The sequence below is a fragment of the Phalangium opilio genome, unplaced genomic scaffold (genome assembly GCF_054372755.1).
Source record: "Phalangium opilio isolate 3A_F unplaced genomic scaffold, DU_Popi_V2 ptg000009l_1, whole genome shotgun sequence".
In the NCBI taxonomy this organism is placed as follows: Eukaryota; Metazoa; Arthropoda; class Arachnida; order Opiliones; family Phalangiidae; genus Phalangium; species Phalangium opilio.
The window spans coordinates 8117287-8189375 of record NW_028324146.1 but is presented as its reverse complement, the minus strand read 5'-3'; the positions used below and the strand labels follow the sequence as shown (position 1 = coordinate 8189375).

At 37.8% G+C, this 72089-nt stretch overlaps 4 protein-coding genes and 1 long non-coding RNA gene across 5 annotated transcripts; 1 reads left to right on the top strand and 4 right to left on the bottom strand.

Annotated features, from left to right (window-relative positions):
• The first annotated feature begins 11501 nt into the window (after window positions 1-11501).
• Window positions 11502-12413, top strand: LOC149713662 (uncharacterized). The gene has a single exon (XM_089844107.1). The coding sequence runs from the start codon at window positions 11502-11504 to the stop codon at window positions 12411-12413; it is 912 nt and encodes a 303-aa protein (XP_089700233.1).
• A 14605-nt stretch (window positions 12414-27018) lies between these two features.
• Window positions 27019-29573, bottom strand: LOC149713661 (uncharacterized). Its single transcript, XR_016371472.1, has 2 exons — window positions 28806-29573; window positions 27019-28487 (listed from the first exon to the last, which is right to left on the bottom strand). It is a non-coding gene; the product is annotated as an uncharacterized LOC149713661 (long non-coding RNA).
• Window positions 29574-30480: 907 nt separating this feature from the next.
• LOC149713660 (uncharacterized) lies at window positions 30481-32283 on the bottom strand. Its single transcript, XM_089844106.1, has one exon. It carries the CDS (start codon window positions 32281-32283, stop codon window positions 30481-30483), a length of 1803 nt encoding a protein of 600 aa, XP_089700232.1.
• A 284-nt stretch (window positions 32284-32567) lies between these two features.
• LOC149713659 (uncharacterized) lies at window positions 32568-37022 on the bottom strand. The gene is made up of 2 exons (XM_089844104.1): window positions 32971-37022; window positions 32568-32922 (listed from the first exon to the last, which is right to left on the bottom strand). Exons 1-2 carry the CDS (start codon window positions 37020-37022, stop codon window positions 32568-32570), a joined length of 4407 nt encoding a protein of 1468 aa, XP_089700230.1.
• A 949-nt stretch (window positions 37023-37971) lies between these two features.
• Window positions 37972-46902, bottom strand: LOC149713658 (uncharacterized). Its single transcript, XM_089844103.1, has 4 exons — window positions 46491-46902; window positions 42352-42417; window positions 38469-40798; window positions 37972-38415 (listed from the first exon to the last, which is right to left on the bottom strand). The coding sequence occupies exons 1-4, from the start codon at window positions 46900-46902 to the stop codon at window positions 37972-37974; spliced, it is 3252 nt and encodes a 1083-aa protein (XP_089700229.1).
• Window positions 46903-72089: the final 25187 nt, after the last annotated feature.

Genomic DNA, 72089 nt, shown 5'->3' with positions numbered 1-72089 from the left:
TCAACTTCTTTGTAATTTTTGACGTAGTTTTCTTTATCCTCCTGAGTGACGCATTCAGCAGGGAAGCCGCTAGCCAGAGTTTTATACTCGAGGAAGGCGTTTACATAATCTTTAAAAAGACCACCTTGTTTGATCTCGGGATCGTATTGGGTTATTTTGTATGCCCAGGCTTCATACATGTGTGTTATTTTGTATCCTCGTTCTACGGCGTATCTTAGTTCATCTGTTACCCAGGTACCCCGCAGTTCTCTTTGATCAGGTGTGTGTGTGCAGTCCCCCTGGAATTGAGTTTTGCAACAGGTGTAACAAAGGGGAAAGGTTAACTTCCCGTTTATCCTAGCTGGCAAAACCGGATGTATCAGGTTTTGAGCCGGAAGTACGTCGCATTTGAGAAGCCCATCGAATGAGAAGATGTCGGGGAAATTATCCAAAATAATTTTAGGGTGTCAGATAGGAATTTTTCCCGTTTTGTTGACAAAAGGGTACAAGCTAGTGAAATCCACGTAGTGCAATTTTTCTGTACCCGTTGTTTTATGATACAGTTTGTTAGCACCGCAGCGTCCGCCGAAGAAAGCGTCGCGAGGGTTCAGTCTTTTGGATGTTTTAACGCGGATGTCGTTCCGTTTTAAAAATTCATTTATTTCGGGGTTATTTGTTTTGTCTTGTTGCCATTCACATTCCCATTTGACATTGACTGCGTGTCCGAGGGCCTCTAGTTTGCTAATTTTCTTCTCAGTTCTCGTGTATCTTGTGTTTAACGTTTCAGTAGGGTCACCATGTAACATCTTGTTTCTATTGATGGGAAAGTGTATTTTGCATCCATGATAATAGCATCCCATATATTCGAACACTTCTTTGTTGATTGAACAATAACCGTCTACCTTTAGGGTTTGGATTTTAACCTCTTTGCCTCTGAACGAGGATTGAATAGGAATATTTCTCTCATGAGCAGTCCATTCAAGCCATTCAATAGCGCCTAAAGACTGGTTCTCACCAAGTCTGTAATAGTTTGATGGGATGATGCTAATGGTGTTCGATTTGAGATAATTTTTTCGATACACATAGGAACAGACCCCTGGGAGGGTAACTGAGCCACAATTAAATGGGTCTACGCTCGTAACTTTTAGTAGGAGTGACCGAAAAGTTAAACATCCTAAAAATAGGAGTAGAGTGTCGTTTTCACAATAATTATAAAGCTCGTTTAAAAAAGTAAAGCCTTTACCCTTACTGACTTCTGAGGTATGCCATTTCATAAAGGAGTCCAAGTTTTTCCTGGTGAAATACTGGCACCCGTAAGCCTCTGTGGGGGGTAAAGTATTTTCTAACTTATAGTTTGTCTCTTCCTGTCTGTCTATATCAAACTCGTGTTCAACTACATTGAAAAGAAAATGGGGAAAGTACCCCTTGGCGGCATTAGGGAGTCCGAAAGTGGCGGGGAACTTAGATAAAGCTACGGGGATAAAATTGTACGAGTCGAGGAATAATAGATTAGAGAGCTTCATCTCTAAAATGCGCGTACCGTTAATTTTCAGAGTTTCGGGGACAAATTTCTCGTCTCGGTTAATTATTTCCCTAATTAATAGTTGATTGTCGTAATTGCCGCCAAAATGGGACAGTACGATAACTTTTTTCACGTCGAATAAGCTGACTAAGTAGTCTAGGAACGCAGTTATAGGTTTTCCACCAGTGAAACGTTGTTTGCGAGGTCCAAATTGGTTGCATTTGATGCAATTAAAATCTAGGGATTTTTCTTCTATACAATCTTCGCAAACTGAGATGCTAACGCATAAGATGGCTTGATGTTCGTACGCCCCCAACTTCTCGTGGCATATTTTCGTCTGTATGCATTCCACATCAAAGAAAACATACATTAGTTCAGGTATATTACGACGAGGTTTTTTCGAGGGGATAACGCTGGGGTTTTTGTCCTTTATCACTTGAATATAACATAAGTGATCACTAGGTTGATGTTTTCCACATACTTGACAATACATTTCTCCACAAGTATGTTCAGTCTTGCGGTTTCCGAAATCTATTGTTTTAAAACAGTTTTTACAAAGGTAGAGCCTCTCACAAAGAGGTTTTTTGTTACCTGCTGGGATCAAATGACTGTTATAACAGTCGTCGCCCCAGAATTTTCGCAAACATGACCCACATGTTTTTTCACTACCGTGACAAACTGTTGGACGCATACATTTAAAGCACCAGTCGTTGCATTTATGAGACTGAATACGCCAGTAGGGAGTGAGACACTTCTCGCAAAAGTACTCGTGACTAAACAATGGTTTTAAATAGGTAATAACGTTGTAGTGATTACACTCGTTAAGTAGAAAGAGGCGGGGTCTGGTGTCTGTAGGGTCATTTTCGCCTAATATTAAAATGGGTACCCTATTTTCGAATTTATAGACAAAGATGGAGTAAGCCGATAAGTATAGTTTAAATTTCTGGAACGAATCGGGGCTGCCACATTCGTCTAGGGCGACTCCTGCCTTACGACATAGCTCTAAAGCGGCTGTTTTTTGCCTTGTAAAACGGGGGCCTGTTTTTGATATGTACTTGTAAATCCTTTGTAACTCTTTGTTGTTTTTATTGTTCATGTAGTCACGATGAGAAACAGCTACACAAAGACTTCGGGCCAAGCAGAGATTATTGGTACTCGTAATCCGAAGGATTCCTCTCCTATCTTTAGAGAAAATATTGAAGGGTTTAAGATGACGACGCTTAGATCTGCCATACCCTTCAGGAATTCTCACTATATGGAATATTATTTTTACAGGTCCTTGAAAAAAATGTTCAATTTCGTCGTCGTAAAGCAGTTCGGCTAGTTGGTCAAAGAGAATAGAGGGGTCTACTTGGTCTAGTCTTTTAAAGGATAATTCTAATTCAGACCTGCAATTTATACGGTAATATCCTATTGGATAGAATCCCGTTGGATCGAATTCAAATTTCTAAAATTGTAGCCAAATTTAAAACAATTTATAGCCCAAAGAGCGATTTTCTACTGAATGGGAATATTTAAATGGAAGAGCTTTCGACTGAATGGGATGGGTTTACACATATAAAATCATAGCGTTTTCCTTGAGTTGCCGGGCTCCAGTAGCGCAATGGATAAAGTGATTTGGATGATCGAAGAAGTTAAGCAGCATCGAGCGCCGTCAGTACTTGGGAGGGAGATCTCTTAATGGTAAGGTTAGATTACGTTAGGTATGGTTAGGTTAGGGTTAGACAATTTCCAAAAATGGAAGTTATTTTCTGAAATTTATTGAAGAATGTTATTGGTGAACACATATTATTTGCTGCAGTATCAAGAAGTTTAATAAGAAAATCAATTTTATTTTTAGGTTAGGTTAGGTTAGGTTAGGTTTGGTCAGGTTAGGTTAGGTTTGGTCAGGTTAGGTTAGGTTAGGTTAGTTTAGGTTAGGTTTGGTTAGGTTAGGTTTGGTTAGGTTTGGTTAGGTCAGGTTAGGTTAGGTTTGGTTAGGTTAGGTTAGGTTAGGTTAGGTTAGATTAGGTTAGATTAGGTTTGGTTTGGTTTGGTTTGGTTTGGTTTGGTTAGGTTAGGTTAGGTTAGGTTAGGTTAGGTTAGGTTAGATTAGGTTAGGTTAGGTTAGGTTTGGTTAGGTTAGGATAGGTTAGGTTAGGTTAGGTTAGGTTAGGTTAGGTTAGGTTAGGTTAGGTTAGGTTAGGTTTGGTTTGGTTTGGTTTGGTTAGGTTAGGTTAGGTTAGGTTAGGTTTGGTTTGGTTTGGTTTGGTTAGGTTTGGTTTGGTTAGGTTAGGTTAGGTTTGGTTAGGTTTGGTTAGGTTTGGTTTGGTTAGGTTTGGTTAGGTTAGGTTTGGTTAGGTTAGGTTAGGTTAGGTTTGGTTAGGTTTGGTTAGGTTTGGTTAGGTTTGGTTAGGTTAGGTTAGGTTAGGTTAGTAATATTTTATAAATCATTTAACAATGTTACGCCTTTTCCAAAATATTGAAATTTAGCTTCATTGACTTCTCAAATAATATGCCTTTTCCAAAACATTACTGTTATGTTAGGTTAGGTTTGGTTAGGTTAGGTTAGGTTAGTAATATTTTATAATTCATTTAACAATGTTACGCCTTTTCCAAAATATTGATGTTTAGCTTCATTGACTTCTCAAATAATATGCCTTTTCCAAAACATTACTTCTATGTTAGGTTAGGTTTGGTTAAATTAGGTTAGTAATAATTTATAAATCATTTAACAATGTTACGCCTTTTCCAAAATATTGAAATTTAGCTTCATTGACTTCTCCAAAAATATGCCTTTTCCAAAACATTACTGTTATATTAGGTTACGTTTGGTTTAGTATTTTCTGCAATAACAAGAAGTTTAATAGGAAAATCAATAGAAAAATAGGATTGAAAGCAAAATTCATGATTGGAAAACCGCCCAAATTGCGGTATTCGGTCTAATGGGATTCGGTCGAACGAGACATTCGATCCAATGGGATTCGACCCAATGGTAGACAATCATTTATACCTAGGCTTCTCAATGTTATTTGAACATAATCTGTTGATCTGTACTCATTTAATACGTGCTCTGTAATACTACTTATACTGTCAACGGGATCGTCAGTGATGTTTAGAACTAATTCTCTACCATACATATTAAACTGTTCATAGAATTTTTCGCTCTGTTCCAAGATTTCGCAATAAGGGACATCCTGAATGGGTGAAGGGGGGCAACCGCCACCCCATTGGTCGTACGCATCGGCCGCGGCTTCTTCCGAGTCCATGAGAGATTCTTGTTCACTGGGTAGGTAGTCGGAGAAGTTCAGAGACAGGTACTCAAAAGGTTCGTTTTGTTGACATTCCTGATTCAAAAATGCCGCCATCTCTATATCGTATTGAGGGTTGTTAAATTCGGCGATTAAGGATTCTTCCTGGTTAGTGGGTAGTAATTCATTCCGTCGACTTTCTATGCGATCGGCGTAAGAAATATTTAGAGGTCTAGGGATTAAGTTACTTAAGTGGTCCAATTCGTCTATTGTATGGCAGTCTTCCGGTGTTCTAGGGATGGTTCTCATGTATTCAATGACATCCAGAAAAGTTTGAATTATATTAAAACCTCCATTCATAATAAAAGTGGGTAAACTTGAGGGTACATTGGCAGGGTCGATGTGTAAATAGGCACATAAGAAAAAATAAAACTTGTATAATGAAGTTAGGGGCCAAGGCCTATTTACAGCTAGTTCATCCAAATTCCAGCGAAGTGATTCAGGATCCATCTTGATGTTACGAGATCTAAAGTTCGAATGCGACATTCTGTTTTTTTCTCGCGTTATTTTATACTAAATTTCTCTAGGCTTATTAGCAGGAGAGGGGGGTGGAGGGTTACCTAAGCTTCTATTGACCAAGGGTACGTTGACCTTTCGGACGTGTTTAAACACGTCTAACATTGATTGTCAATCAACAATAGGTGACATAAGATTGACATCCGAGTAATTTTAAGAGGTGGCAGATGGTAACAAAAGGATGAATTTACAATAGATCTTATAAATCAACAAAATGATTAATTATAACAAAGGACTTGATGCGTCATTTCATTAGTGGGTTTTACGACAGTAAACTTTGGTCTCTGACGATGTATTGTTAAGAAAACATTTCTTCGATCAATCAAATATTGACAGGTCTATTGAGGGAATATTAGGAGCAATAGGTAATTCTTCAATCAAATATTGACTGTTTTTTTTAAAGGGGTGTAATCCGGGGGGGGTTTGGATAAACAAGATAATTATATAGTTGTTCAATTTAGCTATCCATAGATCACTGGGTGGAGGTAAAGCTTCCTAAAAAGAGGGACTAAAGGGTGAAGAAGCCTGGGGAGATATAATCAGGGGGGGGATATTTAGGATAAATAAGTTAAATAAAAAATAGTCAGTTTTCGGATGACAGAAACTTTGACATGTTTTTTACATTTGTGGTGCCAAGGGCAAAGGCTTTAAATACTATACCTATTGTTATTTTTAGAAAGAGGTATAAAAATATTTTTACTTATGTAGGTTAAAATATTTTTAGGTGTCGAAGACACTTCTTTACATTTTATCCATAAGATAGCAACACTGTGTTTAATGCATGTGGTAAAAGACAGAATAGAGTAATTGTCTTGATATTCAGTTTATTGACTCATAAACCGAAATAAATACAAGAGATGTTAGAATAGGGCTTGCCCCCATCCCACAAATACTATGTAATATAATAACGAACATATAGTCATTTATAAAATGAATTTCAGTTAAAATAAAATACTTTTTTAAAATTTTAATTTTTTTAAATTTTTAGTATTTTAACATTTTTTTTCTTAACTTTATTTAAACTTTTCTTTTTAAATTTTTTTAACAAAATACTTTTCGTACATTTCTGTGGAGATTTTTAAAATTTTTAAGTATTTTCGTAAGGAAAAAATGGTGCGCAAGGTCAAGTCCGACTTCAAGTTGAAGTCGGTTATCCCTTCCTGAGCGGAGGGATCTATGGATAGCTAAATTGAACAACTATATAATTATCTTGTTTATCCAATACATACCTACCCCCCCCGGATTACACCCCTTTAAAAAAAACAGTCAATATTTGATTGAAGAATTACCTATTGCTCCTAATATTCCCTCAATAGACCTGTCAATATTTGATTGATCGAAGAAATGTTTTCTTAACAATACATCGTCAGAGACCAAAGTTTACTGTCGTAAAACCCACTAAAGAAATGACGCATCAAGTCGTTTACGGAGATAAACCACGTGTAATTAGAGTTAAATAATAATTTATTTAAAACATCCAAATTAAAAATGAGACGTTTCGAGCCGCGGCTCGTCGTTCAGTCTGGTGAACCATAGTGAGTTTCACATTAATAAGCTATACACTAAAAAACTAAAAAACAATATATCTAAAAAAGGGGGGGGAGTATAACATTTTATCCCTAGGAGATTATTTACATCTAGAGGGTGCCAGGTTGGCGCGGGATTTTATTTATTTTTATTTTTATATTTTAATAGGTTATTAATGTTCCAATTATTTTTTAAGGAGATTCCGGCTTCTAAATTAAAGTTGTTATGTTTAAATTTTTTTATAAATATGCTTTCAGTAATTTTACGTTTAAAATAATCCTTTTCTTTAGCCAAAATAGAGATATTATCCCAATTAATCTGGTGTGAAGTATTAAATTTTAGATGAACAAATATGGCATTTGTTTCTTTTTTGTTTTTGACATCTCTTTTATGTTCCTTGACTCTATCAAGTAGTTTTCTTTCTGTCTCCCCGATGTAAACCTTATTGCAGGTTTTACATTCAATTTTATAAATTATGCCCGAAGTATTTATAATATCAACTTTATCAACTTTATCTCTATCAGATTCCGATTCCCATTTAACTAAGGCACTCCTTAAATCCTTAGCTTTTTTGTTAATAATTTTAATATTAAAAGGTCTTAACTTCCTCTGAAGGGTTTCATTAAATCCCTTGTAATAAGGTAAGAAAAGCCATTTTTCAGATTCCTTATTTTTTTTGGCTGTTGTAGTACTATTGGTAATAGAATTGTTTTGTTTAAGGAATTTATTTAAAATAGGTTTAGGGTATTGGCTATTTAACAATTGGTTCCGAATTTTAACAAGGTCTTTGGATGGCTGATTAGAGATTTTATTGATTCTATAACTAAGGCTTTTAACTAGGCCATTTTTGATATGATGTGCATGATATGAATTATAATTAAGAAATTTATTAGAGTGGGTTGGTTTCTGGTAGAGGGAGTGGTCTGGTCTCCTAGAATTATTGGATCTATCAACTAAGACATCAAGGAAAGGTAATTTATCCTGTTTTTCTATTTCAACAGTAAATTTGATTTTATGATGTCTAGAGTTTATACGTTCCAAGAAGTCCATGAGGTCAGTTTTATTACCCGTCCATTTTGAAAAAATGTCATCTACATAGCGCCACCACAAGGGGGGCCCATACGAGCTTTTCGCGCGTCGAGTTTTCGATTTTCCAGACAACCAGCGCGTTGGTTTACAAAGCTAGCACGGAGAGGCTTATAAAATATCTTACGTATGTCTGTCAGCCATCCAGTCTTTTCAGAAACAGCGTTATAGTGTAAATGTTGTACAAATAATTTTTGTTCGAGTATTTTTTAATTGTGAATTTCAGTTGATCGGTTAATGTGTTTTTAAGAGTAAAAATAAATATAAATATAGGTACAGTAAATTTCATAAAATCCATTTATTTCACAGACAAGTTTTATTTCAGGTGCCTGCACATGGTACAAAATAACAATAACTATTCTAGTATATTAATTAGCGCAAACTATTGATTATAATAATTATAATTGATTATTATTAATATTATAATTATTCTATCTCGTGAAACATGACAAGCTGAATCGACCTGTGCCCAAGCCGAAGCCGAGGCTTACCGGATATTTTATTACGTGACAAATTATAGTCAAAACAAAATCGCTGGCCGTTAGGTTCAAACCAAAAATAATATTAATGGTAGTCTTAAATAACTATTATATTATTTACTAGAGATTCTCGTGTATATTTACCCGGAACAACTTTTACCGACCAGGGCCGTGACTCACTCACCCGACTCCCGAAGTATATTGTCCGAGCCTCGGACTCTAGATCTCCCGGGCCGGAGGATATTTGCCGTTTCGCGCCCAAAAGTATCGGCCAGGAACCGTTAACCGTTTAGCGAAAGATTTCTCTCTCCCCACTTTCATCACAAGCGGTACGCGTCGCCTTGTTTCGTATGTTTGAGATATTTCTACCTCTCGCGCCTAGCTCCGAAAAACCGAGATTTTTTGGGGTCTGTACGAGCCAACCTAATAGTGCAATTTTTTTGCGCATTTACAGACCTTGGCGCCACCAGATATCAGGGAAATCCGGTTCACAAGCAAGGAAATTCTTCTCGAAATAGATCATAAAGATATTAGCTAATACAGGGGAAATATTAGACCCCATCGGGAGGCCATCTGTTTGTTTGTATTTGATACCATTAAATTCAAAATCGTTGTTACGTAAACAAATTTCTGTGGCAGTTAAGACCAAGGTCTGTATATGCGCAAAAAATTGCACTATTAGGTTGGCTCGTACAGACCCTAAAAATCTCGGTTTTTCGGAGCTAGGCGCGAGAGGTAAAAATATCTCAAAACATACGAAACAAGGCGACGCGTACCGCTTGAGGATTGAGAGGGCGAAGTGTCACGTGTGATGAAAGTGGGGAGAGAGAAATCTTTCGCTAAACGGTTAACGGTTCCTGGCCGATACTTTTGGGCGCGTACCGGCAAATATCCTCCGCGAGATCTAGAGTCCGAGGCTCCGACAACATACTTCGAGTCACGGCCCTAGTCGGTAAAAGTTGTTCCGGGTAAATATATACGAGAATCCCAAGTAAATAATATAATAGTTATTTAAGACTACCAATAATATTATTTTTGGCTTTGAAGCTAACGGCCAGTGATTTTGTTTTGACTATAATTTGTCACGTATTAAAATATCCGGTAAGCCTCGACTTCGGCTTGGGCACCGGTCGATTCAGCTTGTCATGTTTCACGAGATAGAATAATTATAATATTAATAATAATCAATTATAATTATTATAATCAATAGTTTGCACTAATTAATATACTTGAATGGTTATTGTTATTTTGTACCATGTGCAGGCACCTGAAATAAAACTTTATTCCAACTTCTAGGATTCTAGTTACGGATTTTATGAAATTTACTGTGCCTATATTTATAATTATTTTTACTCATATAAACACATTAACCGATCAACTAAAATTCATAATTAAAAAATACTCGCACAAAAATTATTTGTACAACATTTACACTAAACCGCTGTTTCTGAAAAGACTGGATGGCTGACAGACATACGTAAGATATTTTATAAGCCCCCTCCGTGCTAGCTTTGTAAACCAACGGGCTGGTTGTCTGGAAAATCGAAAACTCGACGCGCGAAAAGCGCGTATGGGCCCCCCTTGAGTTAAGACACTATTAAGGTTTAGAGGGGTTACAGTTTTTAAAATATCTAGGTTATCTTCTAATAAGTTTTTAACAATTATAAGAGTTTCATTAACTGGAGTATTAGGGAACAGACTGACGACATCAAAGCTAACCATAAGGCTATTGTCTTCAAACGTGATATCGTTTAGACGTTCAATAAAGTCATATGAATTTTTAAGACAGTTTTTCGAGTCCACAAGGGTATCAAAGATCTTAGCCAGATGGATAGACAGATTACATGTAGTTGCACCAGACATATCTACAATAGGTCTCATAGGATTATCAGTTTTCTGAATTTTAACATAACCTTTTAAGTGGGAAATTCTAGGATTCTTATTCCTTAATGCGAATTTGAATTTTTTATCAATTTCACCAGATTTTTCTAATTTTATAGTGAAATCAATGATTTCTTTACATTGTTTATTTAAGCTAAATTTCGGATTTTTAATGTAGTCACCGTTATCAATAAGATTTTGCATTTTAGTGATATAGGCGTTTTTGTCCATAATTGTTATTTTTCCCCCCTTATCAGCCGGAACAATTAGTAGATCTTTCTTCTTTATAATCGTTTTAATCGCGTAGCGTAGGTCTTTGGTTAAGTTGTCTTCACTAAGATTAAATTTAAAGGTTTTAATCTTAGTGAAGACAACTTAACCAAAGACCTACGCTACGCGATTAAAACGATTATAAAGAAGAAAGATCTACTAATTGTTCCGGCTGATAAGGGGGGAAAAATAACAATTATGGACAAAAACGCCTATATCACTAAAATGCAAAATCTTATTGATAACGGTGACTACATTAAAAATCCGAAATTTAGCTTAAATAAACAATGTAAAGAAATCATTGATTTCACTATAAAATTAGAAAAATCTGGTGAAATTGATAAAAAATTCAAATTCGCATTAAGGAATAAGAATCCTAGAATTTCCCACTTAAAAGGTTATGTTAAAATTCAGAAAACTGATAATCCTATGAGACCTATTGTAGATATGTCTGGTGCAACTACATGTAATCTGTCTATCCATCTGGCTAAGATCTTTGATACCCTTGTGGACTCGAAAAACTGTCTTAAAAATTCATATGACTTTATTGAACGTCTAAACGATATCACGTTTGAAGACAATAGCCTTATGGTTAGCTTTGATGTCGTCACTCTGTTCCCTAATACTCCAGTTAATGAAACTCTTATAATTGTTAAAAACTTATTAGAAGATAACCTAGATATTTTAAAAACTGTAACCCCTCTAAACCTTAATAGTGTCTTAACTGCCACAGAAATTTGTTTACGTAACAACGATTTTGAATTTAATGGTATCAAATACAAACAAACAGATGGCCTCCCGATGGGGTCTAATATTTCCCCTGTATTAGCTAATATCTTTATGATCTATTTCGAGAAGAATTTCCTTGCTTGTGAACCGGATTTCCCTGATATCTGGTGGCGCTATGTAGATGACATTTTTTCAAAATGGACGGGTAATAAAACTGACCTCATGGACTTCTTGGAACGTATAAACTCTAGACATCATAAAATCAAATTTACTGTTGAAATAGAAAAACAGGATAAATTACCTTTCCTTGATGTCTTAGTTGATAGATCCAATAATTCTAGGAGACCAGACCACTCCCTCTACCAGAAACCAACCCACTCTAATAAATTTCTTAATTATAATTCATATCATGCACATCATATCAAAAATGGCCTAGTTAAAAGCCTTAGTTATAGAATCAATAAAATCTCTAATCAGCCATCCAAAGACCTTGTTAAAATTCGGAACCAATTGTTAAATAGCCAATACCCTAAACCTATTTTAAATAAATTCCTTAAACAAAACAATTCTATTACCAATAGTACTACAACAGCCAAAAAAAATAAGGAATCTGAAAAATGGCTTTTCTTACCTTATTACAAGGGATTTAATGAAACCCTTCAGAGGAAGTTAAGACCTTTTAATATTAAAATTATTAACAAAAAAGCTAAGGATTTAAGGAGTGCCTTAGTTAAATGGGAATCGGAATCTGATAGAGATAAAGTTGATAAAGTTGATATTATAAATACTTCGGGCATAATTTATAAAATTGAATGTAAAACCTGTAATAAGGTTTACATCGGGGAGACAGAAAGAAAACTACTTGATAGAGTCAAGGAACATAAAAGAGATGTCAAAAACAAAAAAGAAACAAATGCCATATTTGTTCATCTAAAATTTAATACTTCACACCAGATTAATTGGGATAATATCTCTATTTTGGCTAAAGAAAAGGATTATTTTAAACGTAAAATTACTGAAAGCATATTTATAAAAAAATTTAAACATAACAACTTTAATTTAGAAGCCGGAATCTCCTTAAAAAATAATTGGAACATTAATAACCTATTAAAATATAAAAATAAAAATAAATAAAATCCCGCGCCAACCTGGCACCCTCTAGATGTAAATAATCTCCTAGGGATAAAATGTTATACTCCCCCCCCCTTTTTTAGATATATTGTTTTTTAGTTTTTTAGTGTATAGCTTATTAATGTGAAACTCACTAATCTCCTAGGGATAAAATGTTATACTCCCCCCCCCCTTTTTTAGATATATTGTTTTTTAGTTTTTTAGTGTTTAGCTTATTAATGTGAAACTCACTATGGTTCACCAGACTGAACGACGAGCCGCGGCTCGAAACGTCTCATTTTTAATTTGGATGTTTTAAATAAATTATTATTTAACTCTAATTACACGTGGTTTATCTCCGTAAATTTCTTTAATTTTCTAAATTACTTCACACCCGTGTATAATAATAGTTATGTTTGACCTTTTTAAACGCATCAAGTCCTTTGTTATAATTAATCCTTTTGTTGATTTATAAGATCTATTGTAAATTCATCCTTTTGTTACCATCTGCCACCTCTTAAAATCACTCGGATGTCAATCTTATGTCACCTATTGTTGATTGACAAACAATGTTAGACGTGTTTAAACACGTCCGAAAGGTCAACGTACCCTTGGTCAATAGAAGCTTAGGTAACCCTCCACCCCCCTCTCCTGCTAATAAGCCTAGAGAAATTTAGTATAAAATAACGCGAGAAAAAAACAGAATGTCGCATTCGAACTTTAGATCTCGTAACATCAAGATGGATCCTGAATCACTTCGCTGGAATTTGGATGAACTAGCTGTAAATAGGCCTTGGCCCCTAACTTCATTATACAAGTTTTATTTTTTCTTATGTGCCTATTTACACATCGACCCTGCCAATGTACCCTCAAGTTTACCCACTTTTATTATGAATGGAGGTTTTAATATAATTCAAACTTTTCTGGATGTCATTGAATACATGAGAACCATCCCTAGAACACCGGAAGACTGCCATACAATAGACGAATTGGACCACTTAAGTAACTTAATCCCTAGACCTCTAAATATTTCTTACGCCGATCGCATAGAAAGTCGACGGAATGAATTACTACCCACTAACCATAAAGAATCCTTAATCGCCGAATTTAACAACCCTCAATACGATATAGAGATGGCGGCATTTTTGAATCAGGAATGTCAACAAAACGAACCTTTTGAGTACCTGTCTCTGAACTTCTCCGACAACCTACCCAGTGAACAAGAATCTCTCATGGACTCGGAAGAAGCCGCGGCCGATGCGTACGACCAATGGGGTGGCGGTTGCCCCCCTTCACCCATTCAGGATGTCCCTTATTGCGAAATCTTGGAACAGAGCGAAAAATTCTATGAACAGTTTAATATGTATGGTAGAGAATTAGTTCTAAACATCACTGACGATCCCGTTGACAGTATAAGTAGTATTACAGAGCACGTATTAAATGAGTACAGATCAACAGATTATGTTCAAATACCATTGAGAAGCCTAGGTATAAATTGCAGGTCTGAATTAGAATTATCCTTTAAAAGACTAGACCAAGTAGACCCCTCTATTCTCTTTGACCAACTAGCCGAACTGCTTTACGACGACGAAATTGAACATTTTTTTCAAGGACCTGTAAAAATAATATTCCATATAGTGAGAATTCCTGAAGGGTATGGCAGATCTAAGCGTCGTCATCTTAAACCCTTCAATATTTTCTCTAAAGATAGGAGAGGAATCCTTCGGATTACGAGTACCAATAATCTCTGCTTGGCCCGAAGTCTTTGTGTAGCTGTTTCTCATCGTGACTACATGAACAATAAAAACAACAAAGAGTTACAAAGGATTTACAAGTACATATCAAAAACAGGCCCCCGTTTTACAAGGCAAAAACCAGCCGCTTTAGAGCTATGTCGTAAGGCAGGAGTCGCCCTAGACGAATGTGGCAGCCCCGATTCGTTCCAGAAATTTAAACTATACTTATCGGCTTACTCCATCTTTGTCTATAAATTCGAAAATAGGGTACCCATTTTAATATTAGGCGAAAATGACCCTACAGACACCAGACCCCGCCTCTTTCTACTTAACGAGTGTAATCACTACAACGTTATTACCTATTTAAAACCTTTGTTTAGTCACGAGTACTTTTGCGAGAAGTGTCTCACTCCCTACTGGCGTATTCAGTCTCATAAATGCAACGACTGGTGCTTTAAATGTATGCGTCCAACAGTTTGTCACGGTAGTGAAAAAACATGTGGGTCATGTTTGCGAAAATTCTGGGGCGACGACTGTTATAACAGTCATTTGATCCCAGCAGGTAACAAAAAACCTCTTTGTGAGAGGCTCTACCTTTGTAAAAACTGTTTTAAAACAATAGATTTCGGAAACCGCAAGACTGAACATACTTGTGGAGAAATGTATTGTCAAGTATGTGGAAAACATCAACCTAGTGATCACTTATGTTATATTCAAGTGATAAAGGACAAAAACCCCAGCGTTATCCCCTCGAAAAAACCTCGTCGTAATATACCTGAACTAATGTATGTTTTCTTTGATGTGGAATGCATACAGACGAAAATATGCCACGAGAAGTTGGGGGCGTACGAACATCAAGCCATCTTATGCGTTAGCATCTCAGTTTGCGAAGATTGTATAGAAGAAAAATCCCTAGATTTTAATTGCATCAAATGCAACCAATTTGGACCTCGCAAACAACGTTTCACTGGTGGAAAACCTATAACTGCGTTCCTAGACTACTTAGTCAGCTTATTCGACGTGAAAAAAGTTATCGTACTGTCCCATTTTGGCGGCAATTACGACAATCAACTATTAATTAGGGAAATAATTAACCGAGACGAGAAATTTGTCCCCGAAACTCTGAAAATTAACGGTACGCGCATTTTAGAGATGAAGCTCTCTAATCTATTATTCCTCGACTCGTACAATTTTATCCCCGTAGCTTTATCTAAGTTCCCCGCCACTTTCGGACTCCCTAATGCCGCCAAGGGGTACTTTCCCCATTTTCTTTTCAATGTAGTTGAACACGAGTTTGATATAGACAGACAGGAAGAGACAAACTATAAGTTAGAAAATACTTTACCCCCCACAGAGGCTTACGGGTGCCAGTATTTCACCAGGAAAAACTTGGACTCCTTTATGAAATGGCATACCTCAGAAGTCAGTAAGGGTAAAGGCTTTACTTTTTTAAACGAGCTTTATTATTATTGTGAAAACGACACTCTACTCCTATTTTTAGGATGTTTAACTTTTCGGTCACTCCTACTAAAAGTTACGAGCGTAGACCCATTTAATTGTGGCTCAGTTACCCTCCCAGGGGTCTGTTCCTATGTGTATCGAAAAAATTATCTCAAATCGAACACCATTAGCATCATCCCATCAAACTATTACAGACTTGGTGAGAACCAGTCTTTAGGCGCTATTGAATGGCTTGAATGGACTGCTCATGAGAGAAATATTCCTATTCAATCCTCGTTCAGAGGCAAAGAGGTTAAAATCCAAACCCTAAAGGTAGACGGTTATTGTTCAATCAACAAAGAAGTGTTCGAATATATGGGATGCTATTATCATGGATGCAAAATACACTTTCCCATTAATAGAAACAAGATGTTACATGGTGACCCTACTGAAACGTTAAACACAAGATACACGAGAACTGAGAAGAAAATTAGCAAACTAGAGGCCCTCGGACACGCAGTCAATGTCAAATGGGAATGTGAATGGCAACAAGACAAAACAAATAACCCCGAAATTAATGAATTTTTAAAACGGAACGACATCCGCGTTAAAACATCCAAAAGACTGAACCCTCGCGACGCTTTCTTCGGCGGACGCTGCGGTGCTAACAAACTGTATCATAAAACAACGGGTACAGAAAAATTGCACTACGTGGATTTCACTAGCTTGTACCCTTTTGTCAACAAAACGGGAAAAATTCCTATCTGACACCCTAAAATTATTTTGGATAATTTCCCCGACATCTTCTCATTCGATGGGCTTCTCAAATGCGACGTACTTCCGGCTCAAAACCTGATACATCCGGTTTTGCCAGCTAGGATAAACGGGAAGTTAACCTTTCCCCTTTGTTACACCTGTTGCAAAACTCAATTCCAGGGGGACTGCACACACACACCTGATCAAAGAGAACTGCGGGGTACCTGGGTAACAGATGAACTAAGATACGCCGTAGAACGAGGATACAAAATAACACACATGTATGAAGCCTGGGCATACAAAATAACCCAATACGATCCCGAGATCAAACAAGGTGGTCTTTTTAAAGATTATGTAAACGCCTTCCTCGAGTATAAAACTCTGGCTAGCGGCTTCCCTGCTGAATGCGTCACTCAGGAGGATAAAGAAAACTACGTCAAAAATTACAAAGAAGTTGAAGGGATCGATTTAGACATCGATAAAATTGAAAAGAATGAAGGGTTGAGATGCCTGAGTAAGCTAATGTTGAACTCTTTTTGGGGAAAGTTTGGACAAAACACGAGACACACCTCAACAGATATAATAAAAGACGCCAAAACCCTAAACGAGCTACTGCTTAACCCAGACAAAGAGGTTAAAAGTCTATTGACTTTAAACGATGATACCATCTTAGTCAAATCAGAAGATATTGCAGAAAACGAGATCGCTCACAAGCATACAAACGTGGTTATAGCATGCTATACTACGACTATGGCACGCCTTCACCTCTTAAAACATCTCGAAATGGTGGGAGACCTATGTTTTTATATGCATACGGACAGCCTTATCTACCTCTCGCCAGATGGAGTCCCTATACTTCCTACAGGAGATTATCTTGGTGAGTTAAAGAATGAGTTAGAACTATACGGCAAAGACGCCTATATTTGTGAGTTTGGAAGCGCTGGTGCGAAAAATTATTCGATGAATATTTACGACCCCGCAACAGAAAAGATCACTAACATAATTAAAGTTAAAGGATTTTATTTAAATTCGTCTACTGAGAACCACGTAAATTTCGATATAATGAAAAAGTTGTTAGGTGTAAACAACGATGGTAAACCAGAAATGAACTCTGTACAAGTACCGATTGGCCCCCAAATCCGACGTTTACCTAATCATACTTTAATTACCATTGATCAAACTAAAACATATCAAGTCGTCGTCGATAAAGTAAGAGTTTTCCCAGACTACACCACAGCCCCTTATGGGTATCTTAAGTAAATTTGTAAAATTAATTTGTATATATAATTTTTGTATTTTTAATTTATTGGGGTTTTGTCTGCAGACATTTTTTTTTTCCAAATATATGTTTTTTTTTTAATTTTCAATGTTTCTTTTATATATTAATTGTGATTAGTTTTGTTACGATTAAAATAAATTTGTCAATAATAATTTTCACTCTATATTATGGTCTTTATTCCTACAAAACCATCTTTTGTTATAAGCCTGTGATTAGTTTTGTTACGATTAAAATAAATTTGTCAATAATAATTTTCACTCTATATTATGGTCTTTATTCCTACAAAACCATCTTTTGTTATAAGCCTATACAATCAATCAATCAATCAAATACTGACAGGTAAAGTGAGGAGAACGGAAAAACCCGCCCCCCTTGACCTTGAGTGGCCGCCATCTTTGTTCGCTATAATGGCTGCACACTCTCTGTTTTTACTTTGGATCTCTTTACATCCTCATTGTATATTTGCCTTTGGTAATAGAGACTGAGTTTGATAGTTGATTGTGACTTCGGGGTAGTTTTGGCGTTAGTGTCTTATGTATTTTGATGCTTATCGTCGCTTATCTTTAAAGAAGAGTCTGCTGAAGTCATCGCTTTTCTAAGCGTTGGCTCCTCATTATGGGCTTCCCAAAAGTAATAAGCCCCAAGGCAAACTTCCCTCATTCAACCCTTGGCTTCTACTAAATTAAGAGTCACTCTATTCTAAAGTATTGAACGCCCTCAAATAACACCGTTTGGATTTTATATCTCTTAAATAAGAACACTCTTGTATGGCTGTATGTATGTATTTACAATCAATGCCCAGCTTTACCTAGTCTAGAAGACTGAAAATTCTCAGTTACGTTACTCATAAGAAGAAGTCGTGCACTTGGAAATATTTTTCCTATTCGAGGAGTTGTTTATAAATCAACGATGAACTTTTACATTTAATAAACGAAGTTTTATTAGCATCTACCGTTTGAAGTCAAATTCAACATGTCAAATTCCATCCGGTATCTACCTACACCTGTACTTTTTGTATTTAAGACAAAACTACCATATAAACGTCAAACTATTCAATCAAGAACTTTATAATAAAACGATATATATATTCCAATGTCAATTAATGTAAGATATTATATCTATCTTGGATTGCTAGTTAACTTTAGTTTAGACTCGATTGCAATTATTTTTAAGCCTTAATGATCTTTAAGTGCATAATTACCACCTATAAGTTAAAGCAGAAGTATATAATATTTCTTTTCGAGAGAAATGTACCACAAAGCTAGATGACTGTAACGTCATTCTTCCCAACATCGGAACATTTTGGTCAAGGTTACTAAACCGAATCACATACGCGATAAATAGTTCCATTATCATTGCTCTATGAGCGCTGCTTAACTATTTGCCAAGGCGCATACGCATGTGCATTTTTGTCCCACGTCAAGACGAGGTTTGTGAGTTGATTGCTGGGGATTTAGTAACAAACAGTTATAGAATTCACCTTGAGACGTGATGCCCATCTGAAGTTTGTTGAGAGGGAAAGCAAACAAAAAGGGTGAGCCTGGGAAGAATGACGTTACATAACTAAAGTATTAAGAGAATACAGAGAGTCATCCTTCTTCTATTATCCCCTTCAGGTTAAATGCAAGTGGCGTAGAAATTGGAGTTATTACGTTGTTGGTGTTCGATTTCTTCTCGTGACGTATTAAATATTTAACGTCTAAACAAAGTGGTTGAAGATAATTTCGATAATGAGCACGGCTACTGTTCCTGACAACAGCGTGAAAAGTAAGTAGAAGGGAACGCTGACGCTGCTCAGGTCCAAATCAGCCGCGCTTTTCATTGGTCTCTTCCAAGTGACATGCCCATATAAATGACGCATCTCGAGATCCAGATAGTCCAATGCTTGCGTTTCGAATAACGGTTCGACGCTGCAATAGAACATTCTTCAAGCCCCTAAACCATTTTACGATAAAACTCATACCGACATCAGTTGGACGAGCTCGTGAATGATGGGGTTGTTTCTCATCCAAGTGGCGTTGAACATGAGGTGCAAGTATTCGAAGGCCAGTTCTTGTCGCGAAAAGTAAAGTCCTCCGTGGCTCAGAAAGAATTCTTTATTCTCGTAATCGAAAGTCAAGAATTGTCCCAAGAACCAAATCAGAAAAGTGTCTCTCGTGATCAGAGCTTTTTCTCCAGAAAGAAGAGGAATGTACGCGTCAAGCGCAAAATATTCCTCAGGCCTGGTGTAAATGCTCTTCTTATCCAGCGCGTCAAGCCATTCTTTAACAACTGGATCCCGCGTTGCCTATAAATATACGCAACAATGACTTCCGAAGAGGAGAATAATTTAACACGGAAACGTCTATTTACCAATACTTTCAGATACTCGAGGGTTCCAGATTCTTCGAACATGACAGGTGGAATTCCCGATTTGATCAAGTCCGAGAGCGTATCGATGCAATTGTAGCTTTCCGTCGTGAACTCCGTGCGCAAGAAACAACTCAAGAAAAACAGAATGAAAGTCACTCCGATCAGCCACGACGAAGCGAGCAGACGACGAGTAACGTGGGGCAAAATGGAGGGAATAGCTGTAGGGAATGTATTTATGTCAGATTAAAGCGCTAGCCATCTTTCGGTGGTATTCTCCGCTAATTGGATTGTGGAAATCTGAAGTAATGGGAAATTTCTTTATCAAATGTAAACGAGCTCTGCATTGCTTACGTTCGGCGCACAAGAGCGAGGCGTTCTCCCAGACATTTTCCAGGAATTCTTGGGCCAGCTTCTTGACAACTTTCTTGGTGGGCACCGATTGGTATTTGTTGGTTACGACGGAGTGAATGACGAGCAAAAGTGACAAAAGCATCAAGGTAAACACCATTAAAATCACCACCTAATTAAGGGAATAATGTATTTCAATGAATTGGGAAGCGACTCGATTGCAAAATTTACTGGAGTGTCCATATTTAAGAAAGATAAGGATGTGGACACGACTCTTTGGGGGGAGGCCGACACGATAATCATCCTAGCCGTTTCGTACACCGGAGACGGACTGAAATACTCCTGTCGACCATCGAAAATCGTCAGTGGCCCGGGAATCATGATAAAATTTGATTTCTAAAACCAGAGTATAGATTAACAGGCAAACTCGTACAGTTTAATTAAATTCGTTCCTATTTATCTTTCAGTTTAACTTACGTTGAAAGCTTTAGGCTCATTTTATAGGTTGGTAACTTCATTAAAGCTAATTTTATGGTCTTCGTAACATAGTCTAAATCATCGACAAAATTATTTTACTATGAGATATAAACGTAAGTTTAAAATTGGCCATAAATTAGCTAAAACTACTTTCAGAGAGATAGCTAACATTTCAAAGAATATAAGAAACCCTTTGTTGCTTGTGAGATTAAGGGTTTCTTGTTTACGATTCGAAATGATTTGAATACCGATTTGATTTCTCAAATTTTTTAACGCATAAACAAATACTTCTCGATTATTGGTTAAAACTTCAAAATTTATCGTCCATGAAATTCAATGTAATATGAAAAATACCGCATGTTGAAGGATCGTTTTAGATATTCCGCTATAAATATGTAAGATGACTTTGGACGCTCCATTTCCCACGATTCCTGACAAGAAATATTTAAACATTTTTTTCCACGAAGAAAAATTATTCTCCAAGACACGCCATTGGATGTCCATAAACTCACCGTAATTGTCGTCACGTTTAGTGGAGTTTCCTCGGCGTACCTAAAAAAATTATATTTTCCAATCGACGACCACATTACGATTTTTAATAGGCAAAGAGTTACTTGTATTTAAAATATCGAGTATTTCCAAGAAATTTAAATGGATTCATTGCCATTTTGGGTTCCACTTAAATCCAAGCGTGTGCAATGCGAAACCTCTGAAGGCTGCAAAGTGTAGCTGATTGATATGAGATTGTTTATACTATCATACAGCGACAAAAAGAGTGTGTTAAATCGTAGTAAAATATATTGGAGGAGCTTAGACTCTCTAAACTCAAACAGAAATGTAATAAATGTTATTTTTGCTTTGACTTATAATTAACTTATACCCTGTAAAGTGATTGTTTTTAGTAGCAGCATAAGTTTATGAGGTATGTTCCATAAGTATGACACTACCAATACTTCGTAATTCTAGAGACTTACTGAGAGCTAGTTCGACAACGACAAGCGACAATTGCAGACTACACTCTGTGTTGCAGTCCATCTTTCTATTTAGTCTGTCTTATCCTTTGACAGCGCCGCACCATGCGTTGCTTTACGAGAATCTATGACGTTTCACCAACGCCGCTTCATGACAAGCTCTTTCAGTAACCAGTGACAAGCTTATGGAACATATCTTATGAACTCACGGTCAAGAGACTATAATTTTTGGTTTTAGTAGAAATAGGATGGGAACTTATTCTTCTTCTGGTTTAAGTTAGCGTCTAAAATGAATTTTCGCGTAAACTTTTAAGTGCGCGGTTTTAATCCAGTATACTGCTGTCGAGGTCAATCAACGCTTTTAATTTGACAAAAGCCAATTAAGTGTTCATAAATTTGCTAGAAGCTTAAGGGTAAGGTGAAGACAAAATTAACAAACCTATATTCGATAATATTTTAAGAGAGCTCAGAGAATAAGTACAATTATGGCATCAAATCATTCTCGACTTGTACCATAGGAGAGTTTTGGTATAACGCGTTATTATACTACTCACTCGCACTTACTAAACTGTTGCTGGGGTTCAAAACGAATCGCGGAAAAATTAGACGAAATCTGGAAGCTTGACTCAACAATGAAATTTATTAATTACTGTTATAGTTATTAAACGACATCTTAGACCCGGAAAATCTGATTAATAGTTCTAAAAGTTTTATCGAATCGAGATTGGCTAGAGTTGGACATAGAAGAGAATCCGTTAGGTACGGAAATATTTACCCTTTCAAGACTGAATTCTATTGCAAGCAGGGTCATATTACACGTCATTTAATGATATTACGGCTGGATGATTTTTGAACAAAGTTAGTTAATTATCCTCCTAATGGAGTTAGTTTATGAACATTAAAGCTCGGTTTTAACTTAATGCTTTCAAGCCTCCTTTAAAATTGAACGTTTGAACTTTGGCAAGAAAATTCGATATCAGAAACCAAAACTAACTTGACTTGTGTAAAACTAAAGTCTATTTTTAACTTCAAATTTTGCTCGAAATGTCAAATGTCACTTTTTTAAATCCAAGATGACATTTTACATTAAAAAAAGACAATCTATATTTTTATTGACCATTTGTAATAAATTTCGATTCTATATGCGTAGTTTTATGTTACAGCTGGTTATTTGTATTTTGCCGTGAAAGTCAAAGCGTTCACGAAGACGACGGTCAAACTTATCAATCAAAAATTTTTGAAACGAAAGTTATATAATTTAGTTTGGATGTTAGCAAAGCAGAAAATTGTTTTGTATTTAAAATATAACCTTTCAACTTTTAAAAGAAAACTCATTATTCCTAACTTACTTTGCTATTGTGAAATGAAGTGTATTATTATTCGAGAATTAGCTCGGAATTAAAACAAGTATCATTTTGAATTTGAATAGGTAATACTAATTGATCGTTTCCACGAATTTCAAATTCTAAAAGAGTAATTTTCAAGTTTGAACCAGTAAACTACAACTGTACTTTACGCCTAAACCCTTCTTAATTTATGTAAGAACAATAGTTTCACAATCGATTGGAAATTGTTAATCCACTTAAAAATCCAGCTTAATTATGAATGGGGAAAAAACAATTTTGTGCCCTAAAAATAATTAAAATACAACCAGAAACAAGGCAAAAATATACGAAGCGATAACTAAAGATTACCTTTTATTTATTATAAATGATAAAACTAATAGATATGTTACCAGTTACTGTCCAGTTACAGCTTTGTGGGGAAGGTTTACCGTGAGCTATAGGGGAGAGCTATTTTTTCGCTATAAATGTTGCCGACAAAAAAAACAACATTTACTAAGTTTTATTCGGTTTAAGGGCCGAGTTGAATTAGTCCAAAAAACTGCACCAATTAGTAACAAAAACACAGTTCTTTAATGATTAGTGAAAAATGTCTTGATTAGAATCAAGTCCTAAAAAGTATCGATAAGACTGAGGTTATCACTTGACTGAAGGATCAGATATTAACTTTTCTTTTTAATTGAAACTTAAAGGCATGCTTAAGAAAAAACAACGTTCCATTACCGTTTTCCGTTGAAATAACTTATTTTACAGGTAATCAATTTCAAAAATTTACTTATCTCGGGTTTTCGGGCACAATTCCATTCCCCCAAAACATTTTATCATTACATTAATTACTTTTGAGAGAGTACGTGTATGACATTGAGTTTTAAAAGGTTCCCTCATTTGTGCCCGGCATGCTTCGCAGTGGATACGTTTTAAAACAATGGCGGAAAATTAAGTAGGGACAGTTAGATTTTTACTCGTGGTTATGCAAAATGATGTAATGTCTAGTGTACTTCAGTCAACAGTCATACTGTTCATTCTCATAGCTCAGGACATGATTAATGCTGCTCACTATTTCTCTCTCTAGTTTCAAACAATGGTTAGAGACCATTCAGTGCCGCAGGTCGCACATGAATATATTTCAACTACAGTTTACATCAATTCTCCGTGGTCGTACTATTAGAGGGTTAAGCACTAATTTGTTCAGAACATGTCTCGAAAGTGTGCTTGTTATAAGTTTTTAAAGCAGTGTTGCCAATGTGTGGGTAATTTCCCACATCGTGGGAGATTTAGGTTTGGTTTTAGGCTCTGTGGGGAAAAAGTAATATTTTTCCGAAATCAATCAAATGTCGGAATTTTCCTGTTCAAGGGTTAATAGTGCAAAATTTTCAAAAATGCACTAATTTTAACTGCACAGTTAAAATAAGTGCATTTTCGAAAATTTTATTCGGTTTAATAATTTCAAGCGACATTTTGAAATAAATTCGGTGATTTTAAGTTTGGCACTGAAAAAAAGAAAGCATATTTTGAGAATTTTAAAGCTTTAAAGCATTTGTACATATTGTCAAAGCCATGCGGAGTGATATTCCATATTAAACTTAGTATGATAAAATAGTCCAGATAAATATGACTGTAAAAAAGGGGGTGTGGGAAATGCGGCAAATTTTTAAAATGGAAGTGGGAACATCCACTTTCTAACATTAGCAACACTGATTTGAAGGTTTTGGTCATGGCTAAACAGACCGCTCATTCAGTTTTTTATTGTTTTAAAGCTTATTTTGACACGTTATCTCTCAAAAGTAATTAATGTAATGATAAAATGTTTTGGGGGAATGGAATTGTGCCCGAAAACCCGAGATAAGTAAATTTTTGAAATTGATTACCTGTAAAATAAGTTATTTCAACGGAAAACGGTAATGGAACGTTGTTTTTTCTTAAGCATGCCTTTAAGTTTCAATTAAAAAGAAAAGTTAATATCTGATCCTTCAGTCAAGTGATAACCTCAGTCTTATCGATACTTTTTAGGACTTGATTCTAATCAAGACATTTTTGACTAATATCTGTTCCTTCAGTCTTCATTTTAATTAAGATTGTTAAGAAACTGTTTTACATTTTCAAAATCTACACTAAGCAGAAACATATATAAAAGCGACCGTAACTTTAGCTCAATCAGTCATTTATTTATAATGATACTCCAAAAAATAAAAACGTAACTCATTGAAAGTTTGTATTCTTATTGTAATTAACATAATACAATTTTTTACAACCCTTTATTGAAACGCGGGGCGCTCCCCTAAAAATTCCACAAATCGAACCAAATTGACAGTTTTACACAATTTTTTAAGACGCTGATTTATGTCTGTTTAACCTTTAGCTCAAACTTTTCATAAGCCCAATATGAAATTCGGATATCCTTAAAACTTCTCAAAGACGATCCAAGATTATCAATTTCGAACTTTTTTGTAGCATTAACTAACGTCTGTTTGATATTAAGCTTATAAACCTTAAACACAATATAGTCAGGGCAATGAAGACTCAATTTATAAGGGCTACCCTAAAAGTCCACAAAGGTGATCCAAGATTGTTAAAAATACGCCTAAAAAGTGCCCTCTTCAAAATATGTAGCCGGGGAAAAGAGAGCGTGATCGAGTGGGCTATGCTAGTGGGTATTTTGGTAGTAAGTAACGGGGGTTGGGACTCCAGGCATAGCCCGCTCCATCACGCACTCGACAACGCAAAGCAACTCGCGCCAGCGTGGGAAATAAGGCGGTAACACAGGGCAAATGACGAGTTTAAAAATTGCCTGGTACAGTTCAAAAATTAAATCGGAGGGGGGTCAGTGGTCCACGAGACTACTAAAAAATTCAAGGGTAACCAGAGTCCACACATTAAAGTTCTAATACTTTAATTATCCACTTCCTTAGCTTAGCAGACGACGTGCTCTGGCCAATGGTCAGGGACCAGTTTATTTATTCCAAGTCAGGAGGGTCTCTGGCCTAATGTCCAGTTTAAAAAAATCCTTATTTCCCACCCTGACTCGCGCTATAGCGCAAGCAGCTTGCGACGTGTTGCGCGTGATCGAGTAGGCTATGGTCCGGTCAAAAGAAATCTTCAGATCAGCGTTGCAAATAAGGCGGTGGCACCGGGAAAATGACCAGTTTAAAAATTAAATCGGAGGGTGAGCAGTGGTCCACACGACCATAATGGAAATTCTAGGGTAACCAGGGTCCAGACATTATCTCTATTTACCCATTATCTCTATTTTAATTACCCACTTCTTTAGTTTAGCAGACGCCGCGCCCTGGTCAATGGTCATGGACCAGTTTATTTATTCCTGGGCAGGGGGTCGCTGGCCCAATGTCTAGTTTTAAAAAAATTCCTATTTCCCACCCTGATTCAGTTGGGAGTCCTGGAGCTCCTAAAGTCCAGAGATGCATATGACAAGGATTCATTTCTCATAAGCGAGAATGGCCAACACTGTTGTGTAAGAGACAGCCTGGCAGCCTGGTATTTTTTTACTTCTAATAGCGTTTTCCTTATAGCGATTTCCACTGACTGCTCGCGGAGCGCTCCCATGGAGCTATATAAATGGGAGAAGTAGTTCTCGGCTTCGTTAAAGACTGTTTATGCTAAATCAGGGTCTCCTATATTTATTGCTCCATGGGAGCGCTCCGAGAGCAGTAAGTGGAATTCGCTATTAGGGTCCTCGCGGAGCGCTCCCATGGAGGAATAAAATTTGGAGATCCTATGCTTCAAAAACAGTCTTTAACGAAGCTGGAAACTACTACTACCATTTTTATTGCTCCTTGGGAGCGCTCCGCGAGGACCCAAAGGAAAACGCTATAAGTCAGCTGGGTTTTCACCTTATGAGAACAATTAATTATGTGTCTCTTTGATATTTAGCTCTGATAATTTCAGAAACTTAATAAAAAGTAGTGTTATGTATTTAACCAGAATTTATTTTATTGAAATTTATTAATAATTATTTAATTAAAAAAATTGTAATACTATTTTAAGAGCTCGACATTTTCTATCCATTATCCACAAATTAGTAATTAATTTGAATGAAAAATAGGTGGATATCTTTTATTAATTGGGAAATAATGCACACACTTTACATTTAAATTTTAGAAGTCAATTTATTATTTACTTTGTGTATATAATATTCAGCATTATTTTCACTAAGGAAATAAACTAATTACCTACGACTACGAGGAATTAACTAGTATATATATGTTTAAAATTATAATTTAATCGTTTCAAAACTAATATGGTTTTGAACGGGTTTTTGTGATTTAGTTATTAAAATTTGTGATTATCGATTGGTCAATATTGAAAATCAACCAATGGTGGAACTAATTTTTTTTAAACTCAATGAAACTGAAATATCAATGAATCATCTACTGAAAGAGGTATTAACCTATTTTTTTTTTTAATTCAAAATAAGGTAAATAAGGATTAGATGGCCGCTTGCTGCTTCAAACAAGATTTTTAATCACGAAGAGAATATTTTTTTAATTTTGGTCAAATTTAGATATTCGGTAATCGAGTTGATATTTATAAAGCCCTTTTTGCTCATGTCTATTTTAAACTTTAATCACAGATTTCGCTTACCATTTTACAAGCATAATAAACACTACTGAAGGGCGCAAATCTATCTGTGATCGGTAATGGTGACCAATATAGCAATTTGCCCAATTAATCAGTTTGAACTTCATTTGCACATTTCTATTCGTTAATTTGAAATGTTGCGAGAAATTTGAATGGAATATTAGTAGATATCTCTTTCAGTAGATAATTTTTGATGTTGATATTTAAGATTCATTGAGTTAAAAAAATTGGTATTGGTATTTCAAGTAAGCTTAGATATCAACATCGGTGAATTTACGATATGGGCTTATGATGTTAGTCTGTTTATAAGATTAAGTCGTTACTTTAAGTGTCACTAGACAGTATCTACCTCCAAAATCGAGAGTTAGTAACTTTATAACCATCTCCTAGTCAGAGGATATCCGAGGGTCAATTTCTTATATCATTGACTGACGAAGGCTCACTATAGCTTAGTCAACTTTTGGCAAGGCCTAATACCGTTTTTGCATGACTGTCGCCGTCAAATTCCTTTTAAAGCATAGATCATTAGATCATATAGTATCCACCCTTGATTTTCATTACGCAACACACGTTGGATTCGTAAACCTCGACGTGCACCACGATTAGAAGCATTAAAATGCAAAAACAACACACTGACCGCATACATTTTTGGTAAATAACAGAGTCACTCACTACAGCTGTTTTCGGGGGAATCGGGGCTGAACGAGCGACCGAGAGGGCGTAAAAGAAAAAGCCTCCGGCGGCCGGTCTCTTAAAGGGGGTAGTTTCGAGGGAACGAAATTCAAATGCAAGGCGCGTCCCTTCAACAAAAAACATTGAATTCGTTAATACGGACGTTTTAGGCAATTATAATATTGAAATTTTATACAATTAAGTAATATTTAAGAAAACAAAGCACTACTTTCAAAGTCTAAACTTTTAAAGTACGACGATACGAGAAGGCGAAGTAACGGGCAACGAGAAATAAACATTTTTATAAACGGCAAAAATTAACGTTAAGCCAAGGCTTAGCGCAATTTCACCGCCTTAAAAAAAGTGCCAAGTTTACAAATAGATTGTGGGACAATAAAAAGGTGGAAAATTATGAAATTAGGCTTATATTAAAGCTTGAAACCTACTTTATATTATATTTAAAATCCATCCATGAGCAAATCCTCAAAACATATGAAAATGACAACGAAAAAGGACCCACTCTAAAATGTTTTCCCCTTAAAAAAAATGGCGGCCACAAACGGGGTGAAAAAGGGGAAAAGAGCTATTAAAGCAGTCTTATCTCACTATCGATAGGCCATTTCAACCAAAAGGCATTAAGAATAAACAATCGGATTATTATGAGGCAACTATACGTAAAAAAAGGCCAATATTGGTCGCGCTGATATCTACTAATAAAACAGTGTATCCATGCTAAAATATCGCAGATTGGGGTAGTTTTTAAAATTTTAAATTAAACATACTTAAAATTAATTTTTCTCAAAAACCTTAAAAATGGTCCTAGAAAAAGGTTTAAATTTTGATATAAAACTGTTCCCAAACGTAACAAACGAATATTTCATTTCAAAAGGGTGGCGACAAAATGGCTAAATTTGAAAAAAACTCCATGTTATTTCTATGGGAAAATTTAACTTTTTCACCAAAAGGGCTGATTAATTTTATGGAAATGAAAACCACCCTTAGCAACTTTATTTTTTATACAATAAACTAATGAATGGATCTTCTTGAAATTTTAACCACATATTGAGGGCCCGAATTGTAGTTCTGTGGAATTTTTTCAAAGCAGTTAATACGATACAAAAAAAGTTATAACCAATCAAAAAACCATCCTTATACATTGAAGTCGGTATGAGGTCTTATCTAAGAGAGCTATCGCTCTCCTAGAATAATCGTTAAGTAAATTTAAATTATTCCATACGCGCACTGCTAGAGTAGCTTAGCCTTTCACCTTTTATTTGTTCGTAAAAACCCTCTTAAGCTTCCTCTCTATCGTTCACAAAAGTGTTTCTTCGTCGTAGTTCGTTTGGGGACAGCGGGTAGATAAGCAGTCGACAGCATCTCTATCTCTGTGCTTCTTCGCAAATTTATTCCAAATCACATCTCTTTGTTTCACGATTTCAATTAGGTTTTCCTTTTTTTGGATATCTTTAAGCCGTAGATCGGCTTTCAAAGCTGTGTCAATTTCTTTTTTCTCTTTCAAATTCGTTATGTTTATTGCAAAAGTGCCACACGAAATTTATCAGAATGCCTAAAATAGTCTGCTAGAGGTTAAAATTCGTCTGCACGATGGGGAGGGGCAAGAGCTTTTTCTCGAATACATCTATCCTCAACAGATCGAAGCGGACTCCATCAATCAGCCTCAGCAACCAGCGTACGCCACTCCCAATACCGCTTAAGCGGCTTTGTGAACGGTCACGCGAGAAGCAGACACTAGATTCAGCCTACGCTCTCGGCAATCAGCTTCAGCTAAACGCGCCTTTGTGAACGTACCTTGAGTCATGTTGGTCGAGAGAGAGAGAGAGGCTACCGCGCTAGGAATGGAAAGTCCCCGTCTTTGGTGGTCCTCTTTTCTCGTCGCTCGAGATTCGCTTGAATCATGGAAAATTTTGTACCACCAAAGACGTGCTTCCAAAAGTTCACAATCTCAATAAGTAAATACAGAAAAATACAGAATACAAAATTAAAATGAATACAAAATAAAAGTAATATAAAAATACAGAAATTCAGTTCACGACTGATTTACTTTTTAACACACTCCCGCACCTTGACGGAAGGTCAAGATTTAAATGCAAATTAATTTTATTAACACTCTAGGTGATATAGTAGTTGTACGGGGCGGCGTATTGTGTTCCCATTAGGCAATCTTAGTAAACATGACCTAACTATCCCGTCCCTGCCTTTGACTGCTTCGCTAACTCTACCTATTTTCCACATAAGCCTAGGCATTTTGGCTTCCTCTATCATTACTATGTCTCCCACTTCTAGTTCTTTAGTGGGCTGACATTTGGTTCGATGATGGGCAGATCGTAATTCCAATAAATAATCCCGTTTCCATCGAATCCAAAATCTCTCCATTGAGGTTTGGCGATATTGCCATCTTTTAGTTAAATCTAATCTAGATACCCTTTGTGGTTCGTTTCGTGGGAAAACTCTAGAAGGTAGAACGGTCAAACGACGACCGACTAAAAAGTGAGCTGGAGTGAGGGGAATTGGCTCAGAAGTCTCCTCATACATGTAAGTAATTGGGCGCGAATTGATTGTGGCTTCTATTTCCGATAGGACGGTTCCTATTTCTTCCAAGGTTAGTCGAGCTAACCCAATTACTTTTCTGAGGCCAACCTTAACGCTGCCAACCAGGCGCTCCCAGAAGCCGCCCCACCAGGCGGCTCGGTCAGCAATGTATTTCCACGTGATCCGACGCGTGCTAAAATAGTCCGCGACTTCCGGATGTTTTAAATTTTTCCATAGTATGGCGAGATCCGCGTCGGCACGCTTAAAAGTCTTCGCATTGTCACTGTACATGGTTTTGACCATACCGCGTCGCGCCACGAAGCGACGAAAGGCGAGAAGGAAACATTCCGCGGTCAAGTCCGATACCACCTCAAGGTGGACCGCGCGCGTGACGGCACATGTAAATACAGCCAAGTAACATTTGTTTTCTTCTCTGTCATATAATGGGCCGCAGAAGTCCACGCCACAGACTTCAAAAGTTGGAGCTGGTGTTGTCCTTGTAGGAGGAAGGGGACCCATGACTGCTGCGCTCGGTTTCGCTCGAAAGATCTTGCATCGCGTACACGTGTTAAGTTCCTTTTTTACCATTTCTCTAGCTCTTGGGATCCAAAATTGTTCCCTTATTTCTCCCAGTGTATCGCTTACACCGACGTGGTTTAATCGTTGATGGTGGTGTAACGCTATTAATTTGGCTAAGTGGTGTTTTGCAGAAAGTACCCAAGGATGTAGTTCTCTATAAGTAAAATTTTCACTGCTTAGTCGGCTGCCCACTGAAATTAGTCGATCCTTATCCAAAAAAGGGTTGAGCGTCGCTAAGGACGAGTTTTTGTAGATTGGAGTGCCCTCTTTAAGCGACTTCAATTCCGAGGGGTAGCTTTCTTCTTGCGCCTGAGAAACCCAATACTTTTCTGCGTTTGTTATCTCTTCTGATGACCTGACCTTTGTCTTCGCCTTGGCGTTTTCTACAAATCGCTTAATCCACGCCGTTACTCGGTAAACTCGAATTAGTTTACTTTGGTTTTCTAGACTGAAAATGGGTTTTCTTGGCAACTCGCTTGAACTTATGATTTGAACGACCGCTAGGCCTTTGGATCGTAGCTCCTCACTAACTGCTTCCTCATTTAAGTCTTGGATTTCGTGGTTGCTAATTAGACATTCTGGCTCTCTCAGAAATTCAGATCCATTTAACCAAAGGGGATTTGTTGCTAAGTCAGCTAATTTTTGGCCACGAGTAGGTAAGTCGGCAGAATTATTTTTGCCAGGGCAGTGTTTCCAATTAAGGGGGTCGCTTATAGCCTGAATTTCTCGCACCCGATTTTCTACAAACGGTTTCCACTGACTAGGCGATCCACGCACCCAGTGTAAGGTAATCATGGAATCTGTCCAAATTGTGACCTTCGATGGTTTCTGTAATATTAAGGAAGAACGGCGAGACTTATTCAGTTACTGGTAACATCGTTTAATGGTCTAAACAAACTACAATTCGGGGTAGGTTGCCCGTCGTTTATATAGTTGGCTGTTATCAGCTCTTATCTATTTAGGTCTGACCTTTGTCCTAATTTACATAAAGTTATGATCTATTTATAAGTTAACTGTTTACATAAGTCTATGTTATCCATAAGTCTATATCATATATATAACATCTTCCTTTCTCCATTTTAATTGTATCCGGCTTGATATCGCTGAGGCGGCTTGGTTTCTCTTCGGGGTCTTGTATTTGGTTGGATGACCGTTGTGTTCGGGAATGGTGGCGTCGCATTCGGGAATGGTGTCGGCCGTATGTGGTGTGTTGGTGGTACGGTCATTTGAGGTTGAGGTTGAGTTGTGGCGATTCCGGGGGTATTACTGTTTTGGTTGTCTCTCGTTTCCCTCCGGTATATAGTTCGTCGCGTTGTTGTGGCTTGACTGGAGCTTGCTCTGTGCGGGATCCTGGGTTTCTTAGGTGACGTCTGGCTGGTTGAACTGGTTCTCGGCATTTGAGGTGTAGTGTGGGCGACTGGGCGAAGGTGATGCCTGGTGCGGCGCAGGACTTGGTTGTCCTCCGTGCGAATAATGTATCACTGTGGTTCCGGTGCTTTGGATTCCACGGTGGCTTTTCCCCAATTTCGCGGCCCTTTGTAGTGGTATACTCTGGTCCCTTGGGTTAGGTTGGCTGGTTGTGGTTGACGTGCCACTCTCTGGGATTGAACCATTTTGTGTTGTCTTTCTTGCAAGGCTGACTGGATATTTTTTATAGGGAAGCGGGGTCGTAAGGCTTCCGTTGTCGATGTTAGCGGGGTTCGGATTCGGCGGCCCATGAGCATTTCCGCCGGGGACGGAAGCAATCCTATCGGAGTGGCCCTGTACTCCATTAGCACCTGCTGGAGGTTTTTACCGTCATGTTGGGACTTGATCAGCATATTCTTCAACGTCTGAACAGTTCGCTCCGCGAGACCATTAGATTGGGGGTGATGCGGGCTTGATGTGACGTGGCGTACGCCCCATTCACGTAGGAAATCGCTGAACGCACTTGCGTTGTAGGGAGGGCCATTATCCGATATCAGAGTCTGTGGTGCTCCGTGGCGTGCAAAGTGTGCCATCAAGAACTTTACGACTGCTTCTGTGTTGGTCGTGCCCATTTCTTGCGCCTCTGCGAATTTGGAGAAGTAGTCGACTAAGATGATGATTTTAGTTCCGTCTACGTGGCATATGTCCGTTGCTACAACTTCCCACGGTCGATGGGGTATGGGATGTGGAGTTAATGGTGACGGAATGTTGGCTCGTTCACGTCGTTGGCAAGTGTCGCACTGCTTTATGTGATTTATTAGGTCCTCTCTCATCTGGGGCCAGTATACGTGCAAACGGGCTTTCGCTATGCAGGCGTTTGTCCCTTGATGGGCTGAGTGAATTTCTATCAGGAAATGGTTTCGCTGGCTCGGCGGAATGTAAAGGCACCCGCCTCTGTAGATTAACCCTTGGCTCTCGTGTAGTTCTTCTTTTACGGACCAAAATGGTCGAAGGGCGGGTTGCAATTTGTTATACGCTTGTGGCCATCCCAGTCGGATGTGATGGAGGAGTGTTTGCGAGGTTGTGTCCGTCGCGTTTGCCTGCTTGATGGTTCTGATCTTGTCGTCTGAGAGTGCCGTGGTGGTGGAGTGTAACATCACTGCTGGTCCTTCCAAGTAGGGGGTATTGATGTCCGTTTCGCGTCTCGGTGCCCGCGACAGGGCGTCTGCAGCATGCAGTTGGGATCCTGGCGTGTACCTCAGATGTAGGTTGTATCTTGACAGCTTCAAAACTAGGCGCTGGAGCCTTGGGGATAGTAAGTGCAGTGGTTTTTTGATGATGGCTATTAATGGCCGGTGATCCGTTTCTACCGTGAAACTTGTTCCGACCACGTAGTAGTGATATCGCTCGCAGGCGTATACTATTCCCAGTAGTTCCCTTTCGATTGGTGCGTAGTTGCATTGGGTTGGCGTGAATGACGTTGATGCGTATTCGATGGGTTTATTCCTCTGCATTAGAACGGCTCCGACGCCAATCTTGCTGCTGTCCACGGAAATCAGGCTTGGTTCCTTTGGATTATAGAATGCAAGAACCGGGGCTGTCGTGATAAGTCGTTTCAAGTTGTTGAATGTGCCTTCCGCGTTTTCGTCCCATACGAAGGTGGTGTTTTTCTTTAATAATGCGCGTAATGGTGCAGCCTCTGTTGAGTGTTGCGGTACGAATTTGGCCAAGAAATTCACCATTCCCAGGAATCGCTGGAGTTCGGTTCGATCTGATGGTGATGGAATGGCTTGAATGGCCTGCGTCTTGGTGGGCGCGATTTCTAGTCCTTGGGGCGATATTGTGAGTCCAAGGTATGTGATCTTCGTGACCGCTAGCTGCATCTTTGTTGAACTAAATGTAAGGCCGTTCTGTCGAGCTAAGTGGAGGATTCGTACCAAGGCCCTGTTATGCTGATTTTTGGTTGTCGCTATGAGGAAATCGTCCGTAGAAATGTGCGTATTTGGATTCTGCGATGGTGGGTATATTGTGTGCATTATGCGCTGGAAGATTGATGAGGAGGTGCATATGCCTAGGGCAAGACGAACGAATCGGAATCTCCCAAATGGTGTCGCAAACGTGCACAAGTATGAACTCGCCTCGTCTAGCTCTACTTGCCAGAATGCACTTTGGGCATCGAGAACGGTGAAAACCTCGGCTCCGTGGAGGTTTGCGAAGATTTCTTGGGCCGTTGGGGTTGGGTATGGTTCCTGCCGGATTGCTGGGTTTAACTTCCTTGGGTCGATACAGATGCGTACTGGTATTGGTTTGTGGTCTTGCCTTATCACAACCATTGGGTGGACCCAGTCCGTGGGCTCCGTTACTGGTACAATGATGCCGAGTGTCTGGAGGCGTTGTAGTTCCTTTGCAACAGGCTGCTGGAGAGCGTGGGGTATCTGGCGAGGAGCGCTAATTGACGGAGTTGCGTTTGGTTTCAGAAGGATCTTATGCTTGCCTGGTAGTTTGCCGATTCTATCAAATACGTCGTTGTATTGGTGGACGATCTCGTCGGGAGTCATTTGGTCTATAATATGGGGCGGAGGGATTGGTCCTTGTATGCGTCGATGCAGGGGCTCGGGTTTCGTTGAGTGGACGGTGTCAATACTTGTGATGGTGCGAGGCGGTGTTGATGTGGGATATGATGAACTGGACTTCACTGCTTGCTTTGGTGGTGGCGGTAGATTCGTTACACGTGTAACCAGTCCGAGGTCGACTGTAGCGTCGGCGCCAAGGATGGGAACCGACGGATGTGGCGTGACGTAGAAACACTGTGTTGACGTTGTTGCGAAGGACGCACATTGCACGTATATTACGCCTATGATTTCGATGCAGTGGCCTGAATATGCTTTAACGGCGTATGGTGGTTTATGCAGTGTAGGTTTGATGGGAAAACGGTTGTATATTCCGCGGTGGATGATATTCACCTGAGAGCCCGTGTCAAGTTTCATGCGTACTGGAAAATTCGCTAGGTAGATTGTATCGAACCACTCGTTGGCCTGGGCTGGGGTTGCACTCATGTCGTGGCAATGGAGGGTAAGAGCGTCGCAGTATGGTGAGAGGTTCATGTCATGCTCGTAGTGTAATGGAGACGAGGTGGCATCTTCTTGGTCGTGGGCGCTGTAATCGTCTTGTGACTCACCGTGATATGGTGTGCGGTGCGTATGGAGTGTGACCTCGTTGAGACCTCTAGATCGGCAGGACGAGGCCCAATGCCCTATGCGTGAGCATTTGTGGCAGCGTGCTTCTTGGGCTGGACAACGGGCGCGGTGATGGTGAGCCGTGCCACAATTTCTACAGCGTGAGGTTTGTTGGGACTGTGTTTCTGGGAGCGGGCGTATGTGACGTCGCTGATTGTGGGCTGTAGGACCATCGCGTCGCGTTTGGTAAGTGTCGTGATTGAGTTGGTGCGAAGGAAGACGCTGGAATGTTGTGCCGCGATGTCGATAGCTGCTGGCTCCGTGTTGTTGCGGGCGCTGTTGACGGTGATTCGCGCTGTAGATGGCGTCGATTGTGTTAATTGCGGACTGGTCGCTATTCTGTGAAACCGTTATGGCTGTGGCGTGCTGTGCTGCTGCTTCGGTGGCCTGACAGACGGCTATGGCTTGGTCGAGCGTGAGGTGTCTATTGGCTAAGAGTTCTTTCCGGAGGTTTTCGTTTCTTATACCGATGACTATTTGGGTACAGATTAATGATGACGTGAGGTCACCGAATTCGCATGTGGCGGCTTTGGTTTTGATGTCCGTGATGTAGGATCCGAGTGTCTGGTGCTGACTTTGCTTGGTCGTGAAAAACGTGTATCGGGCCGCTATGAGATTTTTGTATGGTGCGTAATGGGCGTCAAATGCTGCATAGATCCGATCGAGGGTTATGGCCGGCGGATCTGGTATCTGGAGGGTGTTGTACACGCGTCGTCCGGCGGGACCAAGGATGTGCTGAAAGATCGCTATTTGGACGGCAGGCGACTCGTCGCTCAATTTGGCTGCTAGGGCGTAGATCTTGAAAGCATCACGGTATTCTGTCCAGTCCGTTGCGGGATTACTGGAACTTGGGTTAAATGGCTCCGGGCTTTTGAAAGATGTTGACGACATCCTACTTCTGACACCATGTAATATTAAGGAAGAACGGCGAGACTTATTCAGTTACTGGTAACATCGTTTAATGGTCTAAACAAACTACAATTCGGGGTAGGTTGCCCGTCGTTTATATAGTTGGCTGTTATCAGCTCTTATCTATTTAGGTCTGACCTTTGTCCTAATTTACATAAAGTTATGATCTATTTATAAGTTAACTGTTTACATAAGTCTATGTTATCCATAAGTCTATATCATATATATAACAGTTTCGTCTCTAATTGCCCTTGTAAACGATTGGTAAGTTTTGCACCTATGACTGCACCCATAAGCTCTAGACGAGGAAGCGTAAGTTTCTTTAAGGGCGCTACCCTTGCCTTTGATGCAACGAGAGTGGCGCAATAATTTCCGCTGAGGTCTTTGTAGCGCAAATAGACAACCGCAGCGTAAGCCTTTTCGCTGGCGTCTACGAAACAGTGGAGTTCGGTTGGGTTTGACATTTTCTCTGGAGCCTTTGGGAGATAAAACCTTTGTACTTGTACGTAGCGAATGTTAGGCAACTCTTCACACCACGTTTGAAATTTCTCCGCTATGTCTTCTGGCAATTTCTCATCCCATTGTAGGCCTTTTTGCCATAGTGCCTGCATAAGAATTTTTGCCCTTATAGTGAACGGCGTTAAAAACCCGAGGGGGTCGAAAATTCTGGCTACTGCTTTTAGGACGAATCGCTTAGTGCTGCCATTGGTTGTTAGGAATTGTAGAAGGGCGCTAACGTCAAAAATAAGAGTATCATTTTCTTCGTTCCAGGAAAGCCCTAAAACCTTAACAGATTGAGTTTTAGTCAGCGAGTCATTTTTCGTTTCCGGTTCTTGCTGAATTCCTAAAAGCGCTTTAAGTTCTTTAGAGTTGCTCCTCCATTTGCGAAGGTTCATTCCTGCGTCATTCATAATTTTTGCCGAGTCGATGGCTAGAGCCGTAGAGCGTAGGCTTCTTGGTAGTTTTTTCCACCAGTAAACAAATCGTCTACGTAAAGGTCTCTCGCGAGGGTCTTGCTCGCTGCTGGATTAGAATCTTGGTATTGTTTCACGTGGTGCTTGATGGTAGCTGACAGTAAAAAGGGACTAGCGGTAACACCAAAGGGTACCCTAGTTAAGCGGTACGTCGTCAGCTCTTTATCGCTTTCAGATTCTAGGTTCTTGACCCATAAGAAACGTAGGGCATCGCGGTCTTCCGGTTTGATACAAATTTGATGGAATGCCTTCTCAATGTCTCCGTTTAAAGCTACTCGATGTTCGCGAAATCTAATTAGTATATCAAAGAGGTCTGGTATTAAGCTCGGTCCCGATTCCATACAATCGTTTAGCGATGGTATGCCGCTCGTGTGAGAAGACGCGTCCAAGACGACGCGAGTCTTTGTGGTGTCTTTATCTTCCCTGATACTGCTTGGTGAGGGATATAATATACCGCTCGATTTGGGTCTGAAACGATGGCTTCTTCGGGTGGTACCTCTTCAACAATTCCCGTTCTTATCTGCTCGACTATGACGTCATTGTAGTTTTTAAATAGCTTCGGGTTTGCTCTTAGCCTTCGTAATAGATTTTCGGTTCTTTTTCGCGCTATTACATAGTTGTCGCCCAACTGGTCTTTGTTGCTCTTCCAAGGAAAGACCACCTGGTATCGCCCTTGGTCAAAAGTTATTGTCTGCTCGAACTGTTTCAAGGTTTCGTGGTTCTCTAAATTATTGGCTTCTCCAGTCTCAATAATTCCCATGGCATCTAACTCCCACAAGGATCGAATCTGGTTTGATAGGGATTCTTCAGATTCGGAAGGGATATGCTCTAGTACGTCCCTTGTTATGGTAACTTGGTTTACGCCTATGGTTGACGCTATTTCCTCAGACATCGTAGTGATTCCGGTGGGCCCTTGCACCACCCATCCGAATTTCGTATCCAGGGCTACTAGGGCTTTTTCTAGTCTCTCCGTCTTTCCGCTTGCAATTTCCCAAAAATGGTCGGACCCAATTAGTATTTCTATAGGATTTCCCTCTTGATTTCCATCTCCGTTAGGATAGTCAGCTACTTCTAATCCGCGTGTCTCCATTTCGCCGATTAAGTCTGCACTAGGTACTGAGAATACGGCTCCACAAATGGATTTCGCTTCAAACGCTCGAATTACGGTAGCTCTGGATGGATCGCTTTCGTGTTGAATCCTAAGTTCAACTATTTTTCGGGTCGTTCTAACAGGGGCTTCCCCTTCAAACTTGTGTACATTGATGGGCTGCTCTCCTATGACCTTCAGATTTAGTTTTTGGGAGAGAGATTGCGTAACAAAACTGGCTTGACTGCCTCCGTCGAAAAATATTCTAGTCTTTTGGAAGTCTCCTGTTGGACCAATCGCTTTGGCTCGCGCTGTTTGAAGAAGGATTTCTTCCTTAGGATGAGTTTTAGCTATAGATGTCGCTACGACTGCCGCTGCTGAAATTTGTCGCGCTCCCGAATCCGCTGTAGCACCGTTATTTTGTGGATGTCCGGTAGTGGACTGACGCGGCTGGACGTTTTGGTGGGGGGCGGTGTTTGTATCACCTTCACATAGGGCTGGATTATGCTTTCTCCCGCACGAACCACAACTTCGATATCTATAATGGCACCTTGATGCTTTGTGCCGCCCTCGCATACATATAAAACAAAGCCTTTTGTCCGAAACTCTCTTTCTACGTTCAACTATAGACAAGGTACAATTTATTGGGTTGTGGTCAGAGCTATCGCAAATTGGGCATAAATTATTTCCCTGGTATGTAGTATTGTTTTGCTCATTAAGGCCAATATGCAAGGCAGCGACAGTGGGAATACTTTGCTTCACTGCAAAGTTTGTATGTCTAGATTGAAAGCTCGGTTTTTCTACTGGTTTTTTATGCTCTTTGGATTTGTCTATTCTCTTAACCGCATTAACCCGCTCCAAACATACAATTTCTCTCTTTATAAATTGCAATAGCTCCTCCACTTCCCATTCACTCTCTTCGTCCTCTCTATTTCTGCTAAATTCTAAAACCATTTCTGGAGGTAGTAAACCACCCAGAATATGGACTAAAAATGAACCGTAATGTTCTTGGGGAACGTTTAACCCCTCTAGGCTTCTCACTTGAACTTCGCATGTGTCGTTCAGTTTTTTAAGTCCATTTATATCGTTCGCACTAGAAACTGCCGGCATATTTAATAGATTGCTTTTGTGTTCACTTATGATTACGGATTTTTTGCCGTACCGATTTTTCAAAAGTTTAATAGCCGCGAAATAGTTCGCTTCAGTTAATGTGTACCCTTTTATAGAAACCGCGGCTTCACCCTCCACTAAACCCTTAAGATATGTAAACTTATCTGAGATTCCTAGGAGTTCGTTGTTGTGGATGGAAGCTTCATATTGTCCCCAGAAGCATTGCCATTTGGAGAAGTCCCCGTTGAATTTTGGAATTTCCAACTTGGGAAGGCGCACTGATAAGCTTCTTTCTTCGCTTTGGGCACTTGGAGGTCTTAAAGGTGACTGGTAGGGATGTGTAGTTCCACGATGTGGTTGATTTTCTTTGCCTATGAATCTCTTGGCCCGGTTACGGGATATGACCAACCTTTTCGCCATCACGATCGCTTCCTGTAGCTCCTGCTCCAATCGTTCCTCCGTCTCTGTATCCTCCATTATAGTCTGTATTTGTTCGTCGAGAGCCTTTAATTCTGGCTCTTTGAGTCCAACAAAGCAATCGCTTGCTCGAAAGCTTCGACCTTTGGGTGTTCGTTTTTCATTTCCGCCTCGACCGTGTTATCACTGATTGCACTGATACGCGTAGGACCTTTCGCGTTCTCATTGGTCTTTTAAGTTCGGTCGCCGATTCCGCCATTTTGACTTCGTTTTAGTCCTTACGATAATATCACTTTAAGTTAATGGTAGTTTTAAAGTTCACACTCGCCTTACTTCCCGGGTTTCGGCACCATAATGTGGGGAAGGTTTACCGTGAGCTATAGGGGAGAGCTATTTTTTCGCTATAAATGTTGCCGACTGAAAATACAACATTTACTAAGTTTTATTCGGTTTAAGGGCCGAGTTGAATTAGTCCAAAAAACTGCACCAATTAGTAACAAAAACACAGTTCTTTAATGATAATCGTTAAGTAAATTTAAATTATTCCATACGCGCACTGCTAGAGTAGCAGAAAAAATTCTCGTGTATACGCGTACGAGTTCTTAGTTCGAAGTGAAGAAAATTTGTCGCCAATGCCCCCTCTCTCTCTCTTGGTTTCTTTAAGCCTTTCACCTTTTATTTGTTCGTAAAAACCCTCTTAGTCATGTTGGTCGAGAGAGAGAGAGGCTACCGCGCTAGGAATGGAAAGTCCCCGTCTTTGGTGGTCCTCTTTTCTCGTCGCTCGAGATTCGCTTGAATCATGGAAAATTTTGTACCACCAAAGACGTGCTTCCAAAAGTTCACAATCTCAATAAGTAAATACAGAAAAATACAGAATACAAAATTAAAATGAATACAAAATAAAAGTAATATAAAAATACAGAAATTCAGTTCACGACTGATTTACTTTTTAACAAGCTTACAATATTATACCAGTATTACTCGAACTTAAGCGACTGTTAGAGTTAGGGTCGTGCACTCGGGAAAGAAAGAGATTTCATGAAAACAATTTAGCAGTTAAACTAGAAGACGATTTTATACTGGAACCAGGACTAGGGGACAGTCTGGGAAATAGCACACTTCCACTGGTCGAAAACCAGTTTATTAATTGCTTTTACTAGTTTTTAAATTCGAGAAGTGGGGGTTACTGCTCCTAGGGACCAGTTTATAAATTGCAAATCTATGGGAGAACAAAGGGTGGGACCAGTCCGGAGATTAGTTTTTTATTTCCATGCCATCTTTTACAATGTCATTCCAAAATGTAATGACGGAAAACATTGGGTTACTTTGCTGTTAGTAGAATGTAAGTATATAATTAATTTATTATCTCAGATATATTTTGCTTCTAGACTAACTAGTTCAAAAAACTTAACCTTGGTAAACAACAATAATAATCACACGATTGACACAGTTCAATTAAGGTATTTTAAGAATTTTAACAAAGTCAAGGTAGTATAATAATTTTGTGGGTAAAATTTGTTGGGATTAACCTTTCAAGCTTTGCGGGTTTACTATAAATACATTCAAAAGTGAAGAGTTGATCGGTTTGTAAGAAATACGCTCTTAACATTGACAACTAGCTTTTTGCCAAAAATATCAAAAGAAACAGAGAATGCGTAGAAAAGTTGACGAGGAATTATTTTCGGATTTTTTTGTGGCAACCTTGACCAGGATAACCATATACATATATTTCCGCACGTTTCCATGACGGTGGCTTGATGCTCGTGGATGAGTTGCTTCCGGTGATAGGCTAAGATTAATATGATGGTCTAAATCGGGGCGGACTAAGGCCAAGGGAGATTATGATATTTCCCGTCTGGAGCTTAGCTTAAAAATCGATGCCGCGTTAAGTGGCTTCAGCTACTAGCTGGGAAAGCGCGGCTCTGACTACGCAACGAGATTTCAAGAGAAATGAAACCAATTATCCCCTGATATTAGAACAGCTGGTTAAAAATGTTGTATAGGCTGGGTGTTTTTACACAAGTTGTTTTTACAATCAAAGGTATGGCTAACAAAAGATAAAATGCGTTTATACTATTAGGTTTTGTTCAGGTTCGGTTAGATTAAGTCGGGTTGAGGATTAGTTAGGCTTTGGTTATACTGGAACGAAAGATGTATTTTAACTTCAAAATCAAACTTTTGGAAAAAGTCAACCATATCAGTTACAAAACCTTGTCTTGAGCAGGAAACCGGAGACCGGATCCTGAATCCTCCAAAGTTTGGGAAGATGCTTATCAGGCAGGAGCGATAGAGTATTATAAAGCTCGTCTCCTTTTTTGTATCCTCTATAAATTACCTTAAAAACGATGTATGGATAATAATGCCAACAAGTTATCTAAGTACCGCGCTACTTCTCTTACAGAGTGTTATCAATGCATTTTAACAACAAATACAAACAAAGTGTTATTAGCGTGTGTGTGTAATAATCTCCATAAGTGTGAGCAGAAAGTACATTATATAACTCCTGTATGGAACCTCGAGAAGGCTGTGATGAGAAGAGTATGGGTTACTGGCACGATATCTCTCGATGTTGTTGGGTGTTCTAGTGAGAAGGCGCTCGAAGTCCACTACGCCTACACGTACCTATTAGTCAGATCGATAAAGACATCCCTAAAGCATGGGTCAACTCTATCGATGGAAGGTTTTGGGTTTTCGGCTAACTGGTTGGTTGGCCGTGTTTTCAACAGGTTTTATATAGGTCAACAACCAAAGTAAACCTTCATTTCACAGAGCTAGATGGACTATTTCGTTTTCACTGCAATTCCACTTGTCATTCGTCTAATTCGGTGACGCGACATGTATTTTCACCATTAAGCAACAAAGACCTAAGACGCCATATTTCACACAAACCTTTTTATCTAAAACTGAAAAATATCCGCAATTATACGGCGTGGCCCGGGTGTTTTAAGGAACTGGACACTAAATAGTCTTAAAACTACCAACTATGGAATGCTTGCACGATGATTTTATTTTCTTTTTTTTTTAAACTAACTTTTTTACAACTTTGAAATCAAATAAAATGATGCATTAAAAAAATGCGCCGAAAAAACTACGTTCCTAGAGGCAGAATAGCTCAAAGTTTGCGTAATGTTGAGAAAAATTCAACCAAACCCTGTCGCAAACCTTCACCTAACCAATTAAGGAATAGTGACTCTGCACAAAGAACACACATATATTCTTTGCGATAATATTTATGTCTGATTGTTAACTTTACTCTCACTTTAAACTTTCCGAATCAATAAAATAGCCGTCGTAACAACTAAAAACACTTTTTACCTCTCCGTGTGACGTAGTCCAGGAGAGGTTCTGTAACGGCCGTGTCTGTGTGTGTGTCTGTCTGTGTGTGTGTCTGTCTGTGTGTCTGTCTGTCTGTCCGTTGTTACACCCACGTGACCGCGTTCGCAGTTTGCGTATCGGAGCAAACGTGTTCGCCATTTCCGAACTGCTTTCGCAGTCACGGAAATGGCTCCTCTACTTGAGTTCTCACACCACCATCTTCTGGTCTTTGTCCATCCCACACAGACACCAGTCTGTTCTTACTGGCTTCTAATCACCACCATATTTTGTTCTTCATCCATCCCCATGGACACCAGTCTGTACATAATGGCTTCTAATCACCACCATCTTCTGGTCTTCGTCCGTTCCACTTGGACACCAGTCTGTACATACTGGCTTCTTATCACCACCATCTTCTGTTTTTTGTCAATCCCACATTGACACCAGTCTGCACTTACACTGGCTTCTAACACCACCATCCACTGGTCTTCCGTCTATTCCACATAGACACCAATCTGTATCATTGGCTTCTACTCCATTATCATCGTTTGGTTTTAGGATATACGCGGCGATCAGCTAGGGTTACGAGAAACGTCTAGCCTCCCTAAGGTGGGATCGCCACCAAAGGTTTTCGCAATTGCGCTTTTTCCTTACTATTATAATGGAAACGAATCGTATATATACCCCAAAATTTGAAGAAAGTGGGCAAGAGGGGTACCCTTCAATTTAAACGTCAATATTAGCAAAGTTTGAGAAGATAATAGGTTTAACTTTATTTTAAACGATTTAACTTTTATTAATGTTAATTATTGAAGATTAAAATAATTAAAAATAATTATATTTATTTAAATATTAAAGATAAACCTCTCGTGCAAAGAGAGAGATTATCATCGCCTCCTATATCTGCCAAGGCCCGTGCATGCGATATATTTCATTCATTGCCTCCTATATCTATCAAGGCCCGTGCATTGCGATGTATTTTTCAAAACAACAACCAAAATGGGAAGCTCCTCTCAGAAACATAACAATTTCTTTTCTCTGTATATGAAATGAAAATATGGATAATATTGCGCTCCTTCTTTAATGCCTGTCTGTTAATATTTTACGTAGTAGTAATACGTTTTTAGCGAAGTTTAGAGAGGATAAACATAAGCGAGATTGTTTCGGAAAAAAAATACTGCTTCCACTAATGGGTTTATACTCCTTGTGTCTGTGTGTGTCCGTCCATTGTTACACTAGTGCGTCGCGTTAGCAGTTAGCCTTGTGTTGATGTGTTAAGAAATCATACAGAACCTTAATATTCCCTTTTTCCATAATATAAAGTGAATATATTTTTCGTAATTATGATGCATTAAGTACTTTTGTAGCTTTAAAGCTCTGTTTCATTTTGATATTCCAAAGAGTTTTTTTAATATTGTTATTTGAAATGGCTGTTTACATATTGCTTAAGCTATACTACATCTGTATATAGAATAATCCTTGGTTTAGTGATTACATGAAGAAAACTATGACCTAGACTCCGGCGGGTATAACAAGTATTATCCGCAATAGGCTTAGTGAAATAAAGAGTGAATAATTGAGGCCTGAGGTGAAGTAAACTTGTGGCTTTGATTTTCGTGTCTGTAATGAAGAGACATCAACGGTTCAGAGTGAGCCGAAAGTTAAATACACTCTTAAATAATCATGTAAAGATTTTATAATGGAAGAAAAGATCATGGTGGCAATTTAATTAGTAAAAGGGCTAATGGTGAACGGGTAGTAGCTTCAGACTTATTATTCTCTTTATGGTGCGCATTGACTATTAGTGTGTCTAGCTACAATTTAGCTTTGGTGTTATTTAACGTTAACATTCATGTTGGCAAACTAAGAATATTGTTGAGGTGAGACGAGACGATAGTGTTTACACTGCAAACCAGTTGTGAATGTAGCTATCAGAATATAGGCTAAACAGCTGAAGCGCAGACTTCATTTCCTGTTCTTTTCCCCATTGACTGATTTCCATGTGTCCAAGATTTATCCTTATTGGATGTAAAATGTCGTCTGCTTTACTGTACATTCGCTATGTTTGGAATACTGCTTCAATATTTCGTAAATTTTTACTTCAAAAAAAAGAAATAATTCCATATCTAGGTAAATAAGTTTGTAGTAGTAGACCTCTTGACACGGAGAGGTAATATTTTGGTTTTCCCAACTTGTATTAACTTAACTATAATTAACTGTCGAACGTGTACAACTTCAACTTTTAGGCCGGTTAAAGCAGCCGAACTATATTAGAGCCTCCGTGACTCCCCGAAAGGCAACTGCCTGAGCATTATCCATAACCCTCTGCATTACACCTACTATCGGCCCGGTTCAGTTCAGTTCATATTGATTACAATCGACCATCCTGACCACACCTAAGGCTCCTGTCTTAGCTAACTGATACAATAAAATTTCTCGCAATCATAAAACTCGGATTACATTTCCATAATGTCTTTCCTACTGTACCAACTAAAATTCTAACTATCAAATAAAACAACCTCAACACCCCTAACTATTTCCTCGTACAAAAATCCTTTAAGTAACTTGGTTGAGTCCGTTTACGCGTACTCCGTCTACTCTGCATGCCCGCCTCAGGCGCACCGTCATCTTGATTCGCACCAACCGAAACTTGACCACCAGGGGTCGTTGACTCAGGAACTACTGCGACAGACTTTTCAGGAACTACTGGAACTGGCTTTTCAGGAACTACTGGAACTGGCTTTTCAGGAACTACTGGAACTGGCTTTTCAGGAACTACTGGAACTGGCTTTTCAGGAACTACTGGAACTGGCTTTTCAGGAACTACTGGAACTGGCTTTTCAGGAACTACTGGAACTGGCTTTTCAGGAACTACTGGAACTGATTTATCCGGAACTACTGGAACTGGCTCTTCAGGATCGCTAGAGCCCGACTCGAGTTCATCATACTCGTCAAACATGCACCATCTTTTTAGCTTGTCGATTGGTGCAACGTTCCTATAGAATCTATTCGTTCTCTGTGTTTCTGGCAAATCCTCGATCTGATATCTATCAAACCCAAGGTTCTTGGTCACCACATATGGGCCCTTATAGCGAGAATTCGTTTTTCTTCTGTCACCCAACCTTTAGCCTGATCTACTTCCAAGAAGGCTCGAAACCGGCCCACCGGCTTCGTTCTTCCAGATCCAAATCCGGTAATAACAAATTCCGGTAACACAGGTTCCACCTGGCACCCCAACCATTCCGCATTCTGCTTACGGATCAGCACACATTTACTACCGAAATCCAAATAACATCTTATGTCCTTGCCGTTAATTCGGCCCTCCTTGAAATACTTCTCGTTCCCATCATCGTTCAACTTCCCTGACCCCAAGTGAAGTACTGCCCCTGACTTGCAGTCTTTCGTCTCATGCCCAAACTTAGCACATTTCCCACACCTTGGCATCCTTGGTTGTTGGCAGTCTTTCCCCATGTGACCATATTGGAAACAGTTAAAACACAAGGGCTCCCCCTGGCCATTATACTTCGGTCTACGACGATTTCCCAGATCCTCTTGCTGGGAATTACCCCTAGCTACCTGCATCTGTGGCTTATTGCCAGTTGGGCCTTGGGGTTGATGTGGCCTAGTACTTCTAAATCTGTCCTTCCTACTCAGATCATAACTAACTCCCTTGGGGTCACTGACTAAGTCTAATCGATCTTCTATCTGTTTGGTAGTCTTTAGTAACTCCTGTGGTGTTGAAAAATCTCGGGTGCTAAGAGCTGTGATGAGACGTCTATCTTTCAGGCCAGTAATTAAAAAATCAACCATTGCATCTTCTGAGATCCCACATAACCGGGCCTTGGCCACCTTGTCATGATAATACTGCTCTATTGTCTCGTCTGGCCTTTTAACCCTCTGAACCATTTCGTTATATAACCTCTGGGTACCCTTCACTGATGGAAACCATTCTTGAAGCAAATCTTTCCATTCATCCCAGGAGTACGAGACTGTAGCCAACCCCTCATACCACACCTTCGCAACCCCTTTTAGTTTGGGCAGAGCATGAGTTATAATAACCTTATCATCGCTCCAACCATAAGCCTTGGCAATCTCATCTACTTTCTCACACCACATTTCCGCTGTTTGCTGTTTGTTTGTGTCTGGGTTAAACTCGGGAATTAAGTTACTCGCCTCGCCCCAGTGATGATGTTGACTAGATCCTCCTTGCGCTAATTGACCCTGTACTTGCATGACAGCCGTCACCGACTGCTGCACCGCCGTACTTATCGCATGTGTCATAATTCTTTCTAATTGGTCTAACGAGACACCATTCCCTTCCGAGCTCGCCTGAGCACCCTCAAATCCAAAATTTCCAGCCACCTCTGGTTCCTTTCCATGAAACTTGTGCCCGGCTCTATCCATATTAAATCTTGCTCTAACCTCCCTTTCCCCTTCTTCTAGGAATCTTTGATCTGTACTAGCTTTTAATTTCTCATGCATTCGTTAATCTAACTCGCTCTTCTCGTAATTTTCTTCTCTCTTGAAAATTTTCTTAAGACCGAATCAATCAACTAGGCTTTACTTTTTGCTCACTCTATATCCCTAGGCTTAGGGTGTACTCCGTCGACGTCCGTATTTCACTTCCTTTTCGTTGTAGTCCGTTTCATCCCTCTTCTGATTTGTTAACTTTACTCTCACTTTAAACTTTCCGAATCAATAAAAAGCCGTCGTAACAACTAAAAACACTTTTATTAACTTAACTATAATTAACTGTCGAACGTGTACAACTTCAACTTTTAGGCCGGTTAAAGCAGCCGAACTATATTAGAGCCTCCGTGACTCCCCGAAAGGCAACTGCCTGAGCATTATCCATAACCCTCTGCATTACACCTACTATCGGCCCGGTTCAGTTCAGTTCATATTGATTACATGATTTAATCAACAAATGACGAGTGTTATCAATCTGCCATTATGGAATCGTATTGAAAGAGACAGCTGCAATATAATGCACTTTTAAAAGAGACACATTTTAACTCTAGTAAAATTACTCCGTTGAATACGGTATTAGTGAAAGGAAAATCATATTTCCAGTTTGATGGAGTTTTGATTTGAAAAGTTTTGTTAAGAAAAGTATTTCTGGGACATGGGACATCTGATACTAAAGCCTTAAGAGTCTACCGTTGGGAACTCGGGTCCACGTTGTGGCTCATTACCTTGATAAATCGAAAACAGTTTACCATATTTATTTTCGAAACGAGCCATGGTTTAACACTCAACATGAAGAATATTTCGACTCAGATCTTTCAATAGACAAATTGTCTAATCGGGACATGTGCTCAGATTTTTTCTAATACTTCCATAAAATGGCTCATAATTTGATCCTAGTTGTATACTTCGAATAGAATTGGGAGATTTCTTAGTTGAATATAATCAATTCAGATATTAATTTTATAAAAATCACATTTTGATTAAATTTAAATCATATTTTGATGAAATTTAGATCAGATTTGTTTTATGGTATTATTTTAATTGAAACAAATTGTTTTAATAGTTTTATAAAATTTGATTGAAATCTTTTTAAAAGCTTGATTAAATTTTGTTCACATTTTTTCGAAAGTTTTAATTAAATTTGAATAAGATTTTTCTAAAACTTAAGTTTAATTAAAAGAAACTTTGAAATAGTTTTTTTTTTAAATTTGAAAGAAATTTTTCTTATAGGTGCATTAAATTTGGACAAGATCAAGTATTAAGTAAAATTGAATCGGATCGAACTTTGAATAAATTCCGATTACATCAAGTTTCAAATAAATTTTTCGTCTTTTTATTTTTTGTTATCGAATTCAAGTATATTTATATTCGTTTACTTATCAAATTAAGACTTTTGTATGATCACAAAGAAGCCAATAATATTAGGGAAATATAAGCAGCCGGCAAGCATGATTGTCCTGATTTCGATTGTTACTTAGGATTACTATGAAAGGGTTCTGTACCATTGCTTCTTCCATTATCTACACTGTAAAAAATTGTGGTGTCTAAATAGTGCCATAATGGTGTTAAAACAATGTGCACTATTTGTGCACCTTGACTAGGTGCGGAATAGTACGAAAATGGTTCGATATTTTAAAAACACCATTAGCTTAAACGAATGGTGTAGAATTGGGCTTATAAAGCATAATTCTTTAAAAGGTGTACAAATGATACCTTAATTATATAAAATAACCCCATAGAATACCCCATTAAATGGTGCTCAAATGGCATAGAATTAGTGCGATATTTTTTAAACACCATTCGCTTAAATAAACAGTAAGAATAAGGGTTGAAAAAGCCTCATTCATTAAAAGGCGCACAAATGATACCCAAACGATATAAAATAACACCTTCGCAAGGCCCATATAAAAGGTGTTCAAATAATGTGAAAATAGAGTTATGTTTTGAACACCATTGGCTTAAATACAAGGTGTAAATAAGGGCGGACAAAAACCTCATCCTCGGAAAGGTGCGCAATTGATATAAAATAACACCTTCGCAGGCCCTTAAAAAGATGTTGAAATAATGTGAAAATGGAGTTATCTTTTAAACACCTTTCGCTTAAATAGAAGTGTAAGAAACGACTGAAGAAACCTCATCCTCGAAAAGGTGAGCAAGACTCATATAAAAGATGGTGAAATAACGTGAAAATGGAGTTATGCACTCTAAATTAAGGTACCTAAAAGGTGTTGTAGTGGTGTAAAATTTATTCCGCAGTATTTGTACACCTTGACAATGTGTTGAAATTGTATGAAAATAGTGTGATATTTTACAAACACCATTAGCGAAAATGAATGGTGCAAAAAACGGATTCATAAAACATCATTCGATAAAAGTTGCTCAAATTATAATAAATGGATTAAAATAACCCCTTCGATTATACCATTAAATGGTGTTAAAATAATACTAAAATACACCTTTGCAAACCCCTATTTACCCCATTTTAAGTCCTTAATTAGCCCATTCCTAGTCTATATTTACCCCATTTCAAGATCCATTAACACCATTGCAAACCCTTATTAACCTCATTTCAAGTCCATATTTACACCATTGCAAAACCCCTATTTACACCATTGCAAAACCCCTATTTACACCATTGCAAAACCCCTATTTACACCATTGCAAAACCCCTATTTACACCATTGCAAAACCCCTATTTACACCATTGCAAAACCCTATTTACACCATTGCAAAACCCCTCTTTACACTATTGCAAAACCCCTATTTACACCATTGCAAAACCCCTATTTACACCTTTTCAAGCCTTATTTACACCATTGCAAAACCGCTATTTACACCATTGCAAAACCCCTATTTACACCATTGCAAAACCCTTATTTACCCCATTTAAAGTCCCTATTTACCCCTTTTCCAGCCTTATTTACACCATTGCGAAACTCCTATTTACCCAATTTCTAATCTATATTTATCCCATTTAAAGTCCCTATTCACCCCATTTCAACTCCATATCTACCCCATTTCAAGCCTATATTTACCACATTTCAAGTCTATATTTACCCTATTTCTTGTCCTATTTTCACAATTGCAAAACCCCTATTTACCTCATTTCAATTCCTTATATTTACCCCATTTTAAACCTATTTACGCCATTGAAAACTCCTATTTACCTCATTTCAAGTCCTTTTTTATCCCATTTCAAATCTATATTTATCCCATTTCAAGTCTAAATGTAACCCATTTCAAGTGTATATTTACCTTATTTCAAGTCTAAATGTAACCCATTTCAAGTGTATATTTACCTTATTTCAAGCGCTATTTACACCATTGCAAAACCCCTATTCACCTCTTTTCAAGTCTTTATTTACCCCATTTTTTGTCACTATTTGCCCATTTCAAACCCCTATTCACCCCATTTACTGGGATCATTATTGTGCGACTTCACTACCTTTCCTATTGTGTATATACACGTTGAAGGCTTTTCTATTATATCATGAGTGAATAATATGTTAGCTCCCTAACATATTATTAAGTCATGACAAAAGTCCATTACTTTATTCCATAAAAGTAAATAAGGCCCCATAGCTTAATACTATCTGCAAAAGACAAGTCAAACGTGCCGGCAAATTCTCATTCGAAACCCCCTTGCGGCAATAAGAAGAATTAGTAGCGCTGGAAAAACGAAAAGAATCATGGGAAACGTTCAGTGTAAGGAGCTAAGTGTAGTATTCTACGTGGTTTTATAAATACTTGGAGTCACTTTTCCTCGTCTGCTGTAGTTGTTTTGTTCGGCGCTGCCGACTCAGTGCCGAGATGTAAATACAAGTCCAAAGAGGTAAGGTTTTAAGTTTGAATAGATGTTTTATACTGGTTAATATTGTCGTATTAAATAGTAAATTCTGTCAGCATGGAAAGAAGTAACGAAAATATCGTGCCAAAAACCCCTAAAATGTCAAACGGAACTATAAGCCTTGGCGAAGACTTTGATACATGCTGCACCAGAACTTCAAAAATTACCAAATATATTGAAAAGAAACTAAATGAAGAACTGCACATTAAGGAATCTCAATCAAGATTAGAATTTCATCAGATGCTGATATCTGATAAAAATGTGACAGAACACCTTGAAAACCTCCTACAATCCTTTCTATCTCTTAAAGAAGCTATCGATTCTCAAATAAAAACCGAACATCCAAAAATGAAGAAAGGGTCAAAGGACTCCATGGCTCAGTTAATAATAGAGTATTTTGATGAAGCCAAAATTATTGAAGAAAATTTAAAGGTGAAAATCCGTGATCTCACGCTTGTAAACTTTCCGGAAGATTTGGAACCACTTTTAAGTTTTTACGCAAATAGTGTATTTGGTTACTAGGGATGCACCGTTATGGGTACAGCCGATATATCGGCCGGCCGATATATCGGAAATTCGTAGCCGATATATCGGCCGATATTATCGGCCCATAAAAAAGTAATATTTCTCCATGAATATCGTTTCAAAGAGTAGAATCAACATTATTTAGGACCATTTACGTTTTTCTTTTGTTTTATTAGAGACATGTTTCACATCTCTTTCGAGTCTTTCGTTTAATGTGGTACCGCTACATATTTTAGCCTTAGCCAAATTCCTTAAAAAAACGGTGTGGTCTAAGTTAAATCGTTCCCTGGTTTTTAGTAAAAATGCAGCTCCTTTCTTTGTTCAACAAGAAGTAGCGTTATAAGCAAAATTTTGGACCACAAGTGAAAAGTTCAAAGTGTACATTAGTGACACGTACCAAAACGCATTGGAGAGCGTCAGTGTCGACAACGATTGTTTGTGGGAGGTATGGGAAACTAGGGAAATTACCTACTCATAGTCGTGAACAACGGGATAAAACTGAGATTGTGGAAAACCCTGCATTTTTAAAGGGAAATGTTAAACTGTGGGAATAAATTTGTTGTGATGTGTTTCAATTAGTATTCATTGAGTACCTTATTTCTTGTCAAATTTTTCCCGGAAATATCGGTTTACATGAAGCCGATATTGGCCGATACCGATATGAAAAATATAGGCCGATATATCGGCCGATATACCGATAACCGATATATCGGTGCATCCCTATTGGTTACATGCTAAATAATTCAATGGAAGTTTGGCGTGAAAGGAAAAAAGAAACTACTGGACCAACTAATCCTGAGCCTAAAGAAAATGCCAGTATTAATTATGAAGGAGAGCCTGAAAATATAAGAGGGCTTTATACTCTTGGAGGCGGAACATTAGGAGAGATATGGAAAAGAACCAAAAGAGCTAAAGAAAATAAAAATCTAACTCTACCGCAGAGAATTGAAAATCGAAAACTATACAAAGCTACATTTGAAATCAGAATGACTAATGAAATGAAACTGATTCATCTTCCTCAGGTGTTAATAAACAGAGACTTGAAAGGAGGAATGTTTTTCGCCCGAAACATGAAGAAATATTCAATAAAGCTGTGACGGAGGAATCTATTGTCTTGGAAGAACATGTTCAGCAAAAGTTTTTTCAAATATGGTTTTGGAAGATAGTACACTCCGCAACTGAGGAGTTTGTTTCTGGTAACATGAAAGTAAAAACTAAAAAAGGAGGCCAAAATTTAAGGGACAAGTTATACTCGTCAAAATCCAAGAGGAATAAAAAACAGAATCCACAAGTAAGACTCCAAGCTCTAAAAAAGACATCAAATCTCAAACTAAAGTTGCAAAAGGATGTGAAAAAGAGAAATGTATGATTGATGAATCAAAAGACAAGAGCTCTAGTCAACCTACATCAAATACAAAAAAATCGAAAACTAAACTGGTAAAGGAATGCCAAAAAGCGGATGCCAAAATTTCTAAGAAAAATAATCCAAATAGAGGGAAAAAAGTCAAAAAGGAAAAGGTAGCCGTCACTGAAACATCTAGTCTAATAGAAGAAAGTATGATAGGAAATATTAAAAATCTTCACACTAGTCAAGGGGGTAAAAAAAGAAAAAGAAAGGAATCTCCGATAACCTCTAATCGTTCAGCATTAAGAAAAAGTGAGAGAATTGAGAGAAATGTTAGAAGAAAATTAATTAATGACTTTTAATCAGATTAAAGTTAGTTATTAAAAATTAATTAAGGACTTCTAACCAGCTTAAAGCGTTAGTTAATGAAAATTGAATTTAGGCTTGGTAGAATAAGTAGATGTTGAAAAAATTACAATGTTGATCCTATGAAAAAGTTCCTAACATGTTTTTTATGTTTGAAAAAATTGTACCGTGATATATTTGTGATAATTTTCTTTGTTCTGTTCCTAAGTTTTGGAGGTATTGAAAGTTTCAAACCAAAAATAAAAGGTTTTTTAATTTTATTTCAAAAGATACTCATTTAGAAGGGTGACAGAAATAATATAAAAATATTAATCATTAAATAAGAGACATTTAAGCGTCATTTAACCTATATCTTTGCCTCTCTTAAATAGAGAGAAACATTTCTGTAGTCTCTATTGTTTTTGTGATGGCCATGAATGTTTCTACGAACCAAAACCGATTTTCGGGCTGTTGAATAGTTAACACTCGATAATTTGCTTCCTGTTGCGTATTTAAATTGACTAAAAAGACTTTCAACAGCACTGCCATTAACACGACTTGGAGAGATAAAATAAGCAGGATATCGTGACAGAAAATCTCTACACAAATTTAAAAAAAAAAGACTTATCCTTAAAAGATCCCAAGTCTGCCAACTCAGGAACACTTTCTGTGTTGGCTTAGATAATTCAATTTTTGGATCATCAGTAACCAAATCATTGGCCCAAGATTCAAAATATTGATAACCATCTTGTAATGATTTTATTACGTCACTGTCCATGCTGGTTATTTTATCTTTACAAAGTAAACCATTTTCGAAGATCTTGTTGCAGGCTCTTAAATATCTATAACATTGTAACGCTCTCATTCGTTCTACTTCTGTGCCATCGCTACTTTTATTAAAGTCGAAAAGCTCTGACAAAATATTTTCCTGTTGGAAAATTTTTGACGGTACTACATTCAAGCGCGTCCACGCATCCCTGATAGCGCGGCAATAAGACTTTTTAGTTCATGAGTTGGGCAAATGACCCAGTGAATTAAGCGTCCAGGGCGGAAAGGATTTTTAAATGAGGGGTCCACAGAAAAATCATATTCATTTCCATTTTTTTTCCAGTTAAATGAACCTCTTTTATGTTGCATCGTAAGCTTGATAAGGGTTAAGTTTTCGCTCGCTTCGTCACACACAATTCCCAAGGTTGAGAATTGGTAGGCTTCAAACACACGGATAGTTTCGTATAGGCAAGTAAGAACAAAACTGTGCTTAACTGAGGAACTTGACGAAAAATAAGGCCCTATAACATCATATTCAGACGACATATCACGCCATAAAAATTGTAGAATATACTGCGCTGGTGTTGCTGGTTTGTCGGTAGTGCCTTCAAAAATGTCATGCAAGTTTACAAATTCATCCTCAGTCATTGCTAGTCCAATAAATTGATGATTTTTAGAATTCCAAATGATCTTATCGATCACCTTCACTTCGTCGAATATTAATACGCCTTCTCCGAGTGGCACTTTTTCACCTTTGCTATTTTTTTCCTCTTGAAAACAGGGAGGCTATTCTCTAAGGTCCTTTTGGAGGAATTTCGATCCGAATCTTTTCATTCGGAGTCAATTTCTCCGAATGAAAATAAAACGTATTCTGTAAGCACCTTATCCTAATCATACGGTGATAACCTCTCCGAATCATTCGGCGGGCGTAAGAGACGGCCGAATCGGGCATTCGGAGATTTTACCGCCTCTGTTCCCTCCATCAATCTTAGATTCGCGGAACTTTCGCCGGAGATAACCTCTCCGAATCATTGGGCTGGCGTAAGAGACGGCCGAATCGGGCATTCGGAGATTTTACCGCCTCTGTTCCCTCCATCAATCTTAGATTCGCGGAACTTTCGCCGGAATTTTGGCTGCGGTTCATATTTTTATTTAGTATTGCTGCTTTGTTTTTTCAACTCAAGCTTCATCGTTTGCGATTTGAACATGGTAATCGCATTGCCCGTCGCGATTTACGAGTTCAAAGGGTTTTTCGAGACTTAAAATCAAGCGTGGGCAAAATTTTAGGTTAAAGCGGGAAATGGCTTTAGGCCTTGGCGAAATCTACAAGGTAGATCGACGGCTTTTTGGTAGATTTGAAGGTAAAAAAACGTCGTTGAATTTATCCTACATTTAAGGGATAATTTCGCGAGATCCAATTACTTAACACAGATTTAATTGTTAATTTTAATATTTTTTTTACCGGGGCTTGTAAGTTAGAGCCACCTATTTTTGACCAATTGCATCAATTACTAATAATGGCTAGATTAAATTTGGTTATTTCGTTTAGCATCTATTTAAATTATTAAATTTTGGTAGGTGTGTGACCATTGATAGAGGGCTAATGATCTACATTAATGAATTTATCATAATCTCACGAGATCCACACAATTGGATTATAATTTTCGATTAATTAACGTTGTTATTCTAGGTTCTCATTGCCTCATATTTAACCCTACTAAAACTTACGCTAAGTTTCATTCAAAATTCGACGTATATTAACTGTTGTTTAGCGTGTTCTTTAATACCATTTTAAAAGAATATTATGAAGCAATTTAAAAATAAATAATTTTTTATCAAAAATAAATAAATAAATAAAAAAGGAAAAAAAAAACACTTGTTTCTATCTTAAGAAAAGAAATCGAAAAAGAGAAAATTTGCTTTGTATTTTAATACAAAGACCATTTCCCAAAATTTCCACTCCTTGGGAAAAACCAAAGTTTCCATCCCTTCAATTTGAAAGCGCGCCAAATAAAATTGTCCAATAAAGAAAAAGTGGGCGTCAAAAAGTACCACGTGGCTCAAGAGGAAGTGACGTCCATTTGGATTGAGAGAAAATTTTCGAAGTATCCGAATGACGATAAGGATTGGGGTTAGAGAATACGGTTTTCTCGGTCCACTCCGAATGAGCCCGATCCGAATCATAAGGATTCGGAGTGATCCGAATGATTTTCGATTTTTAGAGAATAGCCTCCCTGGCATATTTTGAAGCTTCTTCTTTTAGATAGTTGTGATCTATTCCAGGTTTACTGTTCAGGTGCCTAGTTTTGTTCTTCAGCGAGCCAACACTTGGTAGTTGGAGTATGTTGAAGGATTTTAAAGCACTGTAAGCAGCTGGGCTCCTTGTATAAATGGATAAGGCAATACGATAAGATATGGAACTCCAGGAATTTTGTTTCGATCCCGTTTTACATTTTAATTGATCAGTAAAAAAGTCTCTGGAATCTTTATTTTGCTGCACATCCGAATCTTTTTGCCAGTTTTTTCTTACGGCATCCTGAATATCAGTATTTCCACCTACACTTCTTATAGCGCTTTCTACTTCGTTAGCAAAATTTTGGTTCAAAATTTGCAAAATTTTAGACATTTCTTCAGAATGGTGCTCATTTAAAGTTAAACTGCGTTCTTCAAAAAGGGCCTGCAACTTTTTATTCTTTTGTAAAAGGGTATTCCGGGCACTACGCAGTTTACTTTGTCTAATGGCCTTTGTTGTTGGTGTCATATAAGAAATTTTGTAATTGCTGCTTATGCGTGCCCTCTTAATTTTCGAAACCGGGGTTAGTTCTGCTTTTCTCTTTTGAGCTCGCCCTAAGCATGTCATAAGCTTTCCGCAATCATTGCACCTTTGAATTCGGTTCAAGTTTGGTCTTCTACTTTCAGAATAGTGAAAAACTTGGCAGTTTTTATACTGGTAGCGCTTGAAAGGTTGGCTTAAACTTTCTAATTTGGGATTACAAACGCCTTTGACCTTTTCTTCAGGAATCCCGGGACAGTAAACATATTTTGGATTTAGCATCAAATTTAGGACTTCTTCAAATTTTTGCTGGTCAAATGTTCCTCCACATGTTAAATTGAAAGTCTCGACAGGTCTAAAAACAACGGAGAAAGTGCATTTTCCAGACACTGTAAGCAATAACGACACTGGTTCAATATCTTCTTCAATCAGTCCTAATAGCGCTGGAACAAATGATATTGCGTTGTTCTCCCCGTAGAAGCCTTTTAACCTATATAATTAGCATAGAGAAGGTACTTAAGTTTACTGACTGAATTAGGAAAAAAATTCTATTACCTCAAATGAAATTTCATCATATTGCGGTTTATTTAAAGCCTGCTATACTTCCACTGGAAATTTGCGTAGATCTGGGTGACAAAGTTTTTCATTGCGAAAACAGTACTCGAAATCCGTTTGACAACCGAAATCGACTCTACTAGCCCTTGTTACTTTTGAATCAGTTTGTATTTGTTTATTAATTTTACCCTTAATTTCAGGCTGGGGTATATTATTGCACTGAGTAGAAGTGGAAAAAAGTTTTTTTTCTTGACCAAGGCTTAATTCCAACGTTTGAGACGAAGCATTTTTAGTTCCATAAGTTGGCTTATTTTTAAAAAATATTGTATTACAGTTCGTAGCCTTTTCCTTAGTACTCTTTCTATTTAGTAAAAAATAGTTGTACTGCGTAGATTTATGCATATTTATAAACTTTCACACCCGAGTAACCGAGTTACGACTTCCGAGCTAAACACTTAACTTTCCGCCATTTTATTCTCTGGCTCTCTGCTCGATGCCACGGAGTCGCGCGCCGTGAGTATAATATATCCCATAACTCTCTGCGCGCCAGCTTTAAACGGACTTTCTCAACCCGGGAGTGAGCCTATATGTGACGTCACCTATCACTTACGTTTCTGTATAGATTGTGACGTAGTTGATTTCATTTGCGTATAGTATTAAGCTATGGGGCCTTATTTACTTTTATGGAATAAAGTAATGGACTTTTGGTCATGATTATATCAAGCTCGAATTAACACGACTATAAGTTAATGCCGTTAAAATTATCCAAATGATCTCTCTTGGGTAACAACTAATGGAGTCAGATCGGTATTAACAGAAGTGGTATGATACTAGAAGTATTGAGCTAACCAAATTCTTCACTCGGCATTAGTGAAAAGACTTGATAAAACACAAACGGTTGGCCCTCTAGTGGCGGTTTCAGAATTTTTCCCTCCAAAACGTGAGACGCTCGCGGTGGTAGACGGCCGAACTAGATTCAAGGAGCCGGGTCCGTGTTCTGCGGCTTTAGGTTGAGGGGAAGGGGGTAGGAAATGTTTTTGGAACTCGACCAATTTTTCTCTCTCTAGTTTTAGCGGCATAAAATCCTCAAATTTGTTCACTAGTGCCAGGATCTATTACCAATGCTAGAGCCCTTCACTTCTAGTCTCATACCACTTCTGGTATTAATAAAGAGCACATGTTACTTTTTAAAGCAACACCTTTCTTTCTTAGGCATTAAACTAGATTCCCACTCGACCGAAAAAAACCGGCGGAAATCACACAGCCAACGGTAAAAATTTTAACTTACGCTGGCGTCCGGCGGTAGACCGTTCAAACTACGACTGAATTTTCAGTTTGCCGGTAGATATTTTTGAGTCACGTGACAGATTTGAGTTGTTTCCTCAACATCTATTTCACACTCTTTGTCCCCTTGTCGCTTGGATCGTACTAGAAGGGATATTTTCTAGCTTTCTCAGTAAACTTTTCCTTATTAACATCTTATCTCTTTTTACTTCCGTAAATTTAATTTTTCTTTCTTGGTGGTATGTTTCCGATAAGCCTTGGTCAACCAGAAAAAATGGCGGCTATCAATCGATCTCTCAAGTGCGTGCGCTGTTGAAATTTATGACGTTGTCAGTGGGATAATTTCATTGGCTGAGACACCGGCGTAACGCCGAACACGACCGAAAAAATAGAACACAACTTACGCCCGACCGAACGGAAATTCCGTCGGTCGAACCCCTTTCTGCCGGGTTTCCGTCGTCTTTTCCGTGGAGTGGGAATCTAGCTTCATAAAAGCGGGCCTATTCGAAAAAATGCTCCATTTCTTTAGGTCCTTGAACAATAACGCTATATATATTTATTTGGGATTTTGAAGAATAAGCATCTTCCTTTTCCAAAATATTGCTTGTTTTATAGATCAGATTAGGGTTAGGAAAGGCATAGGTTAGTTTTGCTTAGGCGTCTTTGAGAGCTACGGTTCCTAAATTAAGCATTTGACCTCGTGATAATAAGCGTATGCATATATTCATATCCTATAAACGCTAAAAATTGAAAAACCATTTCAATGATAACAAGTTGGAAAAACCAAAATTTTACCTCTCCGAGTCAAGAGGTCTACTACTACAAAGTTATTTACATAGATATGGAATTATTTCTCATTTTTTGAAGAAAAATTTTTCGAATTATTGAAGCAGTATTCCAATAATTGCGAATATACAGTAAAGCAGACGAAATTTTACATCAAATAAGGATAAATCTTGGACACATGGAAATCAGTCAATGGGAAAAAAACCGGAAATGAAGTGTATAAATTTTGGAGAGATATAACCTATATGTGTTTGTAAAGGCCCAATTGTCTACGCTTCAGCTGTTTACCCGATATGCTCATAGCTACATTCACAACTGGTTTGCAGTTTAAACACTATCGTCTTGTCTCACCTCAAAAATGTTCTTAGTTTGCCAACATGCGTGTTAATGTTAAATAACACCAAAGCTGATTTGTGGCTAGACGCACTGAAAGTCTTGCGCACCTTAAAAAGAATGAAAACTCCGTAGCTAATACGCGTTTACCATTAGCCCTTTATCTCGGAGGCTCCGATTATAATATCTACACCTGATTATTTAAACGTGTATTTAAGTTTCGGCTCACTCTGAACCGTTAATGTCTCTTCAATACCGACTCGACACTCAACACCCATAATTTACTACACCTTGGGCCAAAATTTTTTACTCTTTAATTCACTTGGCCTATTACGGATAATACTTGATTTAACCGACAGAGTGCACGCCTTAGCGTTCTTCTTGATATCACTAAAGCAAGGATTGTTCTATATACAGATGTAGTATAGCTTAAGTAATATATAAACAGCCATTTCAAATACTAATATTAAAAATGTGCTTGGAATATCAAAATGAAACAGAGCTTTCAAGTTACAAAACTACTAAAGGCATCGTAATTACGAAAAATACTTCCACATATTCACTTTATATTATGGATATAGGGAATATTAAGGTTCTGTATGATTTCTTAACACATCAACACAAGGCTAACTGCTAACGCGACGCACTAGTGTAACAATGGACGGACACACACGGACAAAAACATAGACTGCTTTTTAACTCTTTCCGAATTAATTTTGAGTTCTGAAATAAGATTATCTTAAATATTAAAATAAATATAATTAATATTAAATATTTTCTTCGTTAGTTGTTTGCCTTATTGAGCGTTACATCGTTTTGATAAAGAACAATTAAACATTCTTGAGAGACTTGACTAATATTGGCGTTTGAAATGAAGCATACGCCGGTTGCTTTGCCTTACTCAAATAGGTAGAATATAAGGGTGTCGAACTACAGTTAAAAGCAAGAACAACCGCAATTGCGAAAACCTTTGGTGGACAACCCACCCTAGGGAGGCTAGACGTTTCTCGTAACCCTAGCTGATCGCCGCGAATGTCTTAAACCAAACGATGACGATGGAGTTAGAAGCCAATGAGACAGATTGGTGTCTATCTGGAATAGACGGAAGACCAGTAGATGGTGGTGTTTAGAAACCAGTATGTACAGACTGGTGTCCAAGTGGGATGGACAAAGACCAGAAGATGGTGGTGATTAGAAGCCAGTAAGTCCAGACTGGTGTCCATGTGGGATGGGCAAAGACCAGAAGACGGTGGGGTGAGAACTCAAGTAGAGGAGCCATTTCCGTGACTGTGAAAGCAGTTCGGAAATGGCGAACACGTTTGCTCCGATTTGGAAACTGCGAACGCGGTCACGTGGGTGTAACAACAGACACACACACAAACAGACAGACACACACGATCGTTACAGAAGTGTTTTTTAGAGGCACTACGTTACGTTAGAAAATAGATTTTGGGTACTCATTCTATGTTCAAACTTCATTACAGTGTTACATAATGCATATGACTTAAATATAACAATTTGCTTATCGCTTTATCAAGGTACATTTCTTCGATTTGAAAATATTTCGTTCTTCTAAACTCTAAATTTTGCTTAATATTTAAAAAAATACATTGAATTATTGCTCATTTTACCTAACCACTCAACCTTCATTAGATAATCAGATTATCTCGGGTATAGAGTCTTCGTGTTCCCAAGAATTACTATAATTCCATTGGGAACTTTGAATCATAATATACAGAATCCAAAATCCGCCAATTGTTTTTCAGCCGAATGGAAGACAATCTGTTAATTGCCGTAGTAAAATCAACTTGGATTGGGTTGAACAGGGGCTTGAAATTGTTAAAAGGGGACTTGAAATGGAGTAAATAGGAGTTTGAAACGGTGTAAATAGGGGTTTGAAACGGTGTAAATATGGGTTTGAAACGGTGTAAATATGGGTTTGAAACGGTGTAAATATGGGTTTGAAATTGAGAAAATTGGGGTTTGAAATGGAGTAAATTGGGGTTTGAAATGGAGTAAATTGGGGTTTGAAATGGAGTAAATTGGGGTTTGAAATGGAGTAAACTGGGGTTTGAAATGGAGTAAACTGAGGTGTGAAATGGAGTAAATTGGGGTTTGAAATGGGGTAAATTGGGGTTTGAAATGGAGTAAATTGAGGTGTGAAATGGACTAAATATGGCTTTGAAATGGAGTAAATAGGGCATTGAAATGGAGTAAATAGGGCATTGAAATGGAGTAAATAGGGCATTGAAATGGAGTAAATAGGGGTTTGAAATGGAGTAAATAGGGGTTTGAAATGGAGTAAATAGGGGTTTGAAATGGAGTAAATAGGGGTTTGAAATGGAGTAATAGCCGCTTGGAAATGGAGCAAATAGGGCTTTGAAATGGAGTAAATAGGGCCTTGAAATGGAGTAAATAGTCGCTTTGAAATGGAGTAAATAGGGCTTTGAAATGGGGTAAATTGGGGTTTGAAATGGAGTAAATTGAGGTGTGAAATGGACTAAATATGGCTTTTAAATGGAGTAAATAGGGCTTTGAAATGGAGTAAATAGGGCATTGAAATGGAGTAAATAGGGCATTGAAATGGAGTAAATAGGGGTTTGAAATGGAGTAAATAGGGGTTTGAAATGGAGTAAATAGGGGTTTGAAATGGAGTAAATAGGGGTTTAAAATGGAGTAAATAGGGGTTTGAAATGGAGTAAATAGGGGTTTGAAATGGAGTAAATAGCCGCTTGGAAATGGAGTAAATAGGGCTTTGAAATGGAGTAAATAGGGGTTTGAAATGGAGTAAATTGGGCTTTGAAGTGGAGTAAATAGCTAGGGCTTTGAAATGGAGAAAATAGGGCTTTGAAATGGATTAAATAGGGCTTTGAAATGGAGTAAATAAGGCTTTGAAATGGAGTAAATAGGGCTTTGAAATGGAGTGAACAGAGACTTGAAATGGTGTATTAATGGCTTTGTTTTACACCTTAAACGTGGTGCTAAATATAGAAAAAATATTTAACACCTTCACTTCATTTGGTGTAGTAATGTGATATACGTGGCGTAACTTTGCCTACATTTAACACCATTAAACTAAGTAGTAATATTAGAGTTCAAAAGATTTCCTGAAAAAGATGTTAAAAAGCACTATAAATGGCGTATAAATGCCTAATATTTCGTTCATACTTGCAAATAATATTTGTAAAAGGCGTGAATTTATCATAAAAATGGTGTAGAAGTACACCTTAAATGGTGTCAATTTTGGCACCGAAAAAAACAGCATATATGGTGTAAGAATGCACCATTATTTTTTACAGTGTACTGCTGCCGAGAAACATTGAGAGGAACCTCCGTGGTCTTCCGCCTATTTTTCGGGGAAATTGCTTTCCGAATAGTTTTAGAAATATGCCGCGAGTGCCGGAAATAAAATACTCCCGTGTTCCGCATACCCCCCTCTCCCCCAACCTTCGCCGCTTCCATCATCTGGATGCGAGGGGCTGCTATCTCTCTCTAGAAGATGTACACCTGATTTCAGATTCATGAATTCCTTCATTTTCAACCCTGTGAATTCATGATTCTCTACTGAATACAGAATTCTTAGAAAGAATTCAAAGAATTCAAGAAATTTTTCAATGTTTTAGATGACATCACGCAAGTAAAAATGAATTCACATCCGAATTTATAGATTTTTTTAGTGAATTCACGGAATTCGAGTATGAATTCGTAAATGTTTAAGTGAATTCAGGGAATTTTCTGAATTCATCAATGCTTTAGATGAATTCACTAAATTAAAAAGAGATCTCACTGAATTTATCTGCGATTTCGTAAATTTTGAAGCGAATTCACGAAATTCATCAGTGAATTTGTTGATTTTGAAGTGAGTTCACGGAATTCAACGAATTTCTCTGTGACATTCCAGTACTCAAATGTTTTAAGAGAATTTTCGGTAAATAATTTAGCGATGGACTTGTCAAGTTACGAGTCCCTGTATACCAATTACGGGTAAAAGCTTTAGAAATGAAATGTGTGTACACGGCTGTACCTTTGACTGTACTAAAAGGATTACATGTAAAAGTGAAATCCCTGCCCTTTGCAGTGGCATGAGTTAATAATATGTTAGCTCCCTAAATTATGTTAGGGAGCTAACATATTATTAACTCATGGCAGTGGTTAATTAAATGATGACTTTACTAGTCATCGGTGTATAGGGACTAGTGTTACCGTTATTCCTTATAGCTTTTGGGAGAGCTTGTTTAAATTGATGGAAAGGTTAGCGGACTGAAACACTAACATTATCCGCGCGAGAATTAAATGCCATTGGTTCGTGGGTCGACGTGACTATTTGATTGCGATAATAATGAACTCCGTTTTTGAAAACAATAAACAACTTTAATGATGAATGGTTGAAAAAGCACTTATTTTCAATTAAAATTGAGGTGGATCGCCCAAGTTAAATTTGATCCTAATTTTTTAAAGGGTTGCGCGCGCTATAACCCTGCGCTAAAAGTTTATAAATTTTTAAGAGTCGCAACATATGACTCGCTCCGTTAAGGCGCTAAAGAGATCTGATCTATTTTATTTTTTATCTGGCTATATCCAGAGCTTTTCAAAGGCCCAAGTACATCGTCCTTTCAGGGGCTAAACCCTCTCTTGACTTGTTATACGCGCTGCGCTGACGTACTAGGTTTTTACGTTTTAGAGGTTCTACGAAACGAAAACAGGTTTGTCATTCAAGAACCGCTGGTATGGGTTAGCTAGGCCCATACCACGGTACCACGGAAAATTTTCCCTTTTTCAGCTGCTCGTTTTTCGTTTCTGTAAAAAACTCTAAAACATGCACCGTCATCCCTTTCTCAAGATTTGTTTGCCTCTCCCGCCTACTTGCTTACAAGAATTTACAAAATTACAAAAGGTGAAATACAGTATAAAACGTGAAATACAATAAAAAGCGTTATAAAATGACAAATCAAAAAATTAATACAATTAAAATACAATTAAAACAAATTTAAACATTAAACTAAATTTAAACCCAATTTTAGAAATTTAACAACTAGTCCCTCGATAAGTTATTTAAGAATACTTTTACTGTAAGGTCTGGTTAATATCACAAACATATTTTTATGAGGAAGGGCTCCTGATAGAACTTGTTTGTGAGCTTTCTACATTGCGACCGTTTGAAAAATTTTTATCTGGAGTGGTAACCATGTTAACAGAAAGGATTATTTTTTTGTTTTTGCTACCCGTTTTATTTATATGCTTACCAATAAATGCTATATTTTTTAAGACCCTTGAACAATATATGTTATATCAAAAACGGATTTATGCACTAAGAACGTGGGATCATAGCTTTAGCCTCTGGTACCATCCTCGCATACTTTATTGAGAAACTTCGTCTGCTTATATTTTGACTCCACCCACAAATTCTGTGTATAGAGACTTCTCTATTTTTGTGGTTAAATATTTTTTCCGAAATTGCGCCAGTGGTCAAAAAGCAAAGTGGACAACAATGCTATATAACTCCCGATTTAGTGGAATTAAGTTTTAAAGTTAAGAATATAAATAATTGATGTTTCTTTTTTAAGCATCTAGTTTTTCTTTCTTTATATATTTAACCACGAAAATAGAGATATACAGAATTTGTGGGTGGAGTCAAAATATAAGCAGACGACGTTTCTCAATAAAGTATGCGAGGATGGGTAGTGACAGGGGTAAATAACGAAAGGAGTTAGAGACGCTAGCTTCCGTAGTGTAGAATACAGTGGGACTTTCAAACGTAGACACAGAAAAGAGAAAACGCCTCGGTCGCGCCGCCTATAATTCAAAATAAGTATCATATTTTCCAACCAATAGCGTGGCAGCAAAGATTCGAAAGGCATGCTGGGATATCAATTTTCTAATGTCTGCTAGTATTCGTCTGCTAGTGTTCGTCTGCTTACGACTGAGTGACAATTAGGCTTAGAGTAAAGCTTATTCATTAAGGTGCACTTGGATTAGAAACATGCAACTTTAAAGTTGGTAAATTCTTATTCGATAATGAAATGGAATTAAATGTCGTTTTTGCATCCTTCAATATAGTTTTAGTTGTTTTAATTTCTTTAGTCATAGATACAGTCGATGATCCTGATCCCACAGTTCCCACTAAGCCTTGGCTCACTGGGCCGACTCTGTCTGTAACCGCGCACTTACGGCAAAACAAGTTTGATCACATTTTGAGGATTTCCCCGGCTTCAAATTGCAAATTGTTGACTTATCTTTCTTCTTTAATTAAATCGCTGTTTACTCGTGATTGAATATAATAATTATATTGGGTTGATTTATGAGACGACTTCACAACATCGACACCCGCCATTTTACTTTACCCAGAATACCTTGCGGCGCGAGATTTTAAGGCAAAACTTTTAAGGTTCTGGTCTTATTTACAATACAGTTCCAAAGATGGCACTACGTTAGTTACAAATTCTATGACGTTTCAAGGTCCCACTGTATTCTACACTACGGAATCTAGCGTCTGTAACTCCTTTCGTTATTTACCCCTGGTAGTGAATTTGCTACCTTCAACGTTCTTCTCACATAAATCCGTTTTTGGTTATATTTATTAAGACCCTGGAACAAGGTCCTTCTCTAATATATTGATTTTATTACAGGTTACGTAACCGTCTGCTCGGTTCGATTACAGTAGAGACTTGCTAGTAAACTTGTAATTTGACCATCGTAGTGTCAATATTTATATTGGAAAGTGTATTGATAGACTAAGCATTAGAACAAGGATGTTTAAAAAAACCAAAAGACAAAATCTTTAATTCCGCCTGTAAAAACGGCATTAAAAATATATCGTTAAATAGCATTTAAAATTTTAAGATCATAAAATCGCCACATTTTGGCTATATTCTGTTCAACAGTATTCGGTTGTATGGGACATACGGTCCAATGGGCCAGGAGCGGTGTTTCCACCTAGTAAACTTTATTGTGTTAAGGCAATTTTAGTTCAAAACTGTATTTCAAAAAAAACCCATAGAAAAATCATGATTAAGAAACAAACTGAAAAAGGTTGGATGAAAGTGTCATATGACCAATAAGACACACAGCAAGAAGGTATAGGCATAATACTAAATTGGAAGAAAGTGCTTTTAAAATTTGTTCTATCCCTTAATACTAACCTGTTTGGTAAATGAAGACCGAAAAAAATTAAAAGTCGCGAACAACAAGTAAGAACAACATTTAACAAGACGACCCAAGGGCTCGATATAGTAGCCACATCGTACCGTACTTAACTGGCGTACAGAAAATTTGACTAAATAGCCCCTCGATGAGCTACTGTTTTAAAATTATTACTGATTTTTTTTCACTTCAGTTATAATTATAGTGTGATACGAACGGAAAACGTGAGTGAGTACCCCCACGATGTGCATCCATTAACAGTAATGGTAAAACGATTTACCCGAAAAAAAGGCTGAAGTACTGAAGATCAGAGTGAATAGCCCCTCGATGCCCTAACAAAAAATCATAACCCTTAATCCTTACTTCAATAAATTTAGTCATGTTATACTTGTAATATCTGGGGCTCCTAGCTAGTACCTTCTTTTAAAACTCTTCTCGATTTATAGAAAATACACGTAACTTCTAATAGTAAACACCACCTTAAAACCGTTCTAAATATAACGTAGGTATATACTTCCTTTTGATTTATAAATATTCCTCTTGATTTCTTTGAATTTTGAAATAGAGGAGCAGGATAAAAAGCGTGAAACCCTTATTGTCGACGGGTGACATGAATTTTAAAGGGAGTATTAAACCTCCAATTTAAATTAAGGCAATACCATAATGCTGTCTCTCGCTTTAAATTTATCGAGCAAAAAAAAAAACACAATTCGAGTAAAACACAATTCTCAATGTTTAACTTTACTAGTACAAATAAATCTAATTCTTAAACTTGCTGTTAAAATACACTAACGAAAAATATCACCTCACCACAATTTTCTCCCATTCATTCTCCCTTCAATGACGAACGAAAAATTTTAAACTACCAAAGGCATTTACCGTGGGACACTACAATGCCGCCAGGGGAGGCCAAACTAAGAGCCTCATCGTAGATGTACATCATAAGATGTGGCTAAGAAATCGCGAATGGCTGGGCATCACCCCAAGGGCTTTCGAGACATCTGCACGTTTACAAATATTAGAAAATAAGGTCTTCCAAAAGCAGGTTCGAGTATTTATCGAGCCTTAATCTGATACTCGAAACTTCTTCGAGTCTCAGAAAATATCTTATGGAGTACTCGAGTCTTATTGAGTACTCGCACAGCACTAAATAAAACACGTCGAAACACGCGTCTCGTTAAAATATCAGGTCATTTGGATCAATAGGACCAAGGATCTGACCAAAAATGTACCTCCTCCCTTAGAAACTTGCTTTAATTTTCGGTTCCTTTGATTTTTTTCAAAAGTCGGGCTTATACTTGTAAATCGAATCTTTGAACGGGCTTCTATAGCGTGAGCAGCTTGCGTCGTCGAGTGCGTGATCGAGTGAGCTATTGTCAAAATAAAAACACTGAACAATACTTTTAATGATTTAAGCTGGGCCCAGTGGTATTTATACTCTATCGTTTGAAAAAATATCTCATCGAAAAGATGAATACACGAAAAAAATAATGAATACCAAAGAATTCATTGCGGAATTCAGTGAATTCGTGCGCATTCTTATAGAATTCGAGCTCATTTTTCTGAATTCAAATGAATTCATGCTAATTGTCGCGAATACAATTGAATTCATTGACACTGTTGGGAATACGCTGGAATTCATATGAATTCACAAAATTATTTCGGAGAATTCAGTAAATTTGCCAAAGATTTTTTTGAATTCATAAAGTTTGATCAGGAATTTCGCATGAATTCATGAAATGTTTTGGGAATTCACTTGAATTCAAAGGGCAATTCTTGATTCGTTTGAATTCACTTGAATACATGGAATATTTCGTGGAATTCAGAAGTTTGTTTTTGAAATTCACATGGAATTCAGCCAGTGATGTACACCGAATTCCTTAAGTAAGGATTAAGGGTTATGATCTTTTGTTAGGGCATCGAGGGGCTATTCACTCTGATCTTCAGTACTTCAGCCTTTTTTTCGGGTAAATCGTTTTACCATTACTGTTAATGGATGCACATCGTTGGGGTACTCACTCACGTTTTCCGTTCGTATCACACTATAATTATAACTGAAGTGAAAAAAAACAGTAATAATTTTAAAACAGTAGCTCATCGAGGGGCTATTTAGTCAAATTTTCTGTACGCCAGTTTAGTACGGTACGATGTGGCTACTATATCGAGCCCTTGGGTCGTCTTGTTAAATGTTGTTCTTACTTGTTGTTCGCGACTTTTAATTTTTTTCGGTCTTCATTTACCAAACAGGTTAGTATTAAGGGATAGAACAAATTTTAAAAGCACTTTCTTCCAATTTAGTATTATGCCTATACCTTCTTGCTGTGTGTCTTATTGGTCATATGACACTTTCATCCAACCTTTTTCAGTTTGTTTCTTAATCATGATTTTTCTACGGGTTTTTTTTTGAAATACAGTTTTGAACTAAAATTGCCTTAACACAATAAAGTTTACTAGGTGGAAACACCGCTCCTGGCCCATTGGACCGTATGTCCCATACAACCGAATACTGTTGAACAGAATATAGCCAAAATGTGGCGATTTTATGATCTTAAAATTTTAAATGCTATTTAACGATATATTTTTAATGCCGTTTTTACAGGCGGAATTAAAGATTTTGTCTTTTGGTTTTTTTAAACATCCTTGTTCTAATGCTTAGTCTATCAATACACTTTCCAATATAAATATTGACACTACGATGGTCAAATTACAAGTTTACTAGCAAGTCTCTATTGTAATCGAACCGAGCAGAAGCTTAGCTAACGTAACCTGTAATAAAATCAATATATTAGAGAAGGACCTTGTTCCAGGGTCTTAATAAATATAACCAAAAACGGATTTATGTGAGAAGAACGTTGAAGGTAGCAAATTCACTACCCATCCTCGCATAGTTTATTGAGAAACGTCGTCTGCTTATATTTTGACTCCACCCACAAATTCTGTATATCTCTATTTTCGTGGTTAAATATATAAAGAAAGAAAAACTAGATGCTTAAAAAAGAAACATCAATTATTTATATTCTTAACTTTAAAACTTAATTCCACTAAATCGGGAGTTATATAGCATTGTTGTCCACTTTGCTTTTTTACCACTGGCGCAATTTCGGAAAAAATATTTAACCACAAAAATAGAGAAGTCTCTATACACAGAATTTGTGGGTGGAGTCAAAATATAAGCAGACGAAGTTTCTCAATAAAGTATGCGAGGATGGTACCAGAGGCTAAAGCTATGATCCCACGTTCTTAGTGCATAAATCCGTTTTTGATATAACATATATTGTTCAAGGGTCTTAAAAAATATAGCATTTATTGGTAAGCATATAAATAAAACGGGTAGCAAAAACAAAAAAATAATCCTTTCTGTTAACATGGTTACCACTCCAGATAAAAAATTTTCAAACGGTCGCAGTGTAGAAAGCTCACAAACAAGTTCTATCAGGAGCCCTTCCTCATAAAAATATGTTTGTGATATTAACCAGACCTTACAGTAAAAGTATTCTTAAATAACTTATCGAGGGACTAGTCCCTATACACCGATGACTAGTAAAGTCATCATTTAATTAACCACTGCCATGAGTTAATAATATGTTAGCTCCCTAACATAATTTAGGGAGCTAACATATTATTAACTCATGCCACTGCAAAGGGCAGGGATTTCACTTTTACATGTAATCCTTTTAGTACAGTCAAAGGTACAGCCGTGTACACACATTTCATTTCTAAAGCTTTTACCCGTAATTGGTATACAGGGACTCGTAACTTGACAAGTCCATCGCTAAATTATTTACCGAAAATTCTCTTAAAACATTTGAGTACTGGAATGTCACAGAGAAATTCGTTGAATTCCGTGAACTCACTTCAAAATCAACAAATTCACTGATGAATTTCGTGAATTCGCTTCAAAATTTACGAAATCGCAGATAAATTCAGTGAGATCTCTTTTTAATTTAGTGAATTCATCTAAAGCATTGATGAATT

Bases quoted from the DNA above. Each gene is read 5' to 3' on its own strand.
- LOC149713662 (XM_089844107.1), top strand. From the start codon at position 11,502: ATGGACTTCTTGGAACGTATAAACTCTAGACATCATAAAATCAAATTT.
- LOC149713660 (XM_089844106.1), bottom strand. From the start codon at position 32,283: ATGATTACCTTACACTGGGTGCGTGGATCGCCTAGTCAGTGGAAACCG.
- LOC149713659 (XM_089844104.1), bottom strand. From the start codon at position 37,022: ATGTCGTCAACATCTTTCAAAAGCCCGGAGCCATTTAACCCAAGTTCC. The intron at 32,923-32,970 runs GTGATACATTAT...GCGCCGCACCAG, and splicing joins TCCAAAGCACCGGAACCACA to GCATCACCTTCGCCCAGTCG.
- LOC149713658 (XM_089844103.1), bottom strand. From the start codon at position 46,902: ATGTTTGACGAGTATGATGAACTCGAGTCGGGCTCTAGCGATCCTGAA. The intron at 42,418-46,490 runs GTACGAGGAAAT...TATTAATCTTAG, and splicing joins AAGTTACTTAAAGGATTTTT to CCTATCACCGGAAGCAACTC. The intron at 40,799-42,351 runs GTATATGGTTAT...AACACGGTCGAG, and splicing joins GGAAACGTGCGGAAATATAT to GCGGAAATGAAAAACGAACA.